Genomic DNA, 72089 nt, shown 5'->3' on the forward strand with positions numbered 1-72089 from the left:
TGTGTTTAGTTGATTTTAAAAGTCAAGTTAGAAGGATTAACTTTTGTTTGCGAACAAGTTTAGAATTAACTAAACTATGTTCTAGTGATTACAAGTTTAAACCTTCGAATAAGATAGTTTTATATGTATGAATCGAATGATGTTATGAACATCATTACTACCTTAAGTTCCTTGGATAAACCTACTGGAAAAGAGAAAAATGGATCTAGCTTCAACGGATCCTTGGATGGCTCGAAGTTCTTGAAGCAGAATCATGACACGAAAACAAGTTCAAGTAAGATCATCACTTGAAATAAGATTGTTATAGTTATAGAAATTGAACCAAAGTTTGAATATGATTATTACCTTGTATTAGAATGATAACCTACTGTAAGAAACAAAGATTTCTTGAGGTTGGATGATCACCTTACAAGATTGGAAGTGAGCTAGCAAACTTGAAAGTATTCTTGATTTTATGTAACTAGAACTTGTAGAATTTATGAAGAACACTTAGAACTTGAAGATAGAACTTGAGAGAGATCAATTAGATGAAGAAAATTGAAGAATGAAAGTGTTTGTAGGTGTTTTTGGTCGTTGGTATATGGATTAGATATAAAGGATATGTAATTTTGTTTTCATGTAAATAAGTCATGAATGATTACTCATATTTTTGTAATTTTATGAGATATTTCATGCTAGTTGCCAAATGATGGTTCCCACATGTGTTAGGTGACTCACATGGGCTGCTAAGAGCTGATCATTGGAGTGTATATACCAATAGTACATACATCTAAAAGCTGTGTATTGTACGAGTACGAATACGGGTGCATACGAGTAGAATTGTTGCTGAAACTGAACGAGGATGTAATTGTAAGCATTTTTGTTAAGTAGAAGTATTTTGATAAGTGTATTGAAGTCTTTTAAAAGTGTATAAATACATATTAAAACACTACATGTATATACATTTTAACTGAGTCGTTAAGTCATCGTTAGTCGTTACATGTAAGTGTTCTTTTGAAACCTTTAGGTTAACGATCTTGTTAAATGTTGTTAACCCAATGTTTATAATATCAAATGAGATTTTAAATTATTATATTATCATGATATTATCATGTATGAATATCTCTTAATATGATATATATACATTAAATGTCGTTACAACGATAATCGTTACATATATGTCTTGTTTCGAAATCATTAAGTTAGTAGTCTTATTTTTACATATGTATTTCATTGTTAATACACTTAATAATATATTTACTTATCATTTAACATAATTAACCAAGTGTATCAATATCTAAATATGATTCATATGTACCTAATAAGACGTTGTTATAACGATAATCGTTATATATATCTTTTTCGAGTTTCTTAAATTAATAGTCTCATTTTTATGTATATAACTCATTGTTAAAATACCTAATGAGATACATACTTATAATAAAATCATGTTAACTATATATATAACCATATATATGTCATCGTATAGTTTTTACAAGTTTTAACGTTCGTGAATCACCGGTCAACTTGGGTGGTCAATTGTCTATATGAAACATATTTCAATTAATCAAGTCTTAACAAGTTTGATTGCTTAACATGTTGGAAACATTTAATCATGTAAATATCAATCTCAATTAATATATATAAACATGGAAAAGTTCGGGTCACTACAGTACCTACCCATTAAATAAATTTCGTCCCGAAATTTTAAGCTGTTGAAGGTGTTGACGAATCTTCTGGAAATAGATGCGGGTATTTCTTCTTCATCTGATCTTCATGCTCCCAGGTGAACTCGGGTCCTCTACGAGCATTCCATCGAACCTTAACAATTGGTATCTTGTTTTGCTTAAGTCTTTTAACCTCACGATCCATTATTTCGACGGGTTCTTCGATGAATTGGAGTTTTTCGTTGATTTGGATTTCATCTAACGGAATAGTGAGATCTTCTTTAGCAAAACATTTCTTCAAATTCGAGACGTGGAAAGTGTTATGTACAGCCGCGAGTTGTTGAGGTAACTCAAGTCGGTAAGCTACTGGTCCGACACGATCAATAATCTTGAATGGTCCAGTATACCTTGGATTTAATTTCCCTCGTTTACCAAATCGAACAACGCCTTTCCAAGGTGCAACTTTAAGCATGACCATCTCTCCAATTTCAAATTCTATATCTTTTCTTTTAATGTCAGCGTAGCTCTTTTGTCGACTTTGGGCGGTTTTCAACCGTTGTTGAATTTGGATGATCTTCTCGGTAGTTTCTTGTATAATCTCCGGACCCGTAATCTGTCTATCCCCCACTTCACTCCAACAAATCGGAGACCTGCACTTTCTACCATAAAGTGCTTCAAACGGCGCCATCTCAATGCTTGAATGGAAGCTGTTGTTGTAGGAAAATTCTGCTAACGGTAGATGTCGATCCCAACTGTTTCCGAAATCAATAACACATGCTCGTAGCATGTCTTCAAGCATTTGTATCGTCCTTTCGCTCTGCCCATCAGTTTGTGGATGATAGGCAGTACTCATGTCTAGACGAGTTCCTAATGCTTGCTGTAATGTCTGCCAGAATCTTGAAATAAATCTGCCATCCCTATCAGAGATAATAGAGATTGGTATTCCATGTCTGGAGACGACTTCCTTCAAATACAGTCGTGCTAACTTCTCCATCTTGTCATCTTCTCTTATTGGCAGGAAGTGTGCTGATTTGGTGAGACGATCAACTATTACCCAAATAGTATCAAAACCACTTGCAGACCTTGGCAATTTAGTGATGAAATCCATGGTAATGTTTTCCCATTTCCATTCTGGGATTTTGGGTTGTTGAAGTAGACCTGATGGTTTCTGATGCTCAGCTTTGACCTTAGAACACGTCAAACATTCTCCTACGTATTTAGCAACATCGGCTTTCATACCCGGCCACCAAAAATGTTTCTTGAGATCCTTGTACATCTTCCCCGTTCCAGGATGTATTGAGTATCTGGTTTTATGAGCTTCTCTAAGTACCATTTCTCTCATATCTCCAAATTTTGGTACCCAAATCCTTTCAGCCCTATACCGGGTTCCGTCTTCCCGAATATTAAGATGCTTCTCCGATCCTTTGGGTATTTCATCCTTTAAATTTCCCTCTTTTAAAACTCCTTGTTGCGCCTCCTTTATTTGAGTAGTAAGGTTATTATGAATCATTATATTCATAGATTTTACTCGAATGGGTTCTCTGTCCTTCCTGCTCAAGGCATCGGCTACCACATTTGCCTTCCCTGGGTGGTAACGAATCTCAAAGTCGTAATCATTCAATAATTCAATCCACCTACGCTGCCTCATATTCAGTTGTTTCTGATTAAATATGTGTTGAAGACTTTTGTGGTCGGTATATATAATACTTTTGACCCCATATAAGTAGTGCCTCCAAGTCTTTAATGCAAAAACAACCGCTCCTAATTCCAAATCATGCGTCGTATAATTTTGTTCGTGAATCTTCAATTGTCTAGACGCATAAGTAATCTACTTCGTTCGTTGCATTAATACACAACCGAGACCTTGCTTTGATGCGTCACAATAAATCACAAAATCATCATTCCCTTCAGGCAATGACAATATAGGTGCCATAGTTAGCTTTTTCTTCAATAACTGAAACGCTTTCTCTTGTTCATCATTCCATTCAAATTTCTTCCCTTTATGCGTTAATGCAGTCAAGGGTTTTGCTATTCTGGAAAAGTCTTGGATGAACCTTCTATAGTAACCAGCTAGTCCTAAAAACTGGCGTATGTGTTTCGGAGTTTTCGGGGTTTCCCACTTTTCAACAGTTTCTATCTTTGCCGGATCCACCTTAATACCTTCTTTGTTCACTATGTGACCGAGGAATTGAACTTCTTCCAACCAAAATGCACACTTTGAAAACTTAGCGTACAATTCTTCCTTCCTCAATACTTCTAACACCTTTCTCAAATGTTCACCGTGTTCTTGGTCATTCTTTGAGTAAATAAGTATGTCATCAATGAAAACAATGACAAACTTGTCAAGGTATGGTCCACACACTCGGTTCATAAGGTCCATGAACACAGCTGGTGCATTAGTTAAACCAAACGGCATGACCATAAACTCGTAATGACCGTAACGTGTTCTGAAAGCAGTCTTTGGAATATCATCTTCTTTCACCCGCATTTGATGATACCCGGAACGTAAGTCAATCTTTGAATAAATAGATGAGCCTTGTAGTTGATCAAATAAGTCGTCGATTCTCGGTAGTGGGTAGCGGTTCTTGATGGTAAGTTTGTTCAACTCTCGGTAGTCGATACACAACCTGAATGTACCATCTTTCTTCTTGACAAACAAAACAGGAGCTCCCCACGGTGATGTGCTTGGTCGAATGAAACCACGCTCTAAAAGTTCTTGTAATTGGCTTTGCAGTTCTTTCATCTCGCTGGGTGTGAGTCTGTAAGGAGCACGAGCTATTGGTGCAGCTCCTGGTACAAGATCTATTTGAAATTCAACGGATCGATGTGGGGGTAATCCCGGTAATTCTTTCGGAAATACATCGGGAAATTCTTTTGCAATGGGAACATCATTGATGCTCTTTTCTTCAGTTTGTACTTTTTCGACGTGTGCTAGAACAGCATAGCAACCTTTTCTTATTAGTTTTTGTGCCTTCAAATTACTAATAAGATGTAACTTCGTGTTGCCCTTTTCTCCGTACACCATTAAAGGTTTTCCTTTTTCTCGTATAATGCGAATTGCATTTTTGTAACAAACGATCTCTGCTTTCACTTCTTTCAACCAGTCCATACCGATTATCACATCAAAACTCCCTAACTCTACTGGTATCAAGTCAATCTTAAATGTTTCGCTAACCAGTTTAATTTCTCGATTCCGACATATATTATCTGCTGAAATTAATTTACCATTTGCTAATTCGAGTAAAAATTTACTATCCAAAGGCGTCAATGGACAACTTAATTTAGCACAAAAATCTCTACTCATATAGCTTCTATCCGCACCCGAATCAAATAAAACGTAAGCAGATTTATTGTCAATAAGAAACGTACCCGTAACAAGCTCCGGGTCTTCCTGTGCCTCTGCCGCATTAATATTGAAAACTCTTCCGCGGCCTTGTCCATTCGTGTTCTCCTGGTTCGGGCAATTTCTAATAATGTGGCCTGGTTTTCCACATTTATAACAAACTACATTGGCATAACTTGCTCCGACACTACTTGCTCCGCCATTACTCGTTCCGACACCATTTGTTCCTTTCGTTCTATTAACCCCTGGTCCGTAGACCTCACACTTCGCCGCGCTATGACCATTTCTTTTACACTTGTTGCAAAATTTGGTGCAGAACCCCGAGTGATACTTTTCACAACTTTGGCATAGCTGCTTCTGATTGTTGTTGTTGTTGCGGTTATTATTGTTGTTGGGATGATTGTTGTAGTTGCTGTTGTTGTTGTTGTTGTTGTTGTTGTTGGGCCGTTTGTTGTAGTTGCGATTGATGTTGCGATTGTTGGGATAATTGTTGCGATTATTGTTGTAATTGCTGTTGTTGTTGTATTGGTGATTCTTATCACCGTTTTCCTCCCACTTTCTTTTGACTTGCTTCACATTGGCCTCTTCAGCAGTCTGTTCTTTAATTCTTTCTTCAATCTGGTTCACTAGTTTGTGAGCCATTCTACATGCCTGTTGTATGGAGGCGGGCTCGTGTGAACTTATATCTTCTTGGATTCTTTCCGGTAATCCTTTCACAAACACGTCGATCTTCTCTTCCTCATCTTCGAATGCTCCCGGACACAATAGGCACAATTCTGTGAATCGTCTTTCGTATGTGGTAATATCAAATCCTTGGGTTCGTAACCCTCTAAGTTCTGTCTTGAGCTTATTGACCTCGGTTCTGGGACGGTCCTTCTCGTTCATCAAGTGCTTGAATGCTAACCAAGGTAGTGCGCAAGCATCGTCTTGTCCCTCTTGCTCTAGATAGGTATTCCACCATGTTAACGCAGAACCTGTGAAGGTATGCGTAGCGTACTTCACTTTGTCCTCTTCAGTACACTTACTTATGGCAAACACCGATTCGACCTTCTCGGTCCACCGTTTCAATCCGATCGGTCCTTCGGTTCCATCAAATTCCAAAGGTTTGCAGGCAGTGAATTCTTTGTAGGTGCATCCTACACGATTTCCTGTACTGCTAGATCCAAGGTTATTGTTAGTATGTAGCGCAGCCTGTACTGCGGCTATGTTTGAAGCTAGAAAAGTACGGAATTCTTCTTCATTCATATTCACGGTGTGTCGAGTAGTCAGTGCCATTTCCTTCAAAATAATCAAATGGAACAAGTTAATCATACAGAATATTAAGAGTAGTTAATAGTATTTCGTAGCTGATAATGCTAAAAATGAACATATATTTCATAGCATTATTCCTCAAGAAAGACAAGCTTTTAGTTGCAATTGTTCTATTTACAAGTGATATTCGTTTAAATAATAAAAGGTGAAGACAGAAGACAGATTCGACGATTTGAAGACGCAAACGACCAAAAAGCTCAAAAGAACAAAAGACAATCGAAAAGGTTCCAATTATTGATAAGAAACGTCTCGAAATCACAAGAGTACAAGATTCAAAACGCAAAGTACAAAATATTAAATTGTACGCGAGGACGTTCGAAAATCCGGAACCGGGACCAGAGTCAACTCTTAACGCTCGACGCAACGGACTAAAAATTACAAGTTAACTATGTATATAAATATAATATAATATATAATTAATTATATTAATTATATATATATTATATATATATATTAAAAACCGTCGGCAGCAAGAAACTCCAAGGGTGTGAGCTGTAAATACATCTCCGCGACTCGCGGAGTTTTAAGGGCATTTTGCCGCGAGTCGCGGAGCCCCAATTTTCAACTCTGGCTATAAAGCCAACCGAATTCTGATCAAATTTCATATCTTTTTTCTTCCTCTTCATACGTAAAACTTATATTTATATTTATAATTTATATTTTAATTTTAATTATAATTCTAATAATAAGGGTATGTTAGCGAATGTTGTAAGGGTGTAAGTCGAAATTCTGTCCGTGTAACGCTACGCTATTTTTAATCATTGTAAGTTATGTTCAACCTTTTTACATTAATGTCTCGTAGCTAAGTTATTATTATGCTTATTTAAAACGAAGTAATCATGATGTTGGGCTAATTACTAAAATTGGGTAATTGGGATTTGTACCATAATTGGGGTTTGGATAAAAGAACGACACTTGTGGAAATTAGACTATGGGCTATTAATGGGCTTTATATTTGTTTAACTAAATGATAGTTTGTTAATGTTAATATAAAGATTTACAATTGGGCGTCCCTATAAATTACCATATACACTCGATCGGACACGATGGGCGGGGTATTTATATGTACGAATAATCGTTCATTTAACCGGACACGGGAATGGATTAATAGCCACTAGAATAATTAAAACAGGGGTGAAATTACATTCAAGGGTAATTGGTGTAATTGTTAACAAAGTAGTAAAACCTTGGTTTACACGCAGTCGATAACCTGGTGTATTCATTAAACAAAGTATTAAAACCTTGTTACAATTCGAATCCCCAATTAGTTGGAATATTTAACTTCGGGTATAATAATAATTTGACAAGGACACTTGCAATTTATATTTATGACTGATGGACTGTTATGGACAAAAACCAGACGGACATATTGAATAATCCAGGACAAAGGACAATTAACCCATGGGCATAAAACTAAAATCAACACGTCAAATATCATGATTACGGAAGTTTAAATAAGCATAATTCTTTTATTTCATATTTAATTTCCTTTATTTTATATTTAATTGCACTTCTAATTATCGCACTTTTATTTATTGTTATTTAATCGCACTTTTAATTAACGTACTTTTTAATTATCGCAATTTTATTTCATCGCATTTTTATTATTCGCAATTTCATTATCGTTATTTACTTTACGCTTTAATTTAAGTCTTGTATTTATTTTATATTTTACATTAGGTTTTAACTGCGACTAAAGTCTTAAAATCGACAAACCGGTCATTAAACGGTAAAAACCCCCCTTTATAATAATAATATTACTTATATATATATTTGTATTTTTATAAAAGTAAACTAATATAGCGTTGAGCTTTGTTTAAAGATTTCCCTGTGGAACGAACCGGACTTACTAAAAACTACACTACTGTACGATTAGGTACACTGCCTATAAGTGTTGTAGCAAGGTTTAAGTATATCCATTCTATAAATAAATAAATATCTTGTGTAAAATTGTATCGTATTTAATAGTGTTTTCTGCTAAAATTAATAACTATTTTATATACACCTCGCTTCACATCAAGTATTTTTGGCGCCGCTGCCGGGGAACTATCTTAAAAGACGGAAGCGCAACGCTAATATATATAAAAAAAAAGATTTTTAGTTACTTTTATTAAAAGTCGTTTTTGTAAAAAATACGTTTTAAATATTCGAAAATATAAAAAGAAAAAACAAAAATATTAGTATTTTTAAGATTTTGTTAAATATTTAAGTTTTATAAGTTTCTTTATTTCTATTTTAGTTTATAAAAATATAAGTTTTATTTTAAAATCTTTTATTTATTTAAAAAACAGAAAACAGAAAATAAAAAAAAATAAAAAATAAAACGCGTAAAAAGATAAATCTGTCAGCTCAAATTCTGAACCCCGCGACTCGCGGGGTTTTCTTCTTTAATTGCCGCGACTCGCGGAGGGTTTCTGACAGGCGACAAGGAAGCCCTAATCGAGCATTAATTACGGGATATTATTAATTATAATTATTATTTAACCTAATTATAATTATTATTATTATTATTATTATTAGTTTTAATTTTACTTTTACTTTTTATTTATGTATTTTAGTTAAATTAGTTTTAATAAAATTGTAAAATTTGTAGTTTTATTAAATAAATAATATAAAAATAATATTTTTATAAAAATTGTACTTTTTACAACTTTTTATATATTTTTATATTTTGTCCCTTTTTAATCGTTGTAGCGTAATATTTGTATTTTTTAGCTCATATTTAATTTTAAACTTAGTTTTTGCTATAGTTATTTTTACTCCTAGATTTTTAGGCTTTGCCGTAGAATTCCTTAAGTGCTTTTTCTTTAGACTAAGATTTAGGTGCTTTAGAATTTTGCGACGCCTTTTTAAATTTTAGTTTCTTTTTAAGTTATTTCCATTTGGGATTTAGTTTTTCCTCTAAGCTTTAATATTTTTAGACCTTTTACTATGTATCAATTATCATTCCAATTAGTAATTTCAATTTGCGATTATAATTTTAAGTTAGTTGTAGTAATAAGGTTAGGTTAGTTAAGTATTTTTAAGTTTTTATAAGTTTCTTTTATTTTTCCGTCACCTTTTATTTTTCAACCATTTTTTCTTTTTCGACCTTTTTCGACGAACTCTTTTTCTCTCTTATTTCTCGCTATTCTAGTTTTTAGGACTTAGAATTTTTTCTACTTCTTATCTAAATTTCTTAAAATTACGAAAATTTATTTTAAGTGGTTAAATTAATAGACATCAAAATTTTCTGGTTCGTAGTAATAGTTGGATTTGTACGTGGACCGGGTTATTGGAGCCAAACAGTCCTCAATTATATTGAGACCAAACGAATCCTGCCCCTCTGCTGCATCTTTTGGCTATTCGAAACGTGGGCAAAATCAGAAAAGTCTATTGATTGGATAACTTATTATAATTTTTCTTTCCTTTTAAAAACTAATAGGATATTCAGTGAATGCACCGAGCAAGACGTTCATCACCTTTTGTACGTTCACCACCTGTAACTCGATCAAGACATCGTTTAACAAATATAACCGCCGTTGATTTTTCTTTAGAATCGTCATCCAGTCGACCAAGTACTTCAGTTCAAATTTCCGATAATCCATTTTTTGAACCCAACCTCACAATTGAGAATCCAGAGAATATTCAGGAACGGTTCATAGATCCTGAACCACTAAACTTTCCTCCGGAACCACCAATCATTCAAACAGAGATTGTTGAGGAACGAACCATTAAATCAGAATCATCTAGTGATACCGATTCAACAAATTCAATTATGGAGAATCTGGAACCTTTAAGTATGGAAGACCGAATGAGAGCTAAACGCACTGGCCAAGGTCACGCAATTACTCATCCAGACATTAATGCGCCAGATTATGAAATCAAAGGACAAATTCTACACATGGTGACTAATCAATGCCAATTTAGTGGTGCGCCGAAGGAAGATCCAAATGAACATCTACGTACCTTTAATAGGATCTGCACACTATTTAAAATACGAGAAGTAGAGGATGAACAGATATATCTCATGTTATTTCATTGGACTTTAAAGGGAGAAGCCAAAGATTGGTTGGAATCGTTACCTGAAGGGGCGATCGATACATGGGATGTTTTAGTTGACAAATTTCTTAAACAATTTTTTCCTTCATCTAAAGCCGTAAGACTTCAAGCAGAAATTGTTACGTTCACACAAAAGCCAAATGAAACTCTATATGAGGCGTGGACAAGATATGGAAAGTTATTAAGAGGATGTCCGCAACATGGTTTAGACACCTGTCAAATAGTACAAATATTCTACCGAGGATGCGACATCACTACAAGAAAAGACATAGATATAGCAGCTGGTGGTTCTATTATGAAGAAAACTGAAACTGATGCTTACAAAATTATTGATAATACTGCTTCCCACTCACATGAGTGGCACCAAGAAAAAGACATCATTAGATCATCTAAAGCAGCTAGAGCCGATTCTAGCCATGACTTAGATTCCATTTCCGCAAAGATAGATGCTTTCGAGAGACGAATGGAAAAGATGACTAAAGATATTCATTCAATACGAATTAGTTGTGAGCAGTGTGGAGGACCACATTTGACAAAAGATTGTCTCAGTATTGAATTAACAATGGAACAAAGAGAGAATATTTCATACATAAACCAAAGGCCTGGAAATAATTATCAGAATAATTATCAACCGCCAAGACCGATTTACAATCAAAACCAGAATTATAACCGAAATATTCCATACAACAACCAACAAGGTCCTAGCAATCAACAAGTATCCAATAATACTTACAATCAGCAAAGACCTAATTTTCAAAACAAACCACCACAACAAACCGATGATAAAAAGCCGAATTTAGAAGATATGATGACGAAGCTAGTTGAAACTCAAACGCAGTTTTTCACATCTCAAAAACAAACAAATGAACAAAATGCTCAAGCATTTAGAAATCAACAAGCTTCTATTCAAAATCTGGAACAAGAAGTAAGTAACCTAGCAAGGTTAATAGGTGAAAGAAAACCGGGAAGTCTACCTAGCGATACAAATGCTAACCCCCGGAATGAAACAGCTAAAGCCATTACCACAAGAAGTGGTACAACACTTAAATCACCTGAAATACCTGTAACTTCTGATGAAACTATTCCTACTCCACAAGAACCACAACCTGATCAAGATAAGGAAAAAGAACCGGTAGTTGAAAAGGTTAATGAAGATAACACAGTTAAGGCTAAACCTTATGTTAAACCATACCAACCACCACTTCCTTACCCGAGTAAAATGAAGAAAGAAAAACTTGAAGCCGAGCAATCCAAATTCTTGGATATGTTTAAACAGATAAATGTAAATCTTCCTTTCATTGATGTGATTTCAGGAATGCCAAGATATGCTAAATTCTTGAAAGATCTAATCTCAAATAGAAAGAAAATGGAAGAACTCTCGGCTGTTACTATGAATGCTAATTGTTCAGCAGTGCTGTTGAATAAGATACCAGAAAAACTATCTGATCCAGGAAGTTTCACAATTCCATGTTTTTTGGGTAGTCTTAGTTCAATAGAAGCATTGGCAGACTTAGGTGCTAGTATAAATCTAATGCCGTATTCACTATACGCTAAACTAGACCTTGGAGAATTGAAACCAACAAGAATAAGCATACAACTAGCCGATAGATCAATAAAATATCCTAGAGGGATAATGGAGAACATGCTAGTTAAAGTTGGTACTTTAGTATTTCCAGTAGATTTTGTTGTTTTGGACATGGAAGAAGATTCTCAAGTTCCTCTCATATTAGGAAGACCATTCTTAAACACGGCTAAAGCAATGATAGACGTGTTCGGTAAGAAACTGACCCTAAGTATAGAGGATGAGAGTGTTACCTTTTCAGTTGATAGAGCAATGCAACAACCACAATCTGCAGATGATACATGTTATTATATTCAAACTATAGATGCACATGCAGAATTATTAGAAGAATTTCCAGAATTACAAGGAACAGGAGAATGTTCTTTAGGAGAAGGTAATGAACCAATTGATGAAGCTGAAATGTTAGCTACACTTATAGCTAATGGATATGATCCAACAACAGAAGAAATTCAAATGCTAAAAGAAGAAGACAGATATCGATATAAATCATCGATAGAAGAACCTCCGAAATTAGAGTTAAAGCCACTTCCAAACCATTTGGAATACGCTTATTTACATGGTGAATCTGAATTACCTGTAATAATATCATCTTCTCTTACTGAAAATGAGAAATCACAACTCATTTCTGTGTTGAAAGCTCATAAACCAGCCATTGCATGGAAGATTCATGATATTAAAGGAATAAGTCCTTCGTATTGCACACATAAAATCCTTATGGAAGAAGGTCATAAAACGTATGTGCAACGCCAACGAAGACTAAATCCTAATATGCAAGATGTTGTTAAGAAAGAAATTATTAAACTGCTAGATGCAGGTTTGATATATCCAATTTCTGATAGTCCATGGGTAAGCCCAGTTCAATGCGTGCCTAAGAAGGGTGGCATGACTGTCATTACAAATGAGAAAAATGAGCTTATTCCTACTAGGACTGTAACAGGATGGCGTGTATGTATTGATTATAGAAAATTAAATGACGCCACCAGAAAAGATCACTTTCCCTTACCTTTCATAGATCAAATGTTGGAAAGATTAGCCGGAAATAGTTACTATTGTTTTCTAGATGGATTTTCCGGATATTTTCAAATTCCAATAGCACCCGAAGATCAAGAGAAAACCACATTCACGTGCCCTTATGGTACTTTTGCTTACAAACGCATGCCATTTGGACTTTGTAACGCCCCTGCAACCTTTCAAAGGTGTATGATGGCAATTTTTCACGACATGATAGAAGAATGCATGGAAGTATTCATGGATGACTTTTCAGTCTTCGGTGATACATTTAAATCATGTCTAGTTAATCTGGAACGAATGCTAATTAGATGCGAAAAATCAAATCTAGTACTTAATTGGGAGAAATGCCATTTCATGGTTAAAGAAGGCATCGTTCTTGGACATAAAATTTCAAAAGAAGGAATTGAAGTGGATAGAGCTAAAGTAGATGTAATTGCTAAACTTCCACATCCCACCAATGTTAGAGGAGTTAGGAGTTTTCTAGGGCATGCCGGTTTTTACCGACGTTTTATAAAAGATTTTTCTAAAATTGCCACTCCTATGAATAAACTCCTAGAAAAGGATGCGCCATTCATCTTTTCAGATGAGTGTATCAAATCTTTTAATATTCTTAAAGAAAAACTCACTAATGCACCGATCATGATAACACCAAATTGGAATCTACCATTTGAACTAATGTGCGATGCAAGTGATTTTGCAATGGGAGCCGTTTTAGGACAAAGGATTGAAAAACGATTTCAACCTATATATTATGCTAGTAAGACGTTACAAGGAGCACAAACGAACTATACAACTACTTAAAAAGAACTCCTTGCTATTGTCTTTGCTTTTGACAAATTTCGATCATATCTCGTTCTAGCAAAAACGGTGGTCTATACCGACCATTCTGCTCTTAGATACCTATTTTCAAAACAAGATGCTAAACCAAGATTAATCCGTTGGATCTTACTCTTACAAGAGTTTGATATTGAAATCCGAGATAAAAGAGGAGCAGAAAATCTCGCCGCTGATCATCTTTCTCGTCTTGAAAATCCCGAATTAGAAGTTCTGAATGAATCGGCCATACAAGACAACTTTCCTGATGAATATCTATTGAAGATAGATTATAAAGAAATCCCATGGTTTGCAGACTATGCAAACTACTTAGTTTGTGGATTCCTTGAAAAAGGATTATCGTACCAAAGACGAAAGAAATTCTTCAGTGATATAAAACACTATTTCTGGGAAGATCCACATCTGTTTAAAAGTTGTCCCGATGGAATAATACGCCGATGTGTATTTGGAGATGAAGCTAGTAAAATTTTAAACCATTGTCACACAGGACCAACAGGAGGGCATTATGGGCCTCAACTAACAGCAAGAAAAGTTTATGAAGCTGGATTCTATTGGCCTACAATTTACAAAGACGCACACCTTCTTTGCAAATCCTGTGATGCATGTCAAAGGGCCGGAAAAATAAGTCAACGTAATGAAATGCCACAAAATGTCATCCAAGTATGTGAAGTATTTGACATTTGGGGTATTGACTTTATGGGTCCATTTCCAAAATCTCATAATAATTTATATATACTCGTAGCCATTGATTATGTATCTAAATGGGCGGAAGCACAAGCTCTCCCAACTAACGATGCACGAGTTGTAGTCAACTTTTTAAAACGTCTTTTTGCAAGGTTTGGAACACCGAAAGCTTTAATAAGTGATCGGGGTACTCATTTCTGTAATAATCAACTTGAGAAAGTTCTTAAAAGATATGGAGTAACTCATAAAATCTCCACCGCATATCATCCACAAACAAGTGGACAAGTTGAAAATACCAACCGAGCTTTAAAACGTATTTTGGAGAAAACCGTAGGATCAAATCCGAAGGAATGGTCCATTAAATTGGAGGATGCACTCTGGGCTTTTAGAACAGCCTACAAAACTCCAATTGGAACCACACCTTTTAGACTTGTTTATGGAAAAGCGTGTCATCTTCCAGTAGAAATTGAACACAAAGCATTTTGGGCTTTGAAGACATGTAATCTTGATTTACATGAAGCCGGACGTCTACGATTAAGTCAACTAAACGAATTAGAAGAATTAAGACATGAAGCATACGAAAATTCGTTAATCTATAAAGAAAGAACGAAGAAATGGCATGATAAAAGAATCAGAAGTTCAAAAGAATTTAAAGAAGGAGACAGAGTTCTTCTTTTCAATTCACGATTCAAGCTATTTCCTGGAAAATTGAAATCAAGATGGTCTGGACCATTCATAGTCAAAAGAGTTTTCCCATACGGAACGATAGAATTGATAAATTCAAATGGGATTGAATTTAAAGTTAATGGTCACAGAGTTAAACATTACATACATGGTCCGATGGAAGTCGACAACGAAGTTAATCACAATTTTGACACCACAGCTAACTAAGTGTGGGGAGAATCAAGTCTTTAAAGGATAATATGTATTTCTGTTAGAGTTAGATTGTCTGTTTTCGTGTAGTTCTCGAAAATGGAACACGTATGGTCTTTCCCTAGCAGACCCTAAAGAACTAGTCTTCTCCCCCCATTCTGAATTTTTATTTTTTTAGGTTTTTACAAAATGAAGACTGCCTGTGAACTAAACCATGGTCTAATGCTACACGCTTTGATCACTAAACGTAATAATGACATACTACCGAGCGAATTAGTATCAGTAATCAGAGAAAGAATGGACGGAGTTAGAAAAGGATCCAGATGCGAAGATAATAAGTTACAATTTGGTAAAGGAAAATCAAAATCCGCAGCGAAAAGAAGAGCACGACACCTAGAAAGATGTCACAAATGCGGAAAATGGTCACATGGAGGTAAATGTTCAAATAATCAAACCTATTCAAATACCGAATTTGTTACTTTATGCAGAGATAGACCGTTCATATGTTTAGAAGAAAAGACAATGAATGCTCGAGGTTACGCCTATGCAGCCATGGAAAACCAATTAAACCGACTATCTTATGAATATAATAGATCATATAACTAAGAAATCTATTTCACAGGTATGTCTGTACAGTTTTTATTTTTATTTTTATTTTTAACCTTTTGATAATAAACGCTAATTTGTTCGCTAAAAAGTATTAAATTGGTATTAAATAAAATTAGGTTTGGCGACCGAAATTATTGATACCGTTCAAAAATTTATTACATCACTGCGAAATTTAACGTTTATTCTTAAGGTATAAATATCTTTAATCAATCAACCCAAAATATTTCAAAAATTCGTCATGAGTTAAATTAGGTCTTGGAACCGAAATTACTCTACCGAAAAGAGGGGCGCATATTTTTGATAATATTTGATTGATTAAAGTGGGATAAAAAGACAAAAAGATTTTTAATTTTATTTTTACCATATTTTTAAAATTAATATTTAAATCTTAAATTAATATTGTAAACTTTGTAAAAACAATATATTTAAAATTGTAAATATTTGAAAAATTAATATAAGTTTGGTATGAATTTATGAATTTTTAAATTAAGTTTGGTGTGAATTTTTAATTTTTAAAATATGAAATTTTAATTTTATGCATTTCAAATTTTAAGTTTGGTGTGAATTTTTAATTTTTAATTTTTAATTTTGAATTTTATATTTAAGTTGTGTGAATTTAAAAACAAAAATTTACTTTATCTCATTAAGTTAAGAATATGATTTTTAAAATTCGTCGTAAGTTGAAGACTAGGTCTTTGAACCGAAATTGCTTTACCCGAGGGAGGGACGAGAACTTTTATTATCATTATTTTTAATCTTATTGATTTAAAGTATGCCAAAAACATTGAAAAAACCCAAAAATCTTAGCTTTTAAAACAATCGCTACAAAAAGACAAATTTTAAAATTTTGTCGAAGGACGGACTAGGACATCGATCCGAAACGACCTCGTCCTAAATAACAAGGGAAACAAAATTTTAAAATTAATTTCTTAATTGTTTTCAAAAGTTAATGATTATAAAAAAAAAAAAAAAAAAAAAAAAGAGTAAACTCCGCGACTCGCGGAGTTTGCAATGCAAAACCTCCGCGACTCGCGGAGGGACCAAATTACAGAAAAAAAATATAGAGAGCTGCACGAACTGATCAGCTCCCACACACAAAACTGCAAAAATACAGCTCGAAAAAACCCCGAAAAAACCCGAAAATCACCCCCAAAAATCTCAATTTTTAACCGTTAATCACCAAATTTTTTGCTAAAATCATGTTGAGAAGGATGATATCTAAGAATTACTCAAGAAAAACGGTAAATTTCTACACCTAAACACCATTTAATTCGAATTTTAGTGTTCTTGAGCTATTTTTCCCCAATTTGATTTTGATGCTTTTTAGTGTAATTAGACTTAAATTGTTTATGTATTATGCTTGTATAACCTAGATTGATGCTGTTTAACATGATTAGAAGCCTTAAACTTCAAATTTTGAATAATCTAGGGTTTGTGTTCTTGAGCAATTTGGGGCTTTTTGATATAAACAGGTTATGGCCGATTTTTGTCATGAATTGTTGCTAAATTGAGTAGTGTAACATGTCTAGGTAGTTAAATGATCCAAACTTTGAGCCTAAACATGATTTTGAGAATTAAAGTGGACTTTTTCAAGTCCAAAATTCATGAACTTGATTTTTGAAAGATAATGCCATTTGAGACTTGTTTATTTGCCAGTAATGATTATTTTGACATGTTATTTGAGTTGAATGCTTATGAACTTGGCGAAAATTTTCGTATATGCTTATTTGAAAAAGTATAGATTTGATAAAAATGTGAAAATAAGCTTAAGTTTGATATAAATTGATAATGTCATTGTAATTATTTTGATTGATGATTTTGCTGACACTAATGCATATTTGGATGCACAAAATTTGTGTTTGATGTGTTTTGCAGAATGAAAGGGGTGAATCTTCATCCCAATCCCGCCATGCTCCTGCTGAGAACTTGGAACAACAGGAGGTAGATAACTACTACAAGCAGGATGTACCTCATCCAGTCATGACCTTTTCCGATATGCATTTGGAAGAGTTGCACCCGAACCTGAGATTTGACAGACTTTGGATAGATTATCCAAAATATCAACGGGGTTTGCATACTCTTCATTCCAAGGTTGTTGAGGTACCGAGGGTCATAGAATGGGGACCCTTAGAAGCTGTAGAATTGGCCGGGCCAATTAGGGAATTACTTGTACAGAGGTATGGTAATTCTTCTTTTAATGACTGGATATGTTTATTCACCATACGCAGACCTGTATATAAAGTATGGTGTGAAGAGTTGTTATGTAGTATAGAGTTGAATGATCGGGTAGCTAGTTTAACCGATCGTTCTTTTATTAGATTTTTGTTAGGCGGTTCGATGCGCCACATGTCTTTACTAGACATGGCTCAGGCTTTACGTATATATACGCCTGAGGAGTTAACGTCTGCCGATTGTAGAGGATTGATACTAACCGGTAGAAAGATAGATGAGAATTTTGATACACACGGTGTGTGGAGTCAAATGACAAGCCATCACCGTTTCAAAGGGGGAAACTACTCTTATTTGGATATAGATAGAGCCGAATTAAGAGTAATACATAGGTTTTTAGCTAATTCGATTACACAAAGGGGTAAAAACAAAGAAAAGGTAAATGAACAAGATTTGTTTTACCATATGTGTATTCGAGACCCACACAGCGCTGTAAGTATACCATATTGTGTGGGTTATTATTTATCAGCTATGGTTCGGGGGATGCGTCCACATAGCATAATAGGAGGTGGTATTTTTATTACTTTGATTGGTGAATATCTCGGTGTGGATATAAGTCGGGGGGATTATTAGTAGAAGAGCCGGAACCCCGCGACACTATAGGTTTAAATGTATACCATGGTGCGAAAGTTTTGAAGCGGCGAAATAACGCCGCAGTACGATACAATGGTAGACATCCACAGGTAGAGAGAAACCAGCAGCAAGGTAATGTAGGAGGGGGGAATGAGATGCAAGAAATGCATAGGTTTATAGCTTCTCAGGAATACGAAAATGCTAGACAGAGAGCATTTGAAGATTGGCAAGTTCATCAGAACCAGATCATAGCGCATTGCCAACATATAGGTAGAAACTATATTCCTACACCGAAACCCGTCTTCCCTCCTTGGTCGATAGAGATGCAGCCACCATATCCTACGTATGACCCTGCCGAAGCATTCTATAGCACTTATGGTTATGCGTGGAACCCCTATTGGTACCAATATCATCCTTAGTTTACTTATTTTTTTTTTTATTTTGTAATTTGTAATTATTGATATGTTTAATACTTTTGTTAATATTGTAATCATTTTTATAATTATCTAACTTTTATTCTTAGATTTTAATAATTTTTGAATGTGGGGTAATAAACCAAACTTCAAAAATATGTATATATGTTTGCAGTTTATCTTATGTACACAACAGGGTAAAACAACGCATTTTCAAAGACTGGCATTAAGTTCAGCAAAAGCAACTAATTTTGACGACAAGATGCAAAATATATGTGAAATAACAACAAGACGGAATGAACAAATGATGTGCACCATTTATCATTCAGCAAACAAATGCCAATATATTTGGAAACTTTGGTAAAAATTTAATCATTTTCACACAAATCACCCTCAATAATTTAAATTGTTACTGATTTCTTGCAAATGAGGGCATTGCAAGATCTTAAGTGTGGGAAGGGGTTAAATTCTTTCGGATTTTAAAAATTTTTACTTTATACACTTGGTTACCATTAAAAATACTAGTAAAGCAGTAGTTGTATTAGAATCTAGTGCTCTCTGATAAAAAAGAACAGCCCTAGTCTTATATACTGACTACCCAATTCTAGTAAAATTTTTCAATTAAATGAATTCAAATCATGTTTATACATATTTATGAACGATAAAACTAGGTTTTAACACCGAAATTATTGTTACCTCGGAAAGGACATAAATTGAGAAACAAACTAAAATGTTAAAATTCATTTAAAATGGAATAGAGGACGATAAAAAGAAAAATAAAAAGCCAAGTGTGGGAAAATTTACCAAGTTATTTTAAACATATGCCACATATATTTGTAACAAATAACTGAAAATACTTTTGCTTTGGACTAAACTAAACTGTTTTACCCAATGAAAGAAAAGAAGAGATGGATCTACACGATGAATCAATTCCATCATTAAAAGGAAGTAAAGTCTTCCGAAAAAGACACGCGCTTCTTGATTTAGGTCATGAAGTTGTCGTCCAGACCAGCTGTAGGTTGACGAAAAATCTAGAAAAGTCATCACTAAAATCAGCAGGAAATCCACGGACCTCAGCATTAAACAGGGTCGCCAAGTGGTCAGATTTATCCTAACCATGAGAAGGATTTATCTCGTACAATGGGGGTGCACCATGCAAATTAGCTGGATAAGACTAATGAATCAGATCCCCAGAAAGGATAATCTCCTTAAAGATTAAAAATCAGCTTTTAAGCCTGATATTACTCAATCCTTGAGATTGACCTTAAAGATTGAGAATTACAAACTCATGGAATTCAATGATATCTAAACTCGAGCTTGAACGAGAAAATATTTTGATCAAAAATTACAAACCGATTTGTTTTCTGAAAACCCTATTTTCAATGCGTTCATTACCATTGAACGTAAAATCCTAGGAATTCACCTGGAATTCATTAGGTCACCTGAACTAAATCGGGTGTCAACCGTAAGAACGGTGGTTGCATAGTGGTCAAAGACATGACCTTGTGCCAGACCGAAAAAAATTATAAGGGTGAGCTTTACTATTGCTCCTACCAAGGATAGTAATTGCGTCCGACACGTTATAGACCATAATCAAAAGCATGTCACGGGACATTGCCTTAACAGTTGCTTGTTCAACGCTTTCCTTTACAACCGGACGGTAGTTTGCCGAAAGGTAATATACGGAACAAGTAAACTGGACGTGTTGCTTTTCAAATACAAGGTTAGCAAGTGGGTGACACAAAACCGCAAGTTTTGAGCTAAAATTTTCAAATCTGAAACCCACCAAACCCACAAAAATATTTTGCAAACACCGGTAAAGGGTTATTCCGGAAAACTTATCTAGGGTAAAAACTAGATTTAATTTTCAAAAGATCAAATGTTTTCATAAAGATCCAATTTCCTTAATGGATCTAAATTTTTATAGTCATGTGGGACTGTAAACCATATCGTTACTACCATTGTTTATACCGCCATATAGAAATCACTGATGTACAAAGTGTGAAGAATAAAGAAGTGATTCTAGTATTTCAAGACAATATTGCTTGAGGACAAGCAACGCTCAAGTGTGGGAATATTTGATAATGCTAAAAACGAACATATATTTCATAGCATTATTCCTCAAGAAAGACAAGCTTTTAGTTGCAATTGTTCTATTTACAAGTGATATTCGTTTAAATAATAAAAGGTGAAGACAGAAGACAGATTCGACGATTTGAAGACGCAAACGACCAAAAAGCTCAAAAGAACAAAAGACAATCGAAAAGGTTCCAATTATTGATAAGAAACGTCTCGAAATCACAAGAGTACAAGATTCAAAACGCAAAGTACAAAATATTAAATTGTACGCGAGGACGTTCGAAAATCCGGAACCGGGACCAGAGTCAACTCTTAACGCTCGACGCAACGGACTAAAAATTACAAGTTAACTATGTATATAAATATAATATAATATATAATTAATTATATAAATTATATATATATTATATATATATATTAAAAACCGTCGGCAGCAAGAAACTCCAAGGGTGTGAGCTGTAAATACATCTCCGATACTCGCGGAGTTTTAAGGGCATTTTGCCGCGAGTCGCGGAGCCCCAATTTTCAACTCTGGCTATAAAGCCAACCGAATTCTGATCAAATTTCATATCTTTTTTCTTCCTCTTCATACGTAAAACTTATATTTATATTTATAATTTATATTTTAATTTTAATTATAATTCTAATAATAAGGGTATGTTAGCGAATGTTGTAAGGGTGTAAGTCGAAATTCTGTCCGTGTAACGCTACGCTATTTTTAATCATTGTAAGTTATGTTCAACCTTTTTACATTAATGTCTCGTAGCTAAGTTATTATTATGCTTATTTAAAACGAAGTAATCATGATGTTGGGCTAATTACTAAAATTGGGTAATTGGGCTTTGTACCATAATTGGGGTTTGGATAAAAGAACGACACTTGTGGAAATTAGACTATGGGCTATTAATGGGCTTTATATTTGTTTAACTAAATGATAGTTTGTTAATGTTAATATAAAGATTTACAATTGGGCGTCCCTATAAATTACCATATACACTCGATCGGACACGATGGGCGGGGTATTTATATGTACGAATAATCGTTCATTTAACCGGACACGGGAATGGATTAATAGCCACTAGAATAATTAAAACAGGGGTGAAATTACATTCAAGGGTAATTGGTGTAATTGTTAACAAAGTAGTAAAACCTTGGTTTACACGCAGTCGATAACCTGGTGTATTCATTAAACAAAGTATTAAAACCTTGTTACAATTCGAATCCCCAATTAGTTGGAATATTTAACTTCGGGTATAATAATAATTTGACAAGGACACTTGCAATTTATATTTATGACTGATGGACTGTTATGGACAAAAACCAGACGGACATATTGAATAATCCAGGACAAAGGACAATTAACTCATGGGCATAAAACTAAAATCAACACGTCAAACATCACGATTACGGAAGTTTAAATAAGCATAATTCTTTTATTTCATATTTAATTTCCTTTATTTTATATTTAATTGCACTTCTAAGTATCGCTCTTTTATTTATTGTTATTTAATCGCACTTTTAATTAACGTACTTTTTAATTATCGCAATTTTATTTCATCGCATTTTTATTATTCGCAATTTCATTATCGTTATTTACTTTACGCTTTAATTTAAGTCTTGTATTTATTTTATATTTTACATTAGGTTTTAACTGCGACTAAAGTCTTAAAATCGACAAACCGGTCATTAAACGGTAAAAACCCCCCTTTATAATAATAATATTACTTATATATATATTTGTATTTTTATAAAAGTAAACTAATATAGCGTTGAGCTTTGTTTAAAGATTTCCCTGTGGAACGAACCGGACTTACTAAAAACTACACTACTGTACGATTAGGTACACTGCCTATAAGTGTTGTAGCAAGGTTTAAGTATATCCATTCTATAAATAAATAAATATCTTGTGTAAAATTGTATCGTATTTAATAGTGTTTTCTGCTAAAATTAATAACTATTTTATATACACCTCGCTTCACATCAGTAGCATAATATGAACTCATTTATAAAAGCTTTTTCTTCATATTAGCGTTTTATAAGTTTAAATTCGGGTAGTACCTACCCGTTAAGTTCATACTTAGTAGCTAATATACAATTCAACTACTACAATTCTATATGAAAAACTGATTATAATAATATTTTGCGTTCAAACTTTTACACAATATTTCACAAACTTACAATACCGCTTATTTTACATATAGCATGAAATATAGCACACAATAAATTTGATACAAGATGGTTGTGAAGATAATTCTAGCTAGTACACAAGTCGTTCAGCAAAGGCAATAAAGACACGTAATTCATACGTCCAGAAACAAGTCATGCATTCTGGTTTTACTAGGATTACTTCACATCCTTGGTCTTGTGGAACATAACCGTTATGGCTGTTGATAAGACAGCGTGTTGTAACATCGTCAAAGGGACGAGGGTTACGTAATGTCCAACAGTCCCGTAACAATCTAAAAAAATCATTTCTTACCCCAATTACCGACTCCGTCACTTGTGGGAACGTTTTGTTTAATAGTTGTAGCCCGGTGTTCTTGTTCTCACTTTGGTGAGAAGCGAACATTACTAATCCGTAAGCATAACATGCTTCTTTATGTTGCATGTTAGCCGCTTTTTCTAAATCACGAAGTCCAATATTCGGATATATTGAGTCAAAATAATTTCTTAACCCATTGCGTAAAATAGCATTTGGGTTCCCCGCAATATATGCGTCAAAGTAAACACATCGTAACTTATGGATTTCCCAATGTGATATCCCCCATCTTTCGAACGAAAGCCTTTTATAAACCAAGGCATTCTTGGAACGTTCTTCGAATGTCTTACAAACTGATCTCGCCTTAAATAGTTGTGCCGAAGAATTCTGACCGACTCTAGACAAGATTTCATCAATCATGTCTCCGGGTAGGTCTCTTAAAATATTGGGTTGTCTATCCATTTTGTGTTTTTATACTGTAAAATAGACAAGAGTTAGATTCATAAAAAAAATACTTATTAATACAAGCAATTTTTACATATATCATAAAGCATAAGCACACTATATTACATATATTACACCACACGAATACAACTATCTTATTCCGACTCGCTTGTTTCTTCTTCTTCGGTTTTGGTTCGTTTTGCCAAGTTTCTAGGGATATATGATGTTCCCCTAATACGAGCCGTCGTTATCCACATTGGTTTAGAAAAACCTGGTGGTTTAGAGGTTCCCGGGTCATTATTACAACTTAAGGACTTCGAGGGTTGACGATACATATAAAGTTCATCGGGGTTGAAATTAGATTTCTCTATTTTTATGCCCTTTCCCTTATTATTTTCTTTTGCCTTTTTAAATTCAGTTGGGGTAATTTCTATAACATCATCGGAATTCTCGTCGGAATCTGATTCATCGGAGAATTGGTAATCCTCCCAATATTTTGCTTCCTTAGCGGAAACACCATTGACCATAATTAACCTTGGTCGGTTGGTTGAGGATTTTCTTTTACTTAACCGTTTTATTATTTCCCCCACTGGTTCTATTTCTTCATCCGGTTCCGATTCTTCTTCCGGTTCCGATTCTTCTTCTAGTTCCGACTCTTCTTCCGGTTCCTCTTCGGGAACTTGTGAATCAGTCCACGAATCATTCCAATTTACATTTGACTCTTCATTATTATTAGGTGAGTCAATGGGACTTGTTCTAGAGGTAGACATCTATCACATAATATCAAACGCGTTAAGAGATTAATATATCACATAATATTCACATGTTAAAAATATATAGTTTCCAACAAAATTTGTTAAGCAATCATTTTTCAAGTAAACACGGTCGAAGTACAGACTCACTAATGCATCCTAACAAACTCGATAAGACACACTAATGCAAAATTCTGGTTCTCTAAGACCAACGCTCTGATACCAACTGAAATGTCCCGTTCTTATTGATTAAAAACGTTCCATATTAATTGATTTCGTTGCGAGGTTTTGACCTCTATATGAGACGGTTTTCAAAGACTTCATTCATTTTTAAAACAAACCATAACCTTTATTTCATAAATAAAGGTTTAAAAAGCTTTACGTAGATTATCAAATAATGATAATCTAAAATATCCTGTTTACACACGAATAATACATAATGGTTTACAATACAAATATGTTACATCGAAATCAGTTTCTTGAATGCAGTTTTTACACAATATCATACAAACATGGACTCCAAATCTCGTCCTTATTTAAGTATGCGACAGCGGAAACTCTTAATAATCACCTGAGAATAAACATGCTTAAAACGTCAACAAAAATGTTGGTGAATTATAGGTTTAACCTATATATATCAAATCATAATTATAGACCACAAGATTTCATATTTCAATACACATCCCATACATAGAGATAAAAATCATTCATATGGTGAACACCTGGTAATCGACATTAACAAGATGCATATATAAGAATATCCCCATCATTCCGGGACACCCTTCGGATATGATATAAATTTCGAAGTACTAAAGTATCCGGTACTTTGGATGGGGTTTGTTAGGCCCAATAGATCTATCTTTAGGATTCGCGTCAATTAGGGTGTCTGTTCCCTAATTCTTAGATTACCAGACTTAATAAAAAAAGGGCATATTCGATTTCGATAATTCAACCATAGAATGTAGTTTCACATACTTGTGTCTATTTTGTAAATCATTTATAAAACCTGCATGTATTCTCATCCCAAAATATTAGATTTTAAAAGTGGGACTATAACTCACTTTCACAGATTTTTACTTCGTCGGGAAGTAAGACTTGGCCACTGGTTGATTCACGAACCTATAACAATATATACATATATATCAAAGTATGTTCAAAATATATTTACAACACTTTTAATATATTTTGATGTTTTAAGTTTATTAAGTCAGCTGTCCTCGTTAGTAACCTACAACTAGTTGTCCACAGTTAGATGTACAGAAATAAATTGATAAATATTATCTTGAATCAATCCACGACCCAGTGTATACGTATCTCAGTATTGATCACAACTCAAACTATATATATTTTGGAATCAACCTCAACCCTGTATAGCTAACTCCAACATTCACATATAGAGTGTCTATGGTTGTTCCGAAATATATATAGATGTGTCGACATGATAGGTAGAAACATTGTATACGTGTCTATGGTATCTCAAGATTACATAATATACAATACAAGTTGATTAAGTTATGGTTGGAATAGATTTGTTACCAATTTTCACGTAGCTAAAATGAGAAAAATTATCCAATCTTGTTTTACCCATAACTTCTTCATTTTAAATCCGTTTTGAGTGAATCAAATTGCTATGGTTTCATATTGAACTCTATTATATGAATCTAAACAGAAAAAGTATAGGTTTATAGTCAGAAAAATAAGTTACAAGTCGTTTTTGTAAAGGTAGTCATTTCAGTCGAAAGAACGACGTCTAGATGACCATTTTAGAAAACATACTTTCACTTTGAGTTTAACCATAATTTTTGGATATAGTTTCATGTTCATAATAAAAATCATTTTCTCAGAATAAAAACTTTTAAATCAAAGTTTATCATAGTTTTTAATTAACTAACCCAAAACAGCCCGCGGTGTTACTACGACGGCGTAAATCCGGTTTTACGGTGTTTTTCGTGTTTCCAGGTTTTAAATCATTAAGTTAGCATATCATATAGATATAGAACATGTGTTTAGTTGATTTTAAAAGTCAATTTAGAAGGATTAACTTTTGTTTGCGAACAAGTTTAGAATTAACTAAACTATGTTCTAGTGATTACAAGTTTAAACCTTCGAATAAGATAGTTTTATATGTATGAATCGAATGATGTTATGAACATCATTACTACCTTAAGTTCCTTGGATAAACCTACTAGAAAAGAGAAAAATGGATCTAGCTTCAACGGATCCTTGGATGGCTCGAAGTTCTTGAAGCAGAATCATGACACGAAAACAAGTTCAAGTAAGATCATCACTTGAAATAAGATTGTTATAGTTATAGAAATTGAACCAAAGTTTGAATATGATTATTACCTTGTATTAGAATGATAACCTGCTGTAAGAAACAAAGATTTCTTGAGGTTGGATGATCACCTTACAAGATTGGAAGTGAGCTAGCAAACTTGAAAGTATTCTTGATTTTATGTAACTAGAACTTGTAGAATTTATGAAGAACACTTAGAACTTGAAGATAGAACTTGAGAGAGATCAATTAGATGAAGAAAATTGAAGAATGAAAGTGTTTGTAGGTGTTTTTGGTCGTTGGTGTATGGATAAGATATAAAGGATATGTAATTTTGTTTTCATGTAAATAAGTCATGAATGATTACTCATATTTTTGTAATTTTATGAGATATTTCATGCTAGTTGCCAAATGATGGTTCCCACATGTGTTAGGTGAATCACATGGGCTGATAAGAGCTGATCATTGGAGTGTATATACCAATAGTACATACATCTAAAAGCTGTGTATTGTACGAGTACGAATACGGGTGCATACGAGTAGAATTGTTGCTGAAACTGAACGAGGATGTAATTGTAAGCATTTTTGTTAAGTAGAAGTATTTTGATAAGTGTATTGAAGTCTTTTAAAAGTGTATAAACACATATTAAAACACTACATGTATATACATTTTAACTGAGTCGTTAAGTCATCGTTAGTCGTTACATGTAAGTGTTGTTTTGAAACCTTTAGGTTAACGATCTTGTTAAATGTTGTTAACCCAATGTTTATAATATCAAATGAGATTTTAAATTATTATATTATCATGATATTATCATGTATGAATATCTCTTAATATGATATAAATACATTAAATGTCGTTACAACGATAATCGTTACATATATGTCTCGTTTCGAAATCATTAAGTTAGTAGTCTTATTTTTACATATGTATTTCATTGTTAATACACTTAATAATATATTTACTTATCATTTAACATAATTAACTAAGTGTATCAATATCTTAATATGATTCATATGTACCTAATAAGACGTTGTTATAACGATAATCGTTATATATATCTTTTTCGAGTTTCTTAAATTAATAGTCTCATTTTTTTGTATATAACTCATTGTTAAAATACCTAATGAGATACATACTTATAATAAAATCATGTTAACTATATATATAACCATATATATGTCATCGTATAGTTTTTACAAGTTTTAACGTTCGTGAATCACCGGTCAACTTGGGTGGTCAATTGTCTATATGAAACATATTTCAATTAATCAAGTCTTAACAAGTTTGATTGCTTAACATGTTGGAAACATTTAATCATGTAAATATCAATCTCAATTAATATATATAAACATGGAAAAGTTCGGGTCACTACAACACTGTCTTCGGAGTTCGGGTGAATATCCATATCGGAATAGCTGTCGGAATTTAAGGAATTTGAACTAGATACGGGATCCATCTTGTATAATTAGGGAGATTATTTTTTATATGAATTAGATTATAGAATTTAGTTTGGTATTCTTCAATACATAATTTACATATGTATATATAATATCAAATTCCATAAATCACGGAGAAATTTTCGGAAGATGTCAGGAAAAGTTTACAGTATCCGATATGCTAAGATATGTATTAGCAGATACGCTGAGATATGAATTTTATCTACACACTATTCATGCAATAATTGCAGGTAAACTTGTCTAGACTTAAGAATGATAAGCACGTAATTTCTGACAAGAAATAACTTTTGACATGTAGACACAGTCGAAGTCCAGACTTACTAATGCATTCTAACAACTATCAGTTAGACACACTCATGCAAGACCTGGTTCACTAGGACCAACGCTCTGATACCAACTGTGACGATCGCTCTAAATCCATATGGACGAACACGTCATTCATTGATTTCATTGCGAGGTATTTGACCTCTATATGATACGTTTGTAAACATTGCATTCTTTTGAAAAGGCACACCATAAATGTATATTTAAATCAAAGGTTTTCGACATCTGATGATTTCTACATATAGACAATCACCGTATATAATAGTTTACAATAGTACTTTCGTTGACAATGCAGTCAAAATAAGGTACATGGTGATGAATTGGTGAATGCAACGTTTTCTTGAAAAATATGCCATGTAAGACTCCATGCACATAGCTTGTATATCATAATAGCAAACAGCGGAAGACTTCTAGGGAACCTAAGAATAAACATGCTAACAAGTGTCAACACAAAGGTTGGTGAGTTCATAATTTGTATGTTTCGCATAATCTGTATATAAAGATGGATCACAAGATTTCAGTTGTTTCATCCAGAAACGTTTATCAAAATATTCTACGAAATTGAGCACCCTGGTAACTAAACTTAACGTATATATAATTTGTACCCTTTGTATAATCATCTTAATAATACACGCAAACCAACGTGTACGCTTCTCAAATAGCATACATCCGTTAAAAGGCTAGTGCTCTAGCTCGGACGGGGATATCAAGCCCTATGGATCCATATACTACTACTCGCGCCCACCAGTTCTTATAACTGGTAGTTAACAGTTACCAAAGCTAAGGGATTTTCGGTTCAAACTCAGTGTAGAATTTAGTATGTACTTGTATCCATTGCATTTAAAATAAAGTGCATGTATTCTCAGCCCAAAAATATATATTGCAAAAGCAATTAAAAAGGGATCAATGAAACTCACGCATATAAATCTAGTATTTTCAGTATTTATAAACAGTCGCATGTATTCTTAGCCCAAAAATATATTGAGTAAAAGGGATCATATGAAACTCACCTTAGCAGCACATAACGTTGTTCATCGTAATGTGACCGAAACCCGGAATATCAAATAATCGTAGATCTCAACCTAGAGAACATATGTTGGTCAATAAATGTCTATCAAGCTAGGTCTGGTCATAGTGTATCACAACCCTAATGCTCGAGATCGACATACAAAAGTTTATCAAAAGTCATTTCAAAAAATCATTCTGACTTTAGTTCAACAAAACGAGACGTGCCTTATATAAGGATTCATTTACTCGGTTGGTAATATTTAAAAATCCATTTTATCAATCTCGTAAATAAGTTGTTTAAATCTTAATTGTAGATTCAAAAGCAATTTCAATTAACGTCAATCATAATTCAGTTGCTTATATCTTTTAATCCGTTCATCGAAACTATTCGATATCTAAATGAAAAGTTATTGATTTTTCGCTAGCTTTCCAAAAACATGTATATCATATACCTTTTACCAGTAATATATGTATTTAATTCGTGATTCATTATAAACTGTTTAGCGACGAAATTTAGCATACACGCATGTATAAATATATATATACTCGAGCACTAGACATGGATACACAATTATTATGTAAAAGATAAAATATAAGTACTTACATATCAATATTGAGATTCAATATTGTAGGAAAGTACGTAGACGTAACGGAGATAATAAACACTAGTTTTGACTTGCAAACAAAACCCTTGAACAATACCCATAACCTCCTTAGTAATAACCCATATTTTCCTTAGCTCTATCCCGCTCGAAAACCCATTTTTGAAAGTGACACGCTCATAACCTCGTCGTAGTATTTTATGTATAATACTAATTATTAATAATACTAATAATAATAAGATTAATAATAATATTTATCTTAATAATAATAATAATAATAATAATAATAATAATAATAATAATAATAGAACAGAGGGAGTAATTGTGCAACAAATGAACAAAAATCATCGAAATTTATAGATGTTTACTGGGATCTGTCACCATGCGATCGCATGGCTCCCATGACCAATTCACATGCGATCGCATGGATTGGTTTTACAGTTTTATCGTGTACCTCGTCGACATATATTATAATCGTAAATTGAATTTAAAATTTTAAAAAGTCGTATTTATTAAATACTTCAGGGGTATTCTATGTAACTTATAATTAATAATTTCTATCATGTCGTTTTCATGTGAATAGTAAATGAATTAATTTAAATTCAACTATTTAAGCTACACGTTGTACGTTGTGCTTTACAAATTGTACATTATTAATTTAACTTTATTTCTTAAAAAAAATACAAAAATTATATCATAAAAATAAAATGACTTAATACGTAAAATTTTTGATTTGAAATAGCATCGTTTAATAGTAAATTTTTAATCATTTCGTATATATATATTATTCGCATGATTCCATATATATCGAAAACTCTTATATTTATTAAAATATGTATATAATACATGTTATGACGTTCGTGAATCGTTGGACAAACAGGGTGGTCAACCGTTATATATAAAAAAAATCATTTTCAAAAGTTTCAAAATTCATTGCTTATCATGTCGAAAATATTAAATCATATTGAGAATTGGTTTAAATAAGTCGAAATTTTCCGGGTCATCGCACTCGTTCTAGCAAAAACGGTGGTCTATACCGACCATTCTGCTCTTAGATACCTATTTTCAAAATAAGATGCTAAACCAAGATTAATCCGTTGAATCTTACTCTTACAAGAGTTTGATATTGAAATCCGAGATAAAAAAGGAGCAGAAAATCTCGCCGCTGATCATCTTTCTCGTCTTGAAAATCCCGAATTAGAAGTTCTAAATAAATCGGCCATACAAGACAACTTTCCTGATGAATATCTATTGAAGATAGATTATAATGAAATCCCATGGTCTGCAGACTATGCAAACTACTTAGTTTGTGGATTCCTTGAAAAATGATTATCGTACCAAAAACGAAAGAAATTCTTCAGTGATATAAAACACTATTTCTGGGAAGATCCACATTTGTTTAAAAGTTGTCCCGATGGAATAATACGCCGATGTGTATTCGGAGATGAAGCCAGTAAAATATTAAACCATTGTCACACAGGACCAACAGGAGGGCATTATGGGCCTCAACTAACAGCAAGAAAAGTTTATGATGCTGGATTCTATTGGCCTACAATTTACAAAGACGCACACCTTCTTTGCAAATCCTGTGATGCTTGTCAAAGGGCCGGAAAAATAAGTCAACGTGATGAAATGCCACAAAATGTCATCCAAGTATGTGAAGTATTTGACATTTGGGGTATTGACTTTATGGGTCCATTTCCAAAATCTCATAATAATCTCTATATTCTCGTAGCCATTGATTATGTATCTAAATGGGCGGAAGAACAAGCTCTCCCAACTAACGATGCACGAGTTGTAGTTAACTTTTTTTTTGCAAGGTTTGGAACACCGAAAGCTTTAATAAGTGATCGGGGTACTCATTTCTGTAATAATCAACTTGAGAAAGTTCTTAAAAGATATGGAGTAACTCATAAAATCTCCACCGCATATCATCCACAAACAAGTGGACAAGTTGAAAATACCAACCGAGCTTTAAAACGTATTCTAGAGAAAACCGTAGGATCAAATCCGAAGGAATGGTCCATTAAATTGGAGGATGCACTCTGGGCTTTTAGAACAGCCTACAAAACTCCAATTGGAACCACACCTTTTAGACTTGTTTATGGAAAAGCATATCATCTTCCAGTAGAAATTGAACACAAAGCATTTTGGGCTTTGAAAACATGTAATCTTGATTTACATGAAGCCGGATGTCTACGATTAAGTCAACTAAACGAATTAGAAGAATTAAGACATGAAGCATACGAAAATTCGTTGATCTATAAGGAAAGAACGAAGAAATGGCATGATAAAAGAATCAGAACTTCAAAAGAATTTAAGGAAGGAGACAGAGTTCTTCTTTTCAATTCACGATTCAAGCTATTTCCTGGAAAATTGAAATCAAGATGGTCTGGACCATTCATAGTTAAAAGAGTTTTCCCATACGGAATGATAGAATTAATAAATTCAAATGGGATTGAATTTAAAGTTAATAGTCACAGAGTTAAACATTACATACATGGTCCGATGGAAGAAGACAATGAAGTTAATCACAATTTCGATACCACAGCTAACTAAGTATAGGGGGTTTATGTATTTCTGTTAGAGTTAGATTGTCTGTTTTCGTGTAGTTCTCGAAAATGGAACCCGAATGGTCTTTCCCTAGCAGACCCTAAAGAACTAGTCTTCTCACCTCATTCTGAATTTTTATTTTTTTAGGTTTTTACAAAATGAAGACTGCCTGTGAACTAAACCATGGTCTAATGCTACACGCTTTGATCACTAAACGTAATAATGACACACTACCGAGTGAAATAGTATCAGTAATCAGAGAAAGATTGGACGGAGTAAGAAAAGAATCCAGATGCGAAGATAATAAGTTACAATTTGGTAAAGGGAAATCAAAATCCGCAGCGAAAAGAAGAGCACGACACCTAGAAAGATGTCACAAATGCGGAAAATGGTCACATGGAGGTAAATGTTCAAATAATCAAACCTATTCAAATACCGAATTTGTTACTTTATGCAGAGACGGACCGTTCATATGTTTAGAAGAAAAAACACTGAATGCTCGAGGTTACGCCTATGTAGCCATGGAAAACCAATTAAACCGACTATCTTATGAATGGGATAGATCATATAACTAAGAAATCTATTTCACAGGTATGTTTGTACAGTTTGTATTTTTTATTTTTATTTTTTTTAACCTTTTGATAATAAACGCTAATTTGTTCGCTATAAAGTATTAAATTGGTATTGAATAAAATTAGGTTTGGCGACCGAAATTATTAATATCATACAAAAATTTATTACATCACTGCGAAATTTAACGTTTATTCTTAAGGTATAAATATCTTTAATCAATCAACCCAAAATATTTCAAAAATTCGTCATGAGTTAAATTAGGTCATGGAACCGAAATTACTTTACTGAAAAGAGGGGCGCATATTTTTGATAATATTTGATTGATTAAAGTGGGATAAAAAGCCAAAAAGATTTTTAATTTTATTTTTACCATGTTTTTAAAATTAATATATAAATCTTAAATTAATATTGTAAACTTTGTAAAAATAATATATTTAAAATTGTAAATATTTGAAAAATTAATATAAGTTTGGTGTGAATTTATAATATGAATTTTTAAATTAAGTTTGGTGTGAATTTTTAATTTTTAAAATATGAATTTTTAATTTTATGCATTTCAAATTTTAAGTTTGGTGTGAATTTTTAATATTAATTTTGAATTTTATATTTAAATTGTGTGAATTTAAAAACAAAAATTTACTTTATCTCATTAAGTTAAAAATATGATTTTTAAAATTCGTCATAAGTTGAAGACTAGGTCTTTGAACCGAAATTGCTTTACCCAAGGGAGGGACGAGAACTTTTATTATCATTATTTTTAATCTTATTGAATTAAAGTATGCCAAAAACCTTTTTTAAAAAAAAAAATATACAAACTCCGCGACTCGCGGAGTTTGAAGGTTCAAACACCGCGACTCGCGGAGGGACTAAAACTCAGAAAAAAATAAAAACGCAAAAACTGATCAGTTGAACATCCCCACACCACAAATACTGCGAAACACAGCCGAAAAAAAAATCGCAAAACCCCGAAAAAACACCCCCAAAATCACAATTTTTAACCGTTAATCATCAAATCTTTTACTAAAATCATGTTGAGAAGGATGCTATCAAGGAATTACTCAAGAAAAATGGTAAATTTCTACACCTAAACACCATTTAATCCGAAAATTAGTGTTCTTGAGCAATTTTTTTTCTCAATTCGATTTTGATGCTTTTTAGTGTAATTATGCTTAAATTGCTTATGTATTATGCTTGTATAACCTAGATTGATGCTATTTAACATGAATAAAAGCCTTAAACTTCAAATTTTGAGTAATCTAGGGTTTGTGTTCTTGAGCAATTTGGGGCTTTTTGATATAAACAGGTTATGGCCGATTTTTGTCATGAATTGTTGCTAAATTAAGTAGTGTAACATGTTTAGGTAGTTAAATGATCCAAACTTTGAGCCTAAACATGATTTTGAGAATTAAAGTGGACTTTTTTAAGTCTAAAAATTCATGAACTTGATTTTTGAGAGATAATGCCATTTGAAACTTGTTTAATTGCTAGTAATGATTATTTTGACATGTTATTTGAGTTGAATGCTTATGAACTTGGCGAACATTTTCGTATATGCTTATTTGAAAAAGTGTAAATTTGATAAAAATATGAAAATGAGCTTAAGTTTGATATAAATTGATCATGTCATTGTAATTATTTTGATTGATGATTTTGCTGACACTAATGCATATTTGGATGCACAAAAATTGTGTTTGATGTGTTTTGCAGACTGAAAGGGGTGAATCTTCATCCCAAGCTCGCAATGCTCCTGCTGAGAATGCGGAACAACAGGAGGTGGATAACTACTACAAGCAAGATATACCTCATCCAGTCATGACATTTTCTGATATGCACTTGGAAGATTTGCACCCGAACCTGAGATTTGACAGACTTTGGATAGATTATCCAAAATACCAAAGGGGTTTGCATACTCTTCATTCTAAAGTTGTTGAGGTACCTAGGGTCATAGAATGGGGACCATTAGAAGCTGTAGAATTGGCCGGGCCAATTAGGGAATTACTTGCACAGAGGTATGGTAATTCTACTTTTAACGACTGGGTACGTTTATTCACCATGCGTAGACCTGTATATAAAGTATGGTATGAAGAATTGTTGTGTAGTATAGAATTAAATGATCGGGTAGCTAGTTTAACCGATCGATCTTTTATTAGATTTTTGTTAGGAGGTTCGATGCGCCACATGTCTTTACTAGACATGGCTCAGGCTTTACGTATATATACGCCTGAGGAGTTAGCATCTGCCGATTGTAGAGGGTTGATACTAAATGGTAGAAAGATAGATGAAAATTTTGATACACATGGTGTATGGAGTCAAATGACAAGCCATCACCGATTCAAAGGGGGAAATTACTCTTATTTGGATATAGATAGAGCTGAATTAAGAGTAATTCATAGGTTTTTAGCTAATTCGATTACACAAAGAGGTAAGAACAAGGAAAAGGTAAATGAACAGGATTTGTTTTACCATATGTGTATTCGAGACCCACAAAGCGCTGTAAGTATACCTTATTGTGTGGGTTATTATTTATCAGCTATGGTTAGGGGGATGAGACCGCATAGTATAATAGGAGGTGGTATATTTATTACTTTGATTGCTGAATATCTCGGTGTTGATATAAGTCGGGGGGGATTATTAGTCGAAGAACCAGAACCCCGCGATACAATAGGTTTAAATGTATACCATGGTGCGAAAGTTTTGAAGAGGCGAAATAACGCCGCAGTACAATACCATGGTAGACATCCACAGGTTGAGAGAAACCAACAGCAAGGTAATGTAGGAGGAGGAAATGAAATGCAAGAAATGCAAAGGTTTATAGCTTCACAGGAGTACGAAAATGCTAGACAAAGAGCATTTGAAGATTGGCAAGTTCATCAAAACCAAATCATAGCTTATTGCCAACATTTGGTAGAAACTATATTCCTACTCCAAAGCCCATATTCCCTCCCTGGTCTATAGAGATTCAACCACCGTATCCTACGTATAACCCAGCCGAAGCATTTTATAGCACCTATGGTTATGCATGGAACCCATATTGGTATCAGTATCATCCCTAGTCTACTTAGTTTTATTTATTTTGTAATTTGTAATGTTGATACGTTTAATACTTATGTTAATATTGTAATAGTTTTTATAATTTTCTAACTTTTATTCTTAGATTTTAATAATTTTTGAATGTGGGGTAATATACCAAACTTCAAAAATATGTATATATGTTTGCAGTTTATCTTATGTACACAACAGGGTAAAACAACGCATTTTCAAAGACTGGCATTAAGTTCAGCAAAAGCAACTAATTTTGACGACAAGATTCAAAATATATGTGAAATAACAATAAGACGGAATGAACAAATGATGTGCACCATTTATCATTCAGCAAACAAACGCCAATATATTTAGAAACTTTGGTAAAAATTTAATCATTTTCACACAAATCACCCTCAATAATTTAAATTGTTACTGATTTCTTGCAAATGAGGGCATTGCAAGATCTTAAGTGTGGGAAGGGGTTAAATTCTTTCGGATTTTAAAATTTTTACTTTATACACTTGGTTAGCATTAGAAATACTAGTAAAGTAGTAGTTGTATTAGAATCTAGTGCTCTCTGATAATAAAGAACATCCCTAGTCTTATATACTGACTACCCAATTCTAGTAAAAGTGATCAAAATTTTCAACTAAATGAACTCAAAATCATGTTTATACATATTTATGAACGATTAAACTAGGTTTTAACACCGAAATTATTGTTACCTCGAAAAGGACATAAATTGAGAAACAAACCAAAATGTTAAAATTCATTCAAAATGGAATAGAGGACAATAAAAAGGAAAATAAAAGCCAAGTGTGGGAAAATTCTCCAAGTTATTCAAAACATATGTCACATATTTTTGTACAAATAACTGAAAATACTTTTGCTTTGGACTAAACTAAATTTTTTTTACCTGATTTACTGTAAGAAAGATGGATCTACACGATGAATCAATTCCATCATTAAAAGGAAGTAAAGTCTTCCAAAAAAGAAACGCGCTTCTTGATTTAGGTCAAGAAGTTGTCGTCCAGACCAGCTGTAGGTTGACGAAAAACCTAGAAAAGTCATCACTAAAATCAGCAGGAAATCCACGGACCTCAGCATTAAACAGGGTCGCCAAGTGGTCAGATTTATCCTAACCATGAGAAGGATTTATCTCGTACAATGGGGGGCACCGTGCAAATTAGCTGGATAAGACTAATGAATCAGATCCCCAGAAAGGATAATCTCCTTAAAGATTAAAAATCAGCTTTTAAGACTGATATTACTCAATCCTTGAGATTGACTTTAAAGATTGAGAATTACAAACTCATGGAATTCAATGATATCTAAACTCGAGCTTGAACGAGAAAATATTTTGATCAAAATTACAAACCGATTTGTTTTCTGAAAACCTATTTTCAATGCGTTCATTACCATTGAACGTAAAATCCTAGAAATTCACCTAGAATTCATTAGGTCACCTGAACCAAATCGGATGTCAACCGTAAGAACGGTGGTTGCATAGCATGGTCAGAGACAGGACCTTGTGCCAGACCAAAAAATCATAGGATAATCTTTACTATTGCTCCTACAAAGGATAATACTAGCATCTGACACATTTATAGACCATAATCAAAAGCATGTCACGGGACATTGCCTTAACAGTTGCTTGTTCAACGCTTTCCTTTACAACCGGATGGTAGTTTACCGAAAGGTAATATACGGGACAAGTAAACTGGATGTGTTGCTTTCCTAATACAAGGTTAGCAAGTGGGTGACACAAAACCACAAGTTTTGAGCTAAAATTTTCAAATATGAAACCCACCAAACCCACAAAAATAATTTGCAAACACCGGTGAAGGGTTATTCCGGAAAACTTATCTAGGGTAAAAACTAGATTTAATTTTCAAAAGATCAAATGTTTTCATAAAGATCCAATTTCCTTAATGGATCTAAATTTTTATAGTCATGTGGGACTGTAAACCATATCGTTACTACAATTGTTTATACCGCCGTATAGAAATCACTGATGTACAAAGTGTGAAGAATAAAGAAGTGATTCTAGTATTTCAAGACGATATTGCTTGAGGACAAGCAACGCTCAAGTGTGGGAATATTTGATAATGCTAAAAACGAACATATATTTCATAGCATTATTCCTCAAGAAAGACAAGCTTTTAGTTGCAATTGTTCTATTTAAAAGTGATATTCGTTTAAATAATAAAAGGTGAAGACAAAAGACAGATTCGACGAATTGAAGACGCAAACGACCAAAAAGCTCAAAAGTACAAAAGACAATCAAAGAGGTTCCAATTATTGATAAGAAACGTCTCGAAATTACAAGAGTACAAGATTCAAAACGCAAAGTACAAAATATAAAATTGTACACAAGGACGTTCGAAAATCCGGAACCGGGACATGAGTCAACTCTCAACGCTCGACGCAATGGACTAAAAATTACAAGTCAACTATGTACATAAATATAAGATAATATATAATTAATTCTTAAAATTAATATATATATTATAATATATTTATAAATCGTCGGTAAGAAAGAAGCCAAAGGAGGGTGAGCTGTATTTTCAAACTCCGCGACTCGCGGAGTTTGAAGGCAAAAGTTGCCGCGAGTCGCGGAGATTACCTGGACGAAAATTCCTATAAAAGCAAACGAATTCTGATCATTTTCATAATCCATAATCTATCTCTCTCTCAATATATACGTAAATATATATATATAATTTATATTTTAATTTTAATTTTAATTTTAAATAATAATAATAAGGGTATGTTAGCAAATGTTGTAAGGGTGTAAGTCGAAATTCTGTTCGTGTAACGCTACGCTATTTTTAATCATTGTAAGTTATGTTCAACCTTTTTAATTTAATGTCTCGTAGCTAAGTTATTATTATGCTTATTTAAAACGAAGTAATCATGATGTTGGGCTAATTACTAAAATTGGGTAATTGGGCTTTGTACCATAATTGGGGTTTGGACAAAAGAACGACACTTGTGGAAATTAGACTATGGGCTATTAATAGGCTTTATATTTGTTTAACTAAATGATAGTTTGTTAATGTTAATATAAAGATTTACAATTGGGCGTCCCTATAAATTACCATATACACTCGATCGGACACGATGGGCGGGGTATTTATATGTACGAATAATCGTTCATTTAACCGGACACGGGAATGGATTAATAGCCACTAGAATAATTAAAACAGGGGTGAAATTATGTACAAGGACACTTGGTATAATTGATAACAAAATATTAAAACCTTGGGTTACACTCAGTCGACATCCTGGTGTAATTATTAAACAAAGTATTAAAATCTTGTTACAGTTTAAGTCCCCAATTAGTTGGAATATTTAACTTCGGGTATAAGGATAATTTGACAAGGACACTCGCACTTTATATTTATGACTGATGGACTGTTATGGACAAAAACCAGACGGACATATTAAATAATCCAGGAGAAAGGACAATTAACCCATGGGCATAAAACTAAAATTAACACGTCAAACATCATGGTTACGGAAGTTTAAATAAGCATAATTCTTTTATTTCATATTTAATTTCCTTTATTTTATATTTAATTGCACTTCTAATTATCGCATTTTTATTGTTATTGTATTTAATTGCACTTTTAATTATCGTACTTTTTAATTATCGCAAGTTTATTTTATCGCACTTTTATTATTCGCAATTTCATTATCGTTATTTACTTTACGCTTTAAATTAAGTCTTGTATTTATTTATTATTTTACATTTGGTTTTAACTACGACTAAAGTTTTAAAATCGACAAACCGGTCATTAAACGGTAAAAACCCCCCTTTATAATAATAATATTACTTATATATATATTTGTATTTTTATAAAAGTAAACTAATATAGCGTTAAGCTTTGTTTAAAGATTTTCCCTGTGGAACAAACCGGACTTACTAAAAACTACACTACTGTACGATTAGGTACACTGCCTATAAGTGTTGTAGCAAGGTTTAAGTATATCCATTCTATAAATAAATAAATATCTTGTGTAAAATTGTATCGTATTTAAGAGTATTTCCTGCTAAAATTTAATAGTATTTTATAACCCTCTGCTAAAACATCACAACCTCAAGCACCTGAGAAATACATGCTTAAAAACGTCAACACAAAGGTTGGTGAGCTATAGTTTAAGTATAACAGTATGTAAGATAGGCCACGAGATTTCAGTGCTACAAAGAGCGTTTCAAAACAGTATGATAAAGTATATGTTAACCGTGGGCACTTGGTAACTAACTTAACGTTTATACCCCCTGAAAGTACACTTGGCAAGTGCGTATGTCTACGAAGTATTAAACACTCGTTAAATGCTAGCGCAACTAGCCCGAGTGGGGATGTCAAACCCTATAGATCTATATCTAAGATTCGCGTTCACCGGTTCATAAACCAATGATTAAACGTTACCGAGCTAAAAAGAATGTTTCTGCCGTTATATAACCCACACATATATAAAGTTTAAGTACTCGTGCCTAGTATGTAAAACATAAAATCCGCATGTATTCTCAGTTCCCAAAATAAGTTAAAGTAAAAAGGGAATGCTATAACTCACAATGATATGTAGCGGTAAAGTAGTAGTCGGGAAAGGTGTGCAAGTAAATGGTCCGAAGGTCCTCAACCTAAGGCAAATAGTATTAAGTCAGTAAATCGTCTTAATAGGTTTAAAAGTATGTAAATAAGGTCTTAAGGGTCATCATCATTCATCATTAAACAAAAGGCGTAAGGTAGGTTTCGTTTATGAAAGTAGTTTAAAACAAAGTCTGACTTCAGTCAGTCACCACGGCCTCTACCCTTACTGAGTTAAGGTGAGACCAGTGGCCATGGCTCCATCTATGAGTCCCTTAAGTGTGGTAAAATTTACAGAAGCAAACTCGTCTTGGTTTGACCGTGGCGACGGTCTAAGTGCGAGTAGGTCAGAAATTTCTGCACAACGTTAAAGGACATAGTAACGATCGGAGGGCCATAAATCCTAAACCGTAACTCGGATTAAGACGAGTCCTATATGAAAATTTATCTACTCGAAAAGATCTATATAAAAATAAAGTTTAGAACAGCCCAGGTCTACTGGTATGTTCCAGAAGCATCAGGTCAGAAAGTTTTGGACAGAAACAGTAAGTTTAAAAGGGTTCCGGTGGTCTTGGCGTTTGATGTTCATCATGGTTCTCATCCTTGATGCATATAGCTTCAAGTGTACAACTCATGGGTGTGTTTACGTCATCTTAACCAAGTCTTGACCATCATAACACTAGTGCAAGTCTAAGACATGAAGCACAACTCACTTAAGAGTTGCATGTAGTTTGATGAACCAAAGTTACATCAAAGTCTTAGGTTTGACACTTACATGAACTATAATAGAAATATTGAACTCTAAACTTGAAAGTTAACTAACTAATCAAGATCATAAGTAGTAGAACATAGTTCTTAGTTTGATCTTGAAGATCCAAGACTCAAAAGTCTAGATCCAAAGTTATATTTAAAGAAAACTTATTTGTGTGTTCTTGAACTTTCAAGGTTAACTTAATTTGTTCAAGAAATATGAGATCAAGACTAACTTGTAGTACTTGACCATATAAACTAACTACATGAAATTAAAGTGCATAAAATGAAGAAGTAACTAAGTAAACAAGAAAAGGTTCATGGTTGTTCATACTTTAAAGATTCAAACCAAAGTTTGATCTTTAGAAAGTAAACTTTAAAATTTACTTCATGAGCTTCAAGTATGTCTTTAATCAACACAAGAACTTTATAATCTTTGAAACATTATATGTAGAACCTAAACTAGAGAGTTTAGTTCTTGATTGTTCTTGTTAAAACAAGATAAAAGATGAATCAAACTAGAAAGTTAGATTCTTGAAACATGTAAGTAAATAACAACAATTAACAAGACAAGTAACATTAACAACAAAGAACAACAAATGATGATGATGATTTGCATGTATGTATACGGTTTTAGGGAGAAAAGAAGAAGAGAAAATGTCTTCAAGTTTACTTACAAAGAGCAAAGAAACCTTGAGAGAAAAAGAGAGAAAGATAATTGCAAGTAGAAGTGTGTTTGAGAAATGAGAGAAAATGGAGTGAGTAAGTAATGAAAATTTGAAACAAAACCCTCCTTATTGCCATCCCAACCTACGGCCAGTAGCCTTAAAGGGGAGAGGGAGAAGATTCAATGGTTCCAAGCATGTAAAGAGGTTAAAAGTTGGTTAATAGAATAGGTTACATGGGGATTATAAGGTAACTAGATTCCTATTGATCAAAACAACTAGTTACATGTTCTAAGTATTACTTACACTTGCAAGACATGGGCTAATAAACCCATTTAAGATGTAGGGTGGGCTTAGAAGTCCAATAACATGAGTCCATTACACTAGCAAAGTCCAAGTTCAAATAAAGCACAAGTTAAACCAATTAAAGCCCAAGTAACTAACTAATAGCCTTAGTTAATTAAAATGATTAATAAATTTAATCATGAATGTAAATAATATCTAAAAATATTATTCGTGAAAGTTCCGGGTGTCACAAAGACGTTTCGGGCCATTAAAGTCAAGTTCGGGCAATCATGGCAACATGTAAATGTAATAACGTACATTCGTTTAATCACACGTATTAATAATAATAATTATTAATAAATAAAAGTTGGAAATTCCAGGGTCGTTACAGTATTTGAGTCTTTTCACTTGAGGGTCGGTTTTGAGCCACTAAAAGTGATCCAATCTCAATCTTATCGTCATTCCACTTCATTTTCTTCATCCCTAAACACTCTCATCTTTTAGAGTGAGAAAGAGGAGTTTAGAGAGAGAGAGAGAGAGAGAGAGAGAGCTTGGTTTGAGGAAGAAGAAGAGTGAACTGGGTCAAGTCGCAAGTGTTAAAGTTGTTCCCTACGTCTCTAGTTACGTTGTGATAGTGTTGGTATGTTCTAACTCCGAAATTCATTATTTGATTTTGATATTCAAATTAGGGTTTGAGCTTGATTTTGTTAACCCTTTAATGGTTATGAAATGGGTTTGTTGTGCTTAGTAGATGGGTTTTGACCCGTTATTGGTGGGTTAGGGTTTGATGACGATTTTGGTCATGGTTTTGGGTGTAAATCACTAGATTATAAATGTGTTAGTGTATAGATGTTCTTAAGAACATGTTAGTTGGTCAAAATAGGTGTTGACTTTGATTTAGGGTCAAACTAAGATTTGAGTAAAGTTTTGGTGAATCAAGTATATAAATACTTGATTTAAATGTTAATTGGTGTTTTGGAAATATAATAACTAGTCGTTGATTTTGGGCGTTTTGTGACTTTTGTCAAAATGGGTAAATTGAATTGGGTTAAATTGATGATGACACTAAAATTGGACTAAATGGATGGTAAACACTTTTGTTAAGTGTTAAATGGCATTTTTGAATGAAAGTAATCGTGGAAAGTGATTTTGGGTTAAAATGGCATTTTAACAAAAGTCAAAGGTAGTCAAAGCAATATGGGTCAATATTGCAAGTGTTATGATTTTGGTGAACATGGCGTTTGAAATGGTCACTACCTAAGTAGTAACCTAGTGCTGGGACCTAGGTTGGTCTAATTTGGTGTTAAGTATAATTTGGATTAAATTGTGCTTTGTAGTGTGGGTTTGAATTACCACCCGTAGTGGTAATTGATGGAGTCCACTTTAGGTGTCTAAATGGGCGGATTGTGGAGGTAGGTATAAACCCTTAGTTAAGGGTGTTGGTGTCGAATTCTCTTGTAGAGAATGTATGTTGATTATGTGTATACTTATATGCGTATTATAGGTAAAAGCTTGCTCGGTTGCGTTTGGTGGAGATTTCACGCATGGTTTGTAATGCTTGAGTTCATGAGGTAAGTGGAATAATTATGCGTGTACGTATATAATGTATTTATTTGTGTAGCGTGAGATGTGAAGTGTCGACGTGTTAAGACACCACGTTTCACGTGAGTGAAGTGTCGATGTGCTAAGACACCACTCCGGGAATTATGAAGAGTAAAGTATCAACGTGTTAAGATGCCACTCTAAGAAATGTAACGGGGTGAAGTATCGATGTGTTAAGATGCCATCCGGGGTGAAGTATCGATGTGTTAATATGCCACTCCAAGTAATATGACGAGTGAAGTGTCGACGTGTTAAGACACCACTCGGGGTGAAGTGTCGATGTGTTAAGACACCACCCGGGGTGAAGTATCGACGTGTTAAGATGCCACCAGTGAGGTTAGTGTACAACGTGTTAAGTGCACTAATGGTTGTTACGAACACCGATGGTTTTTCGCGAGTACCATTCCCTTGTACGATTGGTTAACCATGGTTATGTGTTGTAGTGTAGCATATTACGTTGTTCGAGTTATATGCTATTGCGTATTGGAGATTTAGCGTTATACTTTGCGATGATATGCTAATTATATTGCTAGCGTGTATGCGGTAATTGTGTTAGTGATTGCAAGTAAGTAGGTTATATATGTATATGTATAATTATTGTATTCACTAAGCTTTATGCTTACCCCTCTCGTTGTTTACCTTTTTACAGGTATTGTGATTGTAAGGCTAGCTAGTCGTTAGACTAGATTTGTAGGAGCGCTTGGGCTCGATGGGGTAGCTTTTGGAGATTTAGACGCGGATTGAGGATTTGGTAGTCCTCGGGATTTTGCTCTTGGTATCGGGTTGGGTTACTGAGTATTAACCCGTGTGTGTGTAGTTGGATTATTATTGCAAATGCTTTTGTAATATGTCATTTGCGTACCAAGAGTCATATTAAAATGTTGAACGTGTCATTTTGATAACGCGTTTTTGGTTAAAACTATTTGGAATGGTTTATGTAAAGTGGGTGTTTAATGGGAGCTAACTTATAAAAAAAAATGTGCTTCGTTTTTGGTACATGGATTTGGGGTCGTTACAAGTGGTATCAGAGCATAGTCTAAGGGAATTATATAAGCTTGGAATAGGTGCCTAGTCTTAGACTTATTGACAGTGGTGTCTTATTTGCAGGACTTGTAGAAATACGGGTCGGATTGAGATTTGTTAGTGCCTTAGAGTAGGTGACTAACTAGGACTTGTGCTTGTCCAAGGTGTGATTATGTGGGGCCTTATTTCGTGTGTAAATTAGTGCCTTAGACAGATAGTGCCTAATGTAAGTAGGCGAACTAGGACGTTGTTTTAGTGATAGTCACCTAAGTTGTAGGTTGACTTGTTGTTGCGGTGTACTTGTGTACATTTATTATTATATTGTATATTGGTGTATATATAGTTATATACAGGTATCTATTTGTGCGGTGTCCTAGGGACGAATCTATTGGAGAGATTCAGATATTTGGCGGTTTGATTGATCAAGTTCGCGGTAAGGATTTTGGTCATTCGGGCACTAGGAGTTATCGCGTGTTATTTGGTGTGAATGTTGCGTCAGTCCGAATAAAGTACTTTGCGTGACCATGTGAAAATAGTAAGGTACGCATTTGTAATAGTGACCGATCACCATTATTACGAAAGTGTATCTTGACATCAAGCATGACATGACGAGTACCGAACGGAGGAAGCGTGGCATGGTTAGGGTAGATATGGGATGAATTAGGAATCTTTTATTGGTTCCTAGGATATAGTTGTCTCAGGTGATGTGCTTGTAGTCACATCGGGTTCGTTGCGAGTTGGGAAGTATTACGATAGGTTCGGTTAGTTAAGTGAGTGAGCAAACTCATGAGTTTCGGTGCGTACTTAGTCACCCTAAGTAGTGGGTGCAGTATTGAGATTGTCGTTGGTTGTAGTTACCCATCGTAACTAGAGTGACCGATTAGTGAGTGTGTGTACGACGAAGACTTAAATCATGTAATGGGACGTAGCAAGTCTAATGATTGTAGGATTGAGTTACACTCTGTAGAGTGTGTGGTTAAAGAATCATGTAAGGGTTCTAGTTATGAGTCGCCTTGGAATTTACGAATCGAGGAGTCTTCGGGCCGTTAAACTCGTGGGAGTGGGACCCATATGATGATGATTGCGTTAGCGTGTTAGCGTGTTGTGGATTATAGGGTAACATTCCTAACGGAATACCCCTGTTGTTGTGGTTGTGCCGATATGTGGAAGGGTGTAAGACTTGGTGTTCCCGAGCATCCCCTCAGTGTTAGATGAAGAGCTTCACTAGGCTATATCGTTTGGCCTCGTGGAATTGCGGGTAGCGTCTGATCGCTAGTAAACTTTCATAAGACAATAAACCGTAAGGTTTGTCGGGTAGGTATGACTTCGGGTCATTATTGTGGAGAGGTGGGTGAGATCGGATGTATGGAACCCCAAAGATCGAGTTTCTAAATCTTGGTGGATTACGATGGGAGTCTGCATGACACTGCGTCAGGTACCTTCTTATACCTGCTAGTGTAATGTTTAACTCTGGTGATGGTGTGATCACTTTATGCTTAGGTTGCCCGTGAGATACCCTTGGAAGCATCGGAGATTATAATAGTGATCGACAGGTGATAGTAATTCGACGGTTGCGGAAGTCGAAGTTTAAGAGCATCGCGGTAAATACTTCTTATGAAGTGACGGGTGAGCGAATCTTGTTGCACTCAAGAGATAAACGGGTAAAGATGACCGGTGAGCTGGTGAAGGACTTAATGGTCGGTTAGTCCGAAGGTTATAATGAGGTATTGATATTGCGGTCGATGCAATGATTGTGTCGGATTGGTCACTCTTCTCCATGAGAGTGAGCAATTGTTAATGAAGGTTCGTTGCATGGAAGGCCAGGTGATCTCGACTGAGATACACGACTGATTAAGCTGAGTGGCATATGCCTAGGCTTAGAGGCGTACATAGGATTTTGGTGGAGTTCGCTTTGCGAACAATGAAGGGCTGTTAGTTGTTAATCGTGGTACGAAGGTGCGATGTCATCGCGTGTACGACATCTCTAGTGATTGTGTATGACGGCTCTGAGAGCCTAAAGTAAATTTACGGTGATTTGGTGTGTATGACCAACGATGAGGATGGTCACGTGTGTCGTGGAATGACAATTCTGCGGGATGTTATCATCTTGGCGGTGAGAATGTGGAGCTGAATCCTAAGTGGGGGAGTTTTACTGCTGCCTGAGGGAGCTTCGGTGATGTTAATATAAAGAAGTGGCGGAAGGTACCGTGCTAGGCCTCAACAGGAATTCGGAATTTTCTAACGAGGAAGAGTGACAGGTTTTTGATGTCGACTCGAGATCGTGCATTACGATTGTGAGTTACAATTCTGGAATGTTATGCGTGAAAATTGGGATGATGGGATCGAGGGAAGTGTAATACCTTCTATGTAAGGTGGTCGTGTAGTACCAATGTGCGGTATGAGACCAAATGTGAAGTTTGAGATCCCGAAGTGAGAGAATGAAGCTGTCATTGTGGGTGCTCTCATAGTGAAAATCTGGGTTGTCGTGAAACTCAGATAGTATTATTGAATGGGTACGAGTTTGTTGTCACGAAGGATACTGTATTTTCCCTATCAGAAAACGTGTTCGTGGAAATTGTCAGTAGTTTATTCCACTTTATGAATGATTGTGAGGCGGAGATGGTCGGTTCTGATTGTCTCGCATAGAGACTCGCGGGTGTTGTTTGGTTGCGAGAATGTGTACCCTAGTGATGTGACCCGTAGGTTGCAATGAAATGTCAAGACCATCCTTAACGGACGGTCTAGGTAGGAAGGTTCACCCGGCGTTGGTGAATATTTTGTGGGTCGCGTGGCGAATTGCGAATTGTTATGTTGATAATTCGCCGTTGACGGGATTCTAGTACACGAATAGTTTCCATGATAGTACTAGGAAGTTGTAGTGTATGGATGTGTTGTAGGGTTTAAGGGAGAAACCTTGTGTCGAGTGTTGATGTTTTTCCTAGTTCGTGGTGTATTTATTGTCGCCCTGGATTAATCCGAAGACTGATGGTCGTGTGCGGATCGATTGATGGGATAGTTTGTGTCCCTAGTGTGAATTTTTTTTTTGGTGATACCGAAATTTCTTCATTCAAGGAATGACCCGGTGATGGAGACGGGGAAAGTTGGTTCTTGATTCAGAGAACATTCTTGATTGGCTAGTTTATGAACCGATGAAGTACGGAGTTTTAATGAGGCATGGATCCTTCTCGATTTGGATTAATGCAAGACTTGGTTCACGACGTAGTGGACCTAGTAGATCGCGTTGAGTGATATAGTTATGGATGCAGCTTGTTGTGAGTTTTAGTCGAGAGAACTTGAAGGGAAAATGGTGTTTTCCGTATTTTGACGTTGAGTGTATGAGATACCACTGGTTGCGGTAATGCACGCTAGTGATTATTAGCATGTGGTGAAATTTCGGATTAACGGAAGATATTATGGATGTCGAGCCTGGTTGTATTTCGTAGGATCGTAGGGCATGGTCCCTATTATATGTAAGGGTTTAGGCAATGTAGTACTTACCTCTTGGTAAACGATGAGGATTACGAGGACATGATCCATTATAAGTGGGGGAGAGTTGTAACACCCTGTTTTTCCTTTGGCATGTTGCTTTGGTCGACGTACGAAGTCCAAAGGCACGTATTCGATCTTTATTGTGTTTGACTTTAGTCACGTTTGTTTAATCTAGTCATAAAACGAAAAAGGGCCTGAAAACCAAAACTTACGGCCGCAACTTTTGAGCAGGGAGACATGTTTCTGAAAACAGCCAAAGTTATGGCCGTAATATTGGAGATTACGACCGCAATATTGGGGATTACGGCCGCGATTTTGTGGATTACGGTTGTAATATTTGGTGCTGATAGGTTACGAATTTAACCTTAAATTTGGGGTTTTTGAGGGGTATTTGAGTCTTTTCACTTGAGGGTCGGTTTTGAGCCACTAAAACTGATCCAATCTCAATCTTATCATCATTCCACTTCATTTTCTTCATCCCTAAACACTCTCATCTTTTAGAGTGAGAAAGAGGAGTTTAGAGAGAGAGAGAGAGAGAGAGAGAGCTTGGTTTGAGGAAGAAGAAGAGTGAACCGGGTCAAGTCACAAGTGTTAAAGTTGTTCCATACGTCTCTAGCTACGTTGTGATAGTGTTGGTATGTTCTAACTCCGAAATTCATTATTTGATTTTGATATTCAAATTAGGGTTTGAGCTTGATTTTGTTAGAAACCCTTTAATGGTTGTGAAATGGGTTTGTTGTGGTTAGTAGATGGGTTTTGACCCGTTATTGGTGGGTTAGGGTTTGATGACGATTTTGGTCATGGTTTTGGGTGTAAATCACTAGATTATAAATGTGTTAGTGTATAGATGTTCTTAAGAACATGTTAGTTGGTCAAAATGGGTGTTGACTTTGATTTAGTGTCAAACTAAGATTTGAGTCAAGTTTTGGTGAATCAAGTATGTAAATACTTGATTTAGATGTTAATTGGTGTTTTGGAAATATAATCACTAGTCGTTAGTGATTTTGGGCGTTTTGTGACTTTTGTCAAAATGGGTAAATTGAATTGGGTCAAATTGATGGTGACACTAAAATTGGACTAAATGGATGTTAAACACTTTTGTTAAGTGTTAAATGGCATTTTTGAAGGAAAGTAATCGTGGGAAGTGATTTTGGGTTAAAATGGCATTTTAACAAAAGTCAAAGGTAGTCAAAGCAATATGGGTCAATATTGCAAGTGTTATGATTTTGGTTAACATGGCGTTTGAAATGGTCACTACCTAAGTAGTAACCTAGTGTCGGGACCTAGGTTGGTCTAATTTGGTGTTAAGTATAATTTGGATTAAATTGTACTTTGTAGTGTGGGTTTGAATTACCACCCGTAGTGGTAATTGCTGGAGTCCACTTTAGGTGTCTAAATGGGCGGATTGTGGAGGTAGGTATAAACCCTTGGTTAAGGGTGTTGGCGTCGAATTCTCTTGTAGAGAATGTATGTTGATTATGTGTATACCTATATGCGTATTATAGTTAAAAGCTTGCTCGGTTGCGTTTGGAGGAGATTTCGCGCATGGTTTGTAATGCTCGAGTTCATGAGGTGAGTGGAATAATTATGCGTGTAAGTATATAATGTATTTATTTGTGTAGCGTGAGATGTGAAGTGTCGACGTGTTAAGACACCACGTTTCACGTGACGAGTGAAGTGTCGATGTGCTAAGACACCACTCTGGGAATTATGAAGAGTGAAGTATCGACGTGTTAAGATGCCACTCTAAGAAATGTAATGGGGTGAAGTATCGATGTGTTAAGATGCCACCCGGGGTGAAGTATCGATGTGTTAAGATGCCACTTCAAGTAATATGACGAGTGAAGTGTTGACGTGTTAAGACACCACTCGGGGTGAAGTGTCGACGTGTTAAGACACCACCCGGGGTGAAGTATTGATGTGTTAAAATGCCACCCGTGGGGTTAGTGTATGACGTGTTAAGTGCACTAACGGTTGTTACGAACACCGATGGTCTTTCGCGAGTACCATTCTCTTGTATAATTGGTTAACCATGGTTATGTGTTGTAGTGTTGCATATTATGTTGTTCGAGTTATATGCTATTGTTTGTGCTAGCTTGCGTATTGGAGATTTAGCGTTATACTTTGCGATGATATGCTAATTATATTGCTAGCGTGTATGCGGTAATTGTGTTAGTGATTGCAAGTAAGTAGATTATATATGTATATGTTTAATTATTGCATTCCCTAAGCTTTATGCTTACCCCTCTCGTTGTTTACCTTTTTACAGGTATTGTGATTGTAAGGCTAGCTAGTCGTTAGACTAGATTTGTAGGAGCACTTAGGCTCGATGGGGTAGCTTTCGGAGATTTGGACGCGGATTGGGGATTTGGTAGTCTCTGGGATTATGCTCTTGGTATCGGGTTGGGTTATTGAGTATTAACCCGTGTGTGTGTAGTTGGATTATTATTGCAAATGCTTTTGTAATATGTCATTTGCGTACCAAGAGTCATATTAAAATGTTGAACGTGTCATTTTGATAACGGGTTTTCGGTTAAAACTATTTGGAATGGTTTATGTAAAGTGGATGTTTAATGGGACCTAACTTATAAAAAAAAATGTGCTTCGTTTTTGGTACATGGATTTGGGGTTGTTACAACAAGTTTCATGACGGTTGTGAAGGAGCGCAATGAAACGAACAAACAAATACAAGAACCTGAAGCTAAATTGAAAGACCAACTCTCAAAGCAAAAGGAGGACTTACAACATCAAAATGATTCTTTCAAAGAAGAGCGCATGAGACTTCAATGAATTTGTTATTCAGCGGAAAATGAAATCCGAACTTTATCAGTTGAAATGTTAACATTCAAAGAGAAAATCACGGGAGGAGCTCTTACGAAAGGATGTGTCTACACTAGCACGACTTGCAGTTTAAGTTTAGACATAAAGCTTTTATGTGAGAATGACGAGCTCAAGTCGGCTGCCGCAAAAGCTTCCCAACTTCATCATAAACTTGAAGATGAAAACGGTCAATTTCTAACTCAACTCTCAATAATAAGGGATAAATTGATGTAAAGCGAGTCGGATAACATGAATTTATGTGAGAAGATTTTTGTACTAGAAGTTGATCTGCTCGCTCAATCAACATCTTCTGATGTTAAGAGCATTGTTTTTCTTTGTCAGCAAAAACGATTTTCAAATCTAATTGACAATTTGGAAAAAGAAAAACAAGAATTATATGTCAAATGTTTACATCAGTTTAAAATGAATCAAACATACGGATTTCTAACCTTTAGATTAAATGCAAACAAGGAAAAGTGTTCTTGAGTCTGAGAGACAAATGAAAGACATGAGAACTGTACACCATTTAAAACTAAAAATGGTGTTCATTGCCACTCAAGTTCATGTTAATTCCAATGCCGCCATAGTAAGACGGTTTCACATTTAGTATAAGAGGATCATGTATATATTCCTGAAACCAAACCAACAAAAACCTATGTAGGAATCCGAAGACTTAACCACAACAGTTAATACCATAACAATATCTTTAAAAGATGTAGATGAATTTTATGATGCTTTTGAATATTTTGAATCATCTAGTCTTCCTGAGAAAATGTCAGTATAGTGTCGGTTGGGACTTTGACTTTAATTCTGGATTCTCCTCAAACAGTTGAGAAGAAAATTATCACCTCGACATACTCGAATCCGATTTTGAGTAAATTGACCAAGACTAAACTAACCACAAACTAGACACAACAAAGTGATCCTAAGTATATAGACCAATCGAGATAATCAACCCAAAAACCGAAAGGCTTCTACTCAATCTCCATTGAAGCCTTTAACTCCTGACAAAACCCAATCTCCATGACAAAGAGTTTATTCTGGTTGCCAGACCTAGACTAAACATCTGTTTATGGAAATTACATATGGTACAAACGAGGAAATCACGAGATATCGAGATCAATATGGATGGTTTCCACACCAACCAAAGAAACTTTTCATGAAATCTAGTGATAAGGCTGACCATATTTCTGAACATAAAAAGCATACATTTTCTAAACATGTGTCATACAATAAACGAAAAACCAACACAGTTTTGTGAAAACCAATTATGTACTTACTCAATGAGTTACTTGCTTTCAAGCAAAGGCGCGTAAGTATGAAAAACCAAAAGGATTTCATATTTCCTTTGCGTCCGTCAAACTTAATTTTCAATTATACACTGTGTATTAAACCCAAATGAAACGCAATGTTAATCAACCATATCGATCGTACCTATAAATGGTACTTCAAAGTTAAAATCAAAATGAATTGATTTTCGAAATGACTTCTACATACCTCAGTGTAGAACCAGCACCTCAAATACGTGTTAAACACTATAATGGCTTTTGTACATATAATAGTACAAAACCCGTTCCACAGTGTTTTTCTCGTAGGCTACTTACACTTCGAAATTTTATGAAAACACGACACCAATCCTACTTTCGCGGGGAGTTCGGCTGGAAATCCTCTCAAATTCTGGAGGTCAAGGTAAACAATATCATGAGATTGTTTATCTAGTCAAATAGAAAGGCACTTGGACCCACTTGTTATATCTGAATGACCGAAAATACCTGCTGAGATTGAAGCTGATAAGGCAACGGATGTCGATTTTGAACAATGGTTGAAGAGTCCAGAGCGGCCTGCGGAGGGCGGGGATGGCAGTGCTGGTCAGTCATCATCTGATGTTGAGATTATTGAAACCACCCCTCAGCCGTCTAGCGCCAAGAAAACTGGCAGGCGCTCAAAACGTACAGGGAAGCGCCCAGTGAGTGAAGCTACTGAGAAGCCAAAGAAGAGAAGTATGCTTCACACTTATAATTTTTAAACAATGCTCATAATATGTTTTGATATTATTTTGTATGCTAATTTGTCTCTGTACTTCATAGGAATGGTTCTGCAAGAAGAAGATGATGAAACCACTACTGGTGGTGATAATGATGAGAGCAATAAAGTTGTTCCAATCACGCCGTCCACCGTGATGTACCTTTCCTTGCCAAGCAAACCGTTTATTAGGATCATTCCTCCTGTATTGCTTTCCTGGTAACAAGTGGTTCAGCTCACCTGCTTTAATCTTAGCAAATGATTTCCCTTATCAACGACTTACAATTGTCAGTGTCATTCCTATATGCCTCGTGAAAATCACACCACCTATCACTTTGTGGTCCCTGACACTCCTCCATTGGTGGTGGAGGGTTAAAGGTTTCCTTAATAGGTTCAGTAAACAAGATCTCCTTTGGAGTTTTTGTTAAAGCCATGATGAATGGATGCCTGTCTACTGGTTTTTGATAATGGTAATTTTCATTCGGGTGATTATTGCCCCGCCAACCATGTTGTTGCCTTTGATAACTGTTATCATATCCATGATGTCTCTGATAATTGTCATTCGTGTTCCATCTTCCGTTCTGCTGCCTAAAGTTCCTCTGGTAGTTATCAACTCTTGGATGCCCCATTTCACCAGCCCTTAAATGTTTCTGTGCTACAATCAATGCCGGGTGCAATGTTTTTGGGACATCATACCGCAATGCGTGAATCAAACTTGCAAAGCGAAGCTGATCAAGAAAGAAAATGAAACCTGAAACAAGCTGAGATTCTGGTATATAAGGTATTTTCTTACACTCAATTGTGTAATACTTCATGAAATTGCTTAAAGATTCATTCTGGTGCATTGTGATTTCATGCGCATCCAGATGAGATAATGTACAGCTCCTCAAACTTTGGTATTGCATGACGAACTTTGCCTTAAATCATGGAAACTGGTAATACTCCTTGGCGGAAGGCTTGCAAACCACTCTCGTGCCATCTTCTGCAACACCATGGGAAACATATGATAGGCAGTTTCATCTTCCCAATGCTGCAATCTCATAACACCCTCAAACATGGTAAGAAAGTCTTATGGGTCAGTTGTTGCATCATAAACACCGATAGACGGAATCCAAACTTGGTAATGGATATTCTACAATTCGAGTGATAAAGCACTGAGTTAACTCTGCCATTGCTGGCGGTTTAATGGCTTCATCCCCTGTAATCAAGTAAAACAAATTGTCTACAGCCGTTGCACGGATAACGGGCTATGCTAACTTTTGCTTATATCTTGATGGTGCCGTTTTGGTTAAAATTCCATCTAACAACTTTCCTGCCATCTCCTCAGTCATAAAAAATTGTTCTTCTTCTTCCCCATAGTCCCATTCATTTTCTACAAAACCTTCATCTGAAATGTCTCGTTCATATTGATTATAAACGTTCCATATTAATTGATTTCGTCGCGAGGTTTTGACCTCTATATGAGACGTTTTTCAAAGACTGCATTCTTTTTTAAAACAACCATAACCTTTATTTTATCAATAATGGTTTAAAAAGCATTACGTAGATTATCAAATAATGATAATCTAAAATATACCGTTTACACACGACCATTACATACTGGTTTACAATAAGAATATATTACATCAAAATAAGTTTCTTGAATGCAGTTTTTACACAATATCATACACGCATGGACTCCAAATCTTGTCCTTATTTTAGTATGCAATAGCGGAAACTCTTAATAATCACCTGAGAATAAACATGCTTAAAACGTCAACAAAAATGTTGGTGAGTTATAGGTTTAACCTATATATTATCAAATTATAATAATAGACCACAAGATTTCATTTTTATAGCACATCTCATATCAGGCATTTCGCAAACTGCATAGAGATAAAAATCATTCATATGTTTAACACCTGGTAACCGACGTTAACATAATGCATAGAATATCCCCAAAACAGAACCTCTCGTCTGTATAATAATCTCAAAGTACTAAACCATCCATAACCTGAATGGGGGTTGTTAAGCCCAATAGATCTATCTTTAGGATTCGCGTCAATTAGGGGCCATTTCCCTAATTCTTAGGTTACCAGACTTGAAGGGCGATATTCAGTTTAATAATTCAACCATAGAATGTAGTTTTGTGTACTTGTGTCTATTTTGTAAAACATTTATAAAGCTGCATGTATTCTCATCCCAAAAAAAATATTAGATTTTAAAAGTGGGACTATAACTCACTTTCACAGATTTTTACTTTGCCGGAAATAAGACTTGACCACTGGTCGATTCACGAACTTATAACAAATATGTACATATATATCAAAGTATGTTCAAAATATATTTACAACATTTTTTTTTATTATTTTTTAATGATTTGAGTTTGTTAAGTCAGCAGTCCTCGTTAGTAACCTACAACTAGTTGTCCACAGTTAGATGTACAGAAATAAAGCAATATATATTATCTCGAATCAATCCATGACCTAGTGTATAAAAGTCTCAGACTCGATCACAACTTAAAGTATATATATTATTTTGGAATCAACCTCGACCCTGTATAGCTAACTTAAACATTACTGCATATAGAGTGTCTATGGTTGTTCCGAAATTTATATATATAGATGGGTCGATATGATATGTCAAAACATTGTATACGTGTCTATGGTATCCCAAGATTTCATAATATGTATAATACAATATAAATTAGTTAGGATATGTTTAGTCTAGATTTGTTACAAAATTTTCGTAGCTAAAACTAGCAAATTTATCCAATTTTGTTTTACCCGTCATTTCTTCGTTTCAAATCCGTTTTGAGTGATTGAAGTTGCTATGGTTTTATATTGAACTTAAGTTTATGAATCTAAACAGAAAAAGTATAAGTTTATAGTCGAAAATAAAGGTTACAAGTCAATATTATAAGAGGTAGTCATTTCAGTCGAAAGAACGACGTCTTGATGACCATTTTGAAAAATATACTTCCACTTTGAGTTTAACCATGATTTTTGGATATAGTTTCATGTTCATAAGAAAAATCATTTTCCCAGAAGAACAACTTTTAAATCAAAGTTTATCATAGTCTTTAATTATCAAACCCAAAACAGCCCGCGGTGTTACTACAACGGCGTATGTCCAGTTTTACAGTGTTTTTCGTGTTTCCAGGTTTTAAATCATTAAGTTAGCATATCATATAGATATAGAAAATGTGTTTAGTTGATTTTAAAAGTCAAGTTAGAAGGATTAACTTTACAAGTTTAGAATTAACTAAACTATGTTCTAGTGATTACATGTTCAAATCTTCGAATAAGATAGTTTTATAAATATGAATCATTACTACCTCAAGTTTAGTAGGTAAACCTACTGGAAGTGACAAAAATTGATCTAGCTTCAAAGGATTCTTGGATGGCTTGAAAGTTCTTGAAGTAGAATCATGACACGAAAACAAGTTCAAGTAAGATTATCACTCGAAATAAGATTGTTATAGTTATAGAAATTGAACCAAAGTTTGAATATGAGTATTACCTTGAATTAGAAAGATATCTTAATGTAAATAAGAAAGATTTCTTGAGATTGGATGATCACTTGAAATGGATTAGAAAGCTTGGAAGTAGACTTGTAAACTTGAGAGTATTCTTGATTTTATGAAACTAGAACTTATAGAATTTATGAAGAACACTTAGAACTTGAAGATAGAACTTGAGAGAGATTAATTAGATGAAGAAAATTAAAGAATGAAAGTGTTTGTAGGTGTTTTTGGTCGTTGGTATATGGATTAGATATGAAGGATGTGTAAGTTTGTTTTCATGTAAATAATTCATGAATGATTTATAATATTTTTTGTAATTTTGTGAGATATTTCATGCTAGTTGCCAAATGATGGTTCCCACATATTTAATGACTCACATGGGCTGCTAAGGAGCTGATAATTGAAGTGTATATACCAATAATATATACATCTAGAAGCTTTGTATTGTACGAGTACGAATACGGGTGCATACGAGTAGAATTGTTGATGAAAATGAATGAGGATGTAATTGTAAGCATTTTTGTTAAGTAGAAGTACTTCGATATGTGTATTGAAGTCTTTCAAAAGTGTACAAATACATCTTAATACACTACATGTATATACATTTTAACTGAGTCGTTAAGTCATCGTTAATCGTTACATGTAAGTGTTGTTTTGAAACCTTTAAGTTAACGATTTCATTTAATGTTGTTAACCCATTGTTTATTATATCTAATGAGATGTTAAATTATTACATTATAATTATATTATGATGTATGAATTTATCTTAATATGATATATATACGTTAAAATGTCGTTACAACGATAATCGTTACATATATGTCTCGTTTCGAAATCCTTAAGTTAGTAGTCTTGTTTTTACATATGTAGTTCATTGTTAACACACTTATTGATATACTTAATTATCATGTTATCATGTTAAACATAGTGTATCTATATCTTAATATGGTTCATATGTATTTAGTAAGACGTTATTATAACGATAATCGTTATATATATCGTTTCGAGTTTCTTAATTCAATAATCTCATTTTTATGTATATCACTCATTGTTCATACACTTAGTAAGATACTTACTTATTATAATCTCATGTTAACCATATATATCCATATATATATATATATATATATATATATATATATATATATATATATATATATATATATATATATATATATATATATATATATATATATCATCATGTAGTTTTTACAAGTTTTTAACGTTCGTGAATCGCCGGTCAACTTGAGTGGTCAATTGTCTACATGAAACTCATAACAAATAATCAAGTCTTAACAAGTTTGATTGCTTAATATGTTGGAAACATTTAATCATGTTAATATTAGATATCATTTAATATATATAATTATGAAAAAGTTCGGGTCACTACAGTACCTACCCGTTAAATAAATTTCGTCCCGAAATTTTAAGCTGTAGAAGGTGTTGACGAATCCTCTAGAAATAGGTGCGGGTATTTCTTCTTCATCTGATCTTCATACTCCCAGGTGAACTCGGGTCCTCTACGATCATTTCATCGAACCTTAACAACTGGTATCTTGTTTTGCTTAAGTCTTTTAACCTCACAATCCATTATTTTGACGGGTTTTTCAATGAATTGAAGTTTTTCGTTGATTTAGATTTCATCTAATGGAATGGTGAGATCTTCTTTAGCAAAACATTTCTTCAAATTCGAGACATGGAAAGTGTTATGTACAGCCGCGAGTTGTTGAGGTAACTCAAGTTGGTAAGCTACTTGTCCGACACGATCTATAATCTTGAATGGTCTAATGTACCTTGGATTTAGTTTTCCCCGTTTACCAAATCGAACAACGCATTTCCAAGGTGAAACCTTAAGCATAACCATTTCTCCAATCTCAAATTCTATATCTTTTTTTTACTGTCCGAGTAGCTCTTTTGTCGACTCTAGGCAATTTTCAATCGTTGTTGAATTTGGATGATTTTCTCGGTAGTTTCTTGTATTATCTCCGGACCCGTAATCTGTCTATCCCCCACTTCACTCCAACAAATCGAAGACCTGCACTTTCTACCATAAAGTGCCTCAAACGGCGCCATTTCAATACTCGAATGGTAACTGTTGTTGTAGGAAAATTCTGCTAAACGGTAGGTGTCGATCTCAACTGTTTCTGAAATCGATAACACATGCTCGTAGCATGTCTTCAAGGGTCTGTATCGTCCTTTCACTTTGCCCATCAGTTTGTGGATGATAAGCAGTACTCATGTCTAGACGAGTCCCCAATGCTTGTTGCAGTGTCTGCCAAAACCTTGAAACAAATCTGCCATCCCTATCAGAGATAATAGAGATTGGTATTCCATTTCTGGAGATAACTTCCTTTAAATATAATCACACCAACTTCTCCATTTTATCATCTTCTCTCATTGGCAGAAAGTGTGCTGATTTGGTAAGATGATCGACTATTACCTAAATAGTATCATAACCAGTTATAATCCTTGGCAATTTAGTAATGAAATCCATGGTAATGTTTTCCCATTTCCATTCTGGGATTTCAGGTTGTTGAAGTAGACCCGATGGTTTCTGATGTTCAGCTTTGACTTTAGAACACGTTAAACATTCTCCTACATATTTAGCAATATCGGCTTTCATACCCGGCCACTAAAAGTGTTTCTTGAGATCTTTGTACATCTTCCGCGCTCTGGGATGTATTGAATATCTAGTTTTATGTGCTTCCTTAAGTACCATTTTTCTCACATCCCCAAACTTTGGCACCCAAATTCTTTCAGCTCTATATCGGGTTCCATCTTCCCGAATATTAAGGTGTTTCTCCGATCCTTTGGGTATTTCATTCTTCAAATTCCCTTCTCTTACAACTCCCTGCTGCGCCTCCTTTATTTGAGTAGTAAGGTTAGTACGAATAATTATATTCATAGCTTTTACCCGCATAGGTTCTCTGTCTTTTCTACTCAAAGCATCGGCTACCACATTCTCCTTTCCCGGGTGGTAACGAATCTCAAAATCGTAATCATTTAACAATTCAATCCACCTACGCTGCCTCATGTTTAGTTGTTTCTGATTAAATATATGTTAGAGACTTTTGTGGTCGGTATATATAATACTTTTGACCCCATATAAGTAGTGCCTCCAAGTCTTTAATGCAAAAACAACCGCGCCTAATTCGAAATCATGCGTCGTATAATTCTGCTCGTGAATCTTCAATTGTCTAGACGCATAAGCAATTACCTTTGTTCGTTGCATTAATACACAACCGAGGCCTTGCTTTGAGGCGTCACAATATATCACAAAATCATCATTCCCGTCAGGCAATGATATAGGTGCCGTAGTTAACTTTTTCTTCAACAATTGAAACGCCTTCTCCTGCTCATCCTTCCATTCAAATTTCTTCCCTTTATGCATTAATGCAGTCAAGGGTTTTGATATTTTGGAAAAATCTTGGATGAATCTTCTGTAGTAACCAACCAGTCCTAAAAATTGGCGTATATGCTTCGGAGTTTTCGGGGTTTCCCATTTTTTAATGGTTTCAATCTTTGCCTGATCCACCTGAATACCTTCTTTGTTCACTATGTGATCGAGAAATTGAACTTCTTCCAACCAAAATGCACACTTTGAAAACTTAGCGTACAGATTTTCTTTCCTTAACAACTCTAGCACTTTTCTCAAATGTTCATCGTGCTCTTGATCATTCTTTGAGTAAATAAGTATGTCATCGATAAAAACAATGACAAACTTGTCAAGGTATGGTCCACACACTTAGTTCATGAGGTCCATGAACACATCTGGTGCGTTAGTCAACCCAAACGGCATAACCATAAACTCGTAATGACCGTAACACGTTCTGAAAGCAGTCTTCGGAATATCATCCTCCTTCACCTGCATTTGATGATACCCAGAACGTAAATCAATCTTCGAATAAACTGACGAGCCTTGTCGTTGATCAAATAAGTCGTCAATTCTCGGTAGTGGATAACGGTACTGTGATGACCCGGAAATTTCTGACCAAATTTAAACTTAATCTTTGTATGATTAACATTTTCGACACGATAAGCAAAGTCTGTAAAACTGAATCTCAAAATTTTTGAACTACTTTTATATATTTAAATACCCTTCGGTTATTTTCGACGATTCGAGAACAATTATATGTAAATAGATACATATATACTATAACATGAAAAGGTAACAATGTATTAATTGTTTGATACCGTACATTAAACTTATTGGTTTAAATATCTATTTGAATGTATATGATAAGTTGAAATATTTATTATTAAAATTTATTTATAAATAACTTCCAATGTGTATTTAAAAACTGATTTATGTATATTAAAAAGATATATACATATATATAATAAACGATAGTAACATTCGTTTATTGATTCAATTGATATTTAGATAAGTTAACTAAAGCGTTTAAGATGAACCAGTTAAACACTAATTTGTTACAGTGTTTTCAAATTGCCACATTACTCAAAATGCTACAGTGTTTTCGAAAATCACTATTTGCTACAGTGAATTGCTACAGTAAAATTTGACTTTGCTAAAGTAACTTTGCTACAGTAAAACGCTATTATAAAAATGTATTTTAACAAATAGCGAGACGATGATTTATAGAAGTAAATGACCAAAACACTCGAAAGTTTAAGATACACTTTGAGTGATATAATTAAGGGATAATTTAAGGCTATTGATAAGGCTAAAAAGGAACATATATTTCATAGCATTATCCCCCAAGAAAGACAGGATTTTAGTTGTAATTGTTCCATATTCAAGTAATATTCGTTTATATTTAATAAGTGCGAAGACAAAAGGCGAAAATGAAGAATTGAAAACGGAAAGGTCCAAAATGCTCAAATGTACAAGATACAATTAAAAAGGTTCAAATTATTGATGAAGAACGTCTAAAAAATGACAAGAGTACAAGTTGCGGAACGCAAAGTACACGATATAAAATAGTACGCAAGGACGTCTGAAAATCCGGAACCGGGACCCGAGTCAAGAAGAAACGCCCGACGCAACGGACCAAAAATATCTAGTCTACTATGCACAAGAATAAAATATAATATATAAATAATTATATTAATTATTTATATATTTATATTTATTTTATATTATGTCGACAAGCTAGGAGCCAAAACAATGTGAGCTGTCCCTGGTCCTCATGCGAGTCGCATGGCCAGAAGGCCATTTCCATGCGAGTCGCATGACTCCAGATTTCAGGCCACATCTATAAATTTCAGTGTTTTCGCTCGATTTAAATCACACACATACACAAATATATATATACTCCGTAATATTATTTATTATTTATTATTATTATTATTATTATTATTATTATTATTAATAAGATTATTATTAATCTTATTATTTTTTATTATTATTAGTGTTATTATTTTTGCGATACAAAAATAATAATGTACAAAAAATATTACGACGGAGTGCTGTCCAAGTAATTTTCAAAATGAGTTTTCGAGCAAGCTAGAGCTAAGGAAATTATGGGTTATTGCCAAGGAGGTTATGGGTAATGTTCGGGGGTATTTTTTTGTGAATCAAACCTCGTATTTTTTTGTGAATCTGTTCCACGAGTATCAACCTCATATGCACCGTAGGCACCGAAGAATACTAATAACCATAAACGATGAAGTATTGATTCATAACTTATTATTAAGATGATTATACAAAGGGTACAAATTATATAAGCATTAAAGTTTAGTTACCAGGGTGCTCAATTTTGTAGAACCGATTGATAAACGTTTCGGATGAAACAACTGAAATCTTGTGATCCACCTTTTATGTAAAACCTATTGATAACGTTTTAAATAAAACAACTGAACTTTTGTAATCCACATTGATATACGGATTATGTGTAATATTAAAACTATGAACTCACCAACCTTTGTGTTGACACTTGAAGCATGTTTATTCTCAGGATTCTAGAAGTCTTCCGCTGTTTGCTTATACGTGATACAAGATATGTGCTTGGAGTCATACATGCTATATACAAGAAACTTGCATTCACCAAACCATTACCATGTATCTTATTTTGACTGTATTTTCAACAGATGTATTATTGTAAATCATTAAATGGTGATTGTCTATACGTAGAAATCATCAGATGTTAAAAACCTGGAATTTATATATTCATTTATGAAATACCTTTTCAAACGAATACAATGTTACAAAATGTATCACATAGAGGTCAAATACCTCGCAATGAAATCAATGAATGACGTGTTCGTCCATATGGATTTGGAGCGATCGTCACAGTTGGTATCAGAGCGTTGGTCTTAGCGAACCAGAATTTGCATTAGTGTGTCTAACCGGTTATTGTTAGGATACATTAGTGAGTCTGGACTTCGACCATGTCTGCATGATAAAAGTTGTTGCTTATAATTTTTTTTGTTAGAAATTACCTGCTTATCATTCCTTGTGTGGAAAATTACCTGCTTATCATTTGTAGTCTAGACACACCTTATTGCATGGATTGCATGACTAGTGTATAGACAAAATGAATATCTTAGCGTATCTGTTACTGTTACCTTTACTTGACAGTTTCCGAAAGTTTCTCCGTAATTTGCGGATCCTTTGTACTATATAAAGGTATTCTATGTAATTAGAATATCATCCGATATCCGAAAATCAGTTCACATCGAAAATTCTTTATCTAACCGTATAAGATGAATTCTACAAGTAATTCGAGTTCTTCGGATTCCGATATGAATTTCCACCTGAGTTCCGAAAGCAGTGTAACCGGAATGAATCAACCAATCAGTCATCACCAATTCTGGATGAATTGGGGATGGGTTCGTAATCAACTTAATCAATGGAGACAAGAGGAAGGCGATCCTTTCCACCAACCGAATTCACCTCTTGGTGAGGAACCTGAGGCACTTACCGGCGAACCCGTTCGAAACACTATCTTTACCCTAATTTCCAGGATATTTCGCAACGATTATATGATAACTAGAATTTTAAACTTTATTCATCCTCTCGTACCAACCGCCAATCATCCCGGAATAATAGAAGAAGTTAACGAGCTTCGCGCTCGAGTTGTGGCTTTGGAGAATATGATGCACAATTTGCAGGCATCACAGGCAGCACCGGTAGCACCACCAGTACCAGCAGCACAACCAACAACAGTACCATTACCACCAACAACAACATCCGCACCGGAAACCTCAACCTCACAATCTGTTCCACGAGTATCAACCTCATATGCACCGTAGGCACCGAAGAATACTAATAACCATAAACGATGAAGTATTGATTCATAACTTCATTGGAGAAATATCCTGCGACGATTATGTAATCTTTAATATAGAAGAGATTATTCGTTTCTAGTTCCAACCGAAAATCAAATGAGTTTAATAACTCATTAAATTTATATTACATCTGAAGGAAATATACATACATATATTTTCATAAAGTTTGTAATTGAAAATCCTTTTGTACAAACTGTTAATGATGAGAATATTTTAACGGGTAGGTAATACCCTAGAAATATATAAATTCCACATTAATATGTTACACTATACATTCTTCAATTTTGATTCAACAATCATTAACTATACTGCTCAAACCTATAGATATACGTATCTGTTCATCGCAGAATAACCATTTTCATTCAATTTCATATTCTGATTTCGATAGATCAGAATCCAAGTCAAGATTAAACGAAAAATATCACTCTTAGATTCCTACATCTTTCAAAACCATGCTTCGAAAACCATGCTTTGAATTCAGAACAGTACTAGAACATCATATGATTACATTTTGCGTTCAAACCCATCGAAATTCTTGGAAACACTTCAACTAATGAACAAACGAGAAGACAAACCAACTACACGATATCTACGAGAAGAAAGATTTGTAATTATAATCATATATCTGGAAAGCTCTCGAAACCTAAGTAAAACTTTAACACGTATCTGTGATAAATCCTTCGGCATTATCATTACTGAAAATAACCTTGCAATTCCTTTTTAAAAGTATCCAGTATTATCACCCATTCAACTAGTCAACGACGACCTTTCAGACTTATAACTTTGGCATATACGTTTTTGTTACTGGGGAACCTTTTATGTTCCACCATATTAGCAGTAAATGTACCAGCGACTCCGTCACTCTGCTATTTGAAACTCTCCGGAAATCACTATATATACATTGAAACCCTATCATGTACTCATCCACATCTTGTAACAATAGTTGCCATTCCAACTATCGGGAATTTGCAATCAGTATTTTGAAATCTTGCAGCACGTCTACGCCAACAGTTATATGTGTACATATAACGTCTACCTCCTCGAATTACATACTTCGAATGTGAAGTTTTTGAAAAACACCCCAAACTATGAAACTAGTTCTCTGAAATTAGAACAATGCTGATGAAGCAGCAAAAACTGTAAACGACCTTAACAGTCAAAAGTTTGATGATAAAGAATAATATGATGGTAAAGCTGAGAAAAAAAAGAAGGTTTGAAACTGGAAAACGGATTGAGCAAAGTATGAAGGAGGGCTGTGGATAAATCACAAAGACTAAACCTGCCTTCAAAGAATACAAATGATTCAGTATCTGCTGAAGTCATTAACGAATACCTTGCTACTAACTCAAAATCCATTACGAACAAATCTTCTTCATCATTCTTCGATATTAGAAATTCTAAGATATCATCGTATCTTTTAAATATCCTCGATATTTCTGAAGATATTTTCATAAGCATTCTTATCTGAAATCATTCATCTCTTCGCGCTATCTGTATTACATCATAAAAGAAACTATTTTAGTTTCTAAATTCTGAAACCTTCAAGTTTAAAATTTGAATGTTTTGAAGTAGTGTTGGGAACTGAAGCATGAATTAGTATAATATAATGACACTTGATCAACGTGATTATATTACAGTAAGTCATGCTGAGTTTCTAATGGAACGTGATAAAGGTTCACAGATCATACCCTCATCATGAACCATGTTACATAACTCTTTCATTCTATTTAACCTCTAAACATATCAAGAAAATATTTTTCTTGATGATTAAGGTCTTTTTCGAGGTATTCTGGTAATTTGACAAGTCAGATTGTGCCATTACCGTTTCTTTCTTAGAATATTAATTATGTTCATTTCAAAATCCATACCTACGAATTTTGGACCATTATTCGCTTGACTTAAAGTCGGGAAAAGAAAACGAAAGCATGAAGCTCCGAAATATAATGGAAAATATAAAGCCCGAAAACAACCCCGAAATTACAAACCGTGTATATCAATGCGTATAGCAATATAAAGACACGGGAGAATGAAAAACACTATAACCCCAAGGTAATAGTAGAAGAAAATAACTTCCTCTGGTGGCAGATGAAAAAGAAGAATGAAGGATACGATAGCCAGGAAAATATCAAGAATCAGAACTGGATTAAGCATTTTCACAATCTATTGGGATGTATGAAATAATAAAGAAAATTATAGGAGTGTTGAAAATAAATGAAACGGAAGAGGTCAATTTATAGCAAAATATCGGACGCAGTAATAGAGTCAGATTACGCATTTAATCAAAGAAAATCCTAATTTCCGCAAATTCCGAAAAATCAAATCTTATTTAAATTATGAAGATTTTCTATTCCTTAAAATCCGGAAATCAATCGTTACTACATCAAGAGATAAGACGCATCTCTATTCTCCATTTCACTTGATTACGATAACTTCTCTCATACGCTTCGAGTAACTGGATTATTTTATCCATATTATTCAAACATAGATAAAACTCTATTATCAACTCATATTCGTCATTAAAACATTTTTATTGTTAGCCATGACGACCTCACTCAAATTTCGGGACGAAATTTCTTTAACGGGTAGGTACTGTGATGACCCGGAAATTTCTGACCAAATTTAAACTTAATCTTTGTATGATTAACATTTTCGACACGATAAGCAAAGTCTGTAAAACTGAATCTCAAAATTTTTGAACTACTTTTATATATTTAAATACCCTTCGGTTATTTTCGACGATTCGAGAACAATTATATGTAAATAGATACATATATACTATAACATGAAAAGGTAACGATGTATTAATTGTTTGATACCGTACATTAAACTTATTGGTTTAAATATCTATTTGAATGTATATGATAAGTTGAAATATTTATTATTAAAATTTATTTATAAATAACTTCCAATGTGTATTTAAAAACTGATTTATGTATATTAAAAAGATATATACATATATATAATAAACGATAGTAACATTCGTTTATTGATTCAATTGATATTTAGATAAGTTAACTAAAGCGTTTAAGATGAACCAGTTAAACACTAATTTGTTACAGTGTTTTCAAATTGCCACATTACTCAAAATGCTACAGTGTTTTCGAAAATCACTATTTGCTACAGTGAATTGCACTTTGAGTGATATAATTAAGGGATAATTTAAGGCTATTGATAAGGCTAAAAAGGAACATATATTTCATAGCATTATCCCCCAAGAAAGACAGGATTTTAGTTGTAATTGTTCCATATTCAAGTAATATTCGTTTATATTTAATAAGTGCGAAGACAAAAGGCGAAAATGAAGAATTGAAAACGGAAAGGTCCAAAATGCTCAAATGTACAAGATACAATTAAAAAGGTTCAAATTATTGATGAAGAACGTCTAAAAAATGACAAGAGTACAAGTTGCGGAACGCAAAGTACACGATATAAAATAGTACGCAAGGACGTCTGAATATCCGGAACCGGGACCCGAGTCAAGAAGAAACGCCCGACGCAACGGACCAAAAATATCTAGTCTACTATGTACAAGAATAAAATATAATATATAAATAATTATATTAATTATTTATATATTTATATTTATTTTATATTATGTCGACAAGCTAGGAGCCAAAACAATGTGAGCTGTCCCTGGTCCTCATGCGAGTCGCATGGCCAGAAGGCCATTTCCATGCGAGTCGCATGACTCCAGATTTCAGGCCACATCTATAAATTTCAGTGTTTTCGCTCGATTTAAATCACACACATACACAAATATATATATACTCCGTAATATTATTTATTATTTATTATTATTATTATTATTATTATTAATAAGATTATTATTAATCTTATTATTTTTTATTATTATTAGTGTTATTATTTTTGCGATACAAAAATAATAATGTACAAAAAATATTACGACGGAGTGATGTCCAAGTAATTTTCAAAATGAGTTTTCGAGCAAGCTAGAGCTAAGGAAATTATGGGTTATTGCCAAGGAGGTTATGGGTAATGTTCGGGGGTATTTTTTTGTGAATCAAACCTCGTGTTTATCATCTCCGATGCATCTACGTGCTTTCCTACAATATTGTATATCAATATTTAACTGTGAGTTTCATAAGATCCCTTTTACTCTCTACATTTTTAGGCTGAGAATACATGAAAATGTTTTATTAACCGATATACAATATTTATATGTGTGAGTTTCATAAGATCCCTTTTACTCTCTACATTTTTGGCTGAGAATACATGCAAATGTTTTATTAACCGATATACAATATTTATATGTGTGAGTTTCATAAGATCCCTTTTACTCTCTACATTTTTGGGCTGAGAATACATGCAAATGTTTTATTAACCGATATACAATATTTATATGTGTGAGTTTCATATGCTCCCTTTTTAATTGCTTTTGCAATATATATTTTTGGGCTGAGAATACATGCACTTTATTTTAAACACAATGGATACAAGTACATACTAAATTCTACACTGAGTTTGAACCGAAAATCCCTTAGCTTTGGTAACTAGTAACTGCCAGTTATAAGAACTGGTGGACGCGAGTAGTAGTATATGGATCCATAGGGCTTGATATCCCCGTCCGAGCTAGAGCACTAGCCTTTTAACGGACGTATGCTATTTGAGAAGCGTACACGTTGGTTTGCGTGTATTATTAAGATGATTATACAAAGGGTACAAATTATATAAGCATTAAAGTTTAGTTACCAGGGTGCTCAATTTTGTAGAACCGATTGATAAACGTTTCGGATGAAACAACTGAAATCTTGTGATCCACCTTTTATGTAAAACCTATTGATAACGTTTTAAATAAAACAACTGAACTTTTGTAATCCACATTGATATACGGATTATGTGTAATATTAAAACTATGAACTCACCAACCTTTGTGTTGACACTTGAAGCATGTTTATTCTCAGGATTCTAGAAGTCTTCCGCTGTTTGCTTATACGTGATACAAGATATGTGCTTGGAGTCATACATGCTATATACAAGAAACTTGCATTCACCAAACCATTACCATGTATCTTATTTTGACTGTATTGTCAACAGATGTATTATTGTAAACCATTAAATGGTGATTGTCTATACGTAGAAATCATCAGATGTTAAAAACCTGAAATTTATATATTCATTTATGAAATACCTTTTCAAACGAATACAATGTTACAAAATGTATCACATAGAGGTCAAATACCTCGCAATGAAATCAATGAATGACGTGTTCGTCCATATGGATTTGGAGCGATCGTCACAGTAAGTTTGTTCAACTCTCGGTAGTCGATACACAACTTGAATGTACCATCCTTCTTTTTGACAAACAAAACAGGAGCTCCCCATGGTGATGTACTTGGTTGTATAAAACCACGCTCTAAAAGTTCTTGTAGTTGGCTTTGGAGTTCCTTCATTTCGCTGGGTGCGAGTCTGTATGGAGCACGAGCTATTGGTGCAGCTCCTGGTACAAGATCTATTTGAAATTCAACGGATCGGTGTGGAGGTAGTCCCGGTAATTCTTTCGAAAATACATCGGGAAATTCTTTTGCGACTGGAACATCATTGATGTTCTTTTCTTCGGTTTGTACTTTCTCGACATGTGCTAAAATAACATAGCAACCTTTTCTTATTAGCTTTTGCGCCTTCAAATTACTAATAAGATTTAGCTTCGCGTTGCTCTTTTCTCCGTACACCATTAAGGGTTTTCCTTCTTCTCGTACAATGCGAATTGCATTTTTGTAACATACGATCTCTGCTCTCTCCTTTTTCAACCAGTCCATGCCAATTATCAAATCAAAACTCCCTAACTCTACTGGTATCAAATCAATCTTAAACGTTTCGCTAACCAGTTTAATTTCTCGATTCTGACATATTTTATCTGCCGAAATTAATTTACCGTTTGCTAATTCGAGTAAAAATTTATTATCCAAAGGCATCAATGGACAACTTATTTTAGCACAGAAATCCTTACTCATATAGCTTCTATCCGCACCCGAATCAAATAAAACATAAGCAGGTGTATTGTCAATAAGAAACGTACCCGTAACAAGCTATGGGTCTTCTTGCGCTTCAACCGTATTAATGTTGAAGATTCTTCCTTGGCCTTGCCCATTATTATCCCCCTGATTTGGACACGGATTTTTGTAATTGCCCTTCTTCCCTCATCCAAAACAGGTAATGTCGGCATAAAGTGTTCCGGCATTATTTGTCCCCTTAGCCATTGATCCGTAGATTTCGCACTTTGTCACACCATGGCCCTTTCTTTTACACTTAGTACACACTGCCGTACAAAGCCCAGTCGGATGGTATCCTTCACACCTCTAACATGGTTTCTGCCTCTTGTTGTTATTGTTGGGATTGTTGTTGTTGCTGTTGTTATTGTTGTTGAAACGGTTGTTGTAGTTGTTATTGTTGTTGAAACGGTTGTTGTAGTTGTTATTGTTGTTGGGACGGTTATTATTGCGTTTGTTGTTGCGATAATTGGTGCGATTGAAGTTGTGATTGATGTGTTGGTTGTTAAAATTGTGACCCTTGTCACTAGTCTCTTCCCACTTTCTCTTGATTTGTTTCGTGTTGGCTTCTTCGGCCGCCTGCTCTTTAACTCTTTCCTCAATCTGATTTATAAGTGTATGAGCCATTCGACTCGCCTTTTGTATGGAGGCGGGCTCGTGTGAACTTATATCTTCTTGGATCCTTTCTGGTAACCCTTTTACAAATGCGTCAATTTTCTTCTCTTCATCTTCGAACGCTCTTGGGCACAATAAACACAACTCCGTGAATTGTCGTTCGTATGTGGTAATATCGAATCCTTGTGTTCGTAATCCTTTAAGCTCTACTTTTAGCTTATTGACCTCGCTTCTGGGACGATACTGCTCAGTCATCAGATGTGTGAATACTGACCACGGTAGTGCATACGCAGCATCTTATCCCACTTGTTCTAGATAGGTATTCCACCATGTTAACGCAATACCCGTGAAGGTATGCGTAGCGTACTTTAGTTTATCTTCTTCAGTACACTTACTTATGGCAAACACCGATTCAACCTTTTCGGTCCACCGTTTCAATTCGATTGGACCCTCGGTTCCATCAAATTCCAGAGGTTTACAGGCAATGAATTCTTTGTAGGAACATCCTACATGATTTATTGTTGCATTATTTGCATTGCTAGATTTAGAGTTATTGTTGTTGTTTTGCATTGCAGCCTGTACTGTGGCTATGTTTGCTGCAAGGAAAGCACGAAAGTCTTCCTCGCTCATGTTCAAATTCTTACGAGTCATCGGTGCCATTTCCTTCAAAAATAGCCAAAAGGATTGAGTTAATCATATAGAATATTAAGAGTAGTCAATAGTATGTCGTAGCATA

This window comes from Rutidosis leptorrhynchoides, chromosome 7, assembly GCF_046630445.1.
Source record: "Rutidosis leptorrhynchoides isolate AG116_Rl617_1_P2 chromosome 7, CSIRO_AGI_Rlap_v1, whole genome shotgun sequence".
In the NCBI taxonomy this organism is placed as follows: domain Eukaryota; kingdom Viridiplantae; phylum Streptophyta; class Magnoliopsida; order Asterales; family Asteraceae; genus Rutidosis; species Rutidosis leptorrhynchoides.